Source organism: Epinephelus fuscoguttatus, linkage group LG7 (genome assembly GCF_011397635.1).
Source record: "Epinephelus fuscoguttatus linkage group LG7, E.fuscoguttatus.final_Chr_v1".
Taxonomy (NCBI): domain Eukaryota; kingdom Metazoa; phylum Chordata; class Actinopteri; order Perciformes; family Serranidae; genus Epinephelus; species Epinephelus fuscoguttatus.
In genome coordinates, this window is record NC_064758.1 from 12244948 (window position 1) to 12317036 (window position 72089).

The 72089-nt window shown below is 41.3% G+C and overlaps 1 long non-coding RNA gene across 1 annotated transcript; it reads right to left on the reverse strand.

Annotated features, from left to right (window-relative positions):
• Positions 1 to 6095: 6095 nt before the first annotated feature.
• On the reverse strand, positions 6096 to 10597 carry LOC125891462 (uncharacterized). Its single transcript, XR_007449641.1, has 10 exons — positions 10290 to 10597; positions 10058 to 10154; positions 9795 to 9905; positions 9560 to 9712; positions 9301 to 9400; positions 9053 to 9129; positions 7539 to 7648; positions 7364 to 7421; positions 6748 to 6903; positions 6096 to 6640 (listed from the first exon to the last, which is right to left on the reverse strand). It is a non-coding gene; the product is annotated as an uncharacterized LOC125891462 (long non-coding RNA).
• Between the last annotated feature and the right edge of the window lie 61492 nt (positions 10598 to 72089).

Below are 72089 nucleotides of genomic sequence, written 5' to 3' on the forward strand. Positions count from 1 at the left end.
TATAGGATTTCTGACGATAAGATTGGAGGTCTGAGATAAGAGGACACAGCCATGAGTTTAGAAATTGCTTCTGTAATAGGAAGATATGATTTTTCCTATCTTTGAAACTTAAGATAGGACTAGCAGTAAAAATATTTTTCTGTAATAAGGCCTCAGGACCAGACACACTTGCATTTCAGGGGCATTAGTCACCTGAAAATGTGCATGCTATTGGTCTTGCTGACCTGAAAGAGCAGTTCACAAGTTATCTAAAGCAAACTTTGCACGATCCATCAATAAACTGCTCATGCACTAAGGTGAATGCACCTTTTTTAATTAAACATTTTGGCGAAACTCATCCAGTTCACATCTGGCTACAAGAAGGCCTAATTAAACTGGGATTTCATTAAGATATCAGATGGTCCGCCATCTGGGTTTTATATTCAACCTTTCTCTTTTTATTTCAATCCATTCCTTTTGGTAACACTTTACAATAAGGTACACAAAATTAGAGTAGTTACTGAGGAACTAATGAGGAACTAACAATTAGTTAATGGTCAGTTCTTCAGTAACCCCTGATCAAATTTCAGAGGAGTAATTACTGAGGAACTAATGAGGAACTAACTATTAGTTAATGGTCAGTTCTTCAGTAACCCCTGATCAAATTTCAGAGGAGTAATTGCTGAGGAACTAATGATGAACTAACTATTAGTTAATGGTCAGTTCTTCAGTAACCCCTGATCAAATTTCAGAGGAGTAATTACTGAGGAACTAATGAGGAACTAACTATTAGTTAATGGTCAGTTCTTCAGTAACCCCTGATCAAATTTCAGAGGAGTAATTACTGAGGAACTAATGAGGAACTAACTATTAGTTAATGGTCAGTTCTTCAGTAACCCCTGATCAAATTTCAGAGGAGTAATTGCTGAGGAACTAATGATGAACTAACTATTAGTTAATGGTCAGTTCTTCAGTAACCCCTGATCAAATTTCAGAGGAGTAGTTACTGAGGAACTAACTATTAGTTAATGGTCATTTCTTCAGTAACCCCTGATCAAATTTCAGAGGAGTAGTTACTGAGGAACTAACTATTAGTTAATGGTCAGTTCTTCAGTAACTCATGATCAAATTTCATAGAAGAGTAGTTACTGAGGAACTAACTATTAGTTAATGGTCAGTTCTTCAGTAACTCCTGATCAAATTTCAGAGGAGTAGTTACTGAGGAACTAACTATTAGTTAATGGTCAGTTCTTTAGTAACTCCTGATCAAATTTCAGAGGAGTAGTTACTGAGGAACTAACTATTAGTTAATGGTCAGTTCTTCAGTAACTCATGATCAAATTTCATAGAGGAGTTAATCACAACTTAATGATTAGTGAACTAGTTACTTCATCAGTACAGAATCATTGCTCAATAACCTGTCCATTAGTTAACCTTTTTATGTCCTAAAGTAAAGTGACACATAATGAGTAGTCTTTCATTACTTCATCATCAGCTTTACAATTAGTTCCTTTACAAAAAAAAAATCAGACAGCAGGATTCTTGAGAAGAGTTTTATTCATTATTTTCAGACCACATACACATTAATATGATCATCCATGTTATTCTGTACAATTATGCCTTAGAAATAAATATGATAGTGTGTCACATTTTAGGTAGGCTATGCTTAAAGAATTTATCATGGGGGCTGCGTGTAAAGTACTGTATATTGATTACACCGTTGTTCACAGTACAGTTGTTTGAAGTGCACAACATTTAAAGTAGTTACTATGAAACAAATTTGGAATGAATGAGGAACTAACTATTAGTTAATGGTCAGTTCTTCAGTAACTCCTGATCAAATTTCAGAGGAGCAGTTACTGAGGAACTAATGAGGAACTAACTGTTACTTAATCATTGTGTACCCTAAAGTAAAGCGAGACATCAAAATGAGTAGGTAATGAGTACTGAATCATTATCTACTTATTAGTTACTCTTTTTGTGTAAGGTACACAAAAATTACAGTAGTTACTGAGGAACTAATGAGGAACTAACTATTAGTTAATGGTCAGTTCTTCAGTAACTCCTGATCAATTTTCAGAGGAGTAGTTACTGAGGAACTAATGAGGAACTAACTGTTAGTTAATCATTACCTACTCTTTTTTGTACCCTAAAGTAAAGTAAAACTGTGGAATGAATGAGGAACTAACTATTAGTTAATCATTACCTACCCTTTTTGTGTACCCTAAAGTAAAGTGAGACATCAAAATGAGTAGGTAATGATTCAGTACACATTACCTACCTACCTACTCACTTTGATTCCACTATAAAAACTCCAGGGCCCGTATTCACAAAGATTCTCAGAGTCCTCTCAGAGAGCTCCTAACTTAGCCTAAAAATTCCTTGCAAGGAATCTTAGCTTAAGAGTGATTCAGGAAGTTTCTGAGAGCAACTCTGAGCAAGGAGGGGACAGAAACTTTTATCTTAGTGAGGAGGTGTGGTTGACCCCGTTGCTAGGTATGACGCAGTCCTCTAAAAGCTGTGATTGGTTGTTACAAAGGGGATAAAAGAAAAACAAATGCGCTCCTAGTAATGAATGGACAGTGAAATCAACCGATCATAGAACTTAGACTGTATTAAGAAATGTGTAATCGTGAAAATAATTTTATGCCATGACGATGAAACTCAGCAAAATTAAATTAATTGTTACACAGCTTCAAAATGTTTCAACGTACCTCATTCACATGCCGATTATTATATTTACAATAATGTTTACTTGCCATGCTGGTAATTTTACTTCTTAATCTATTTGATATTAATGGTGGACGCAGACTCAGCTGTCAGCAATTACTGTGATTGCTGGCCTCCTTGTAAAAAGCGGTTTGATTTGGCAGAATGACCAAAACAACAAATGAAATGGAGAAAAAAAAGAACGAGAAAGCCGAACTGGACAGAAGAGCAGTGCCTGCTGTTGGCACAGCTCATGGAGGAGAACAAAGGAGTTTTAAGAGGGAAATTCGGTCCCGGGATCACGGCACAAGGGAAGAGGCAGACTTGGGAGAGCATTGCCCGACAAATCAATGCGTCGTTCCCTCTCCTTTTACGCACAAGCGATGAGTGTGAGAAGCACTGGTATGTGCTGCAATCCCAAGCGGGCGTTACTGCGTTACTACGCTGGGTGGGAAAAGTAAGCTCATCCCTGATGAGGTCAACCACAAACATTATCCCTGCATAATCAAGCCGGTAGCGTCTTATTAAATCACTGTCGTTCAATATACAGAGAATATCTCTCCTCCCTCTCTGTCTTTCTGCCATCTTCTCTGTTTAAGACACTCTTAGGCTTCTTAAAAGTCCTCCCCCCTCCTCTTAACTGTTTTTCACCTTAGGAGCTCTCTTAAGGCCTAAGATGCTTTGTGAATAACTTTTATCTTACCAAGGGAAAATTCTAAGAAAACTTTTTCTTAGAATGACGTCACTAAGAGCTACATTTAGTCTTAGGATTCTTTGTGAATACGGGCCCAGCTTCACAGACCCTCGTTGCCAGATTGTTCTGTCATTCCAATGCAAAACTTCCCAGCATGTGTCCCCGGACTGCTTTCTCGTTGCCGACCTCGCCTGCCTCTGACTCTCCTGCTTCGCCTCCTCCCCAGTAAACCATTCAGCTGTTCTCAACCAACTTATGTTCTCAACAAAGATTTCTGTTTCCACATCCCTGGTTTCTGTTTGCCTGTTCCACATGGCTGTGTGGCTATGTTATGCGACTTGTCAACTGTGTTACTTTGTCAACTGTGTTCCATTGTCGGTCAACTGTATTACTTATTAGTTTTTTGTTATAAATCTATTCAGTGTTGACTAAACTCTAACAAAAATGGTGTGGGGTTTCACTATTGAGGGAAGTCTTGCATAAGGATGTTGAATAACTCTAAATTCAGCGTAATGTGGATTTATGTTGAAAAAATACTCATCCATGATGATAGTATCCTATAGAATGTCCAGTATCCAGCTCAAAATTCATATTTTGAAAGCAGTCAGACAGAAAACCTTTAAGCCCCTGGTGAATAGACTCTAGAACTTTCAAACAAATTAAAAAAAAAAATGTGTAGTACTTCATTCATGTTTTCTATGACACATTTGTCAGTAACACAGTTGACAAATTCATGAATCAACAGTTTATTTTCATTAAAATATTTAAAAAGTAATTTGAGGTTAAGCATGGCAATTAATGAATTTAGCACATTCAGGGGGCATATTATGGAAACAACAACATTGTTTATCAAAAAAGTTATAGTGATTTCTTCACCTTTTGGCTGATGTGAAATGTACCCCTAATTATAGAATAACTCATAAGTTGTCATAAGAACTTATGAAATATCTCTTGATGTGAAACTGAAACCTCATCTAGCAATATTAGATACTTATGATACCAATCTTGGTTATAATGTCAGAGAAGTCACCATTATGATCCATTTTCTGGCATAAACATTGTCTTATAGTGTTGATGTTGCAAATAGTCTACAAAAGCATAACATTACCTGACGTTATGTCCACCAAAGATTTTAGAAATCCAAGAGTAACTTAAGAAAATAAAATATCCGTGATTGACATGCTGTGTTAACTCAGATTTTATTGAAGTAGAATAGAAAGGTTGCATTTGCTACGTTCTCATTACAAGTTTCTCTGCCACCATCCTCTATCGTCTGAAGGGTAGCGTTAGCTACGTAATAAGTGGCTTGCGTCACGTTCTGTAAGCCCCTGTTCCACGGCTGATTGAACTTTGACCCCTTTCTTTCTGTCACTCAACCACATTCAAGATAAAGATACCAACAAAGTATTAACAATGCATTGGTTAGCAATATGTTTGCATTGTGTTGATTTAATAGGCTTCTTTCAACATTATTGTTTTCCGTAATTCAGCCTAGTCCATTGTGCACAGTTACAGGTTGAATGAGGGCAGAATGTTTTTCACCTATCCACTGAAGCTGATATTTGGTATTAGATATTATATTATATTATATTATATTATATTATATTATATTACAGTAGGCTATATTATAAAAAATCCACTGCATTTACTTTTACACACATATAAGTCAGGGGAAGTCAGGGAAGAGGAGGAAGATGATTCACAGCAAGGGGCAGCAGGTTGAGTATACAGTTCTATTGTAGGTCAGTCTCATATTTTAAGTCAAAATTTTGCCATTATAATTCCCTTAAAAGTCGCCTGAAGCCACCATTTAAGGGGTTGTTTTTCAAAATTTTCTCCCGGGGGACCATGCCCCCGGACCCCCCTAGTTAGACTGGGGTCATCCCTATGTTTCCAGGGTTCTATGTTTCCCGGGTTCTGTGTTCCCCACTTAACTCTGCAAAAAAAGCTTCCATGTTACCTGCTTACACAAAAAGGGTTCTATGTTTCCCGTTTGGTTGAGCGGGCAACATAGAACCCAGGAAACATAGAACCTTTTTTTGTAAGCGGGGAACATAGAACCTTTTCCTGTTCCCTGTTTCCTTTTCCACTTCCTGTCTGCTTCCTAACTGTACCGCTGCACACCTTTGAACTGTTTGCTGTTTGTGTGCATTCAGCGGACGCCAGTGACTCACCAGCTATCTGTTCCAGCATGCAGAGTATTGGACTGAACCTGTGCCCCTTAAATGCAGAGAATTCTCTGAATGTTTTGATGATATTATAGATTGTTGATGGTGAAATCCCTAAATTCTCTGTAATTGTGCATTGAGAATAGTTTTTCTCAAACTGTTTGCCCACACAGTTTTTCAAAAAGTGACCATCCTTGCTTGTGAACACCTGAGCCTTTTTAAGATGCCCCCTGTACCTGTTGGTAAATGATACGATCATTTATCAATTAGCCTAATTACCTGTGGAATGTTCCAATAGGTGTTTTTTGAGCATTCAACAACTTCCCCGGTCTTTTCTTGCCCCTGTCCCAACTTTTTTGGAACACGTTGCAGGCATCAAAATCAGAATAAGTGCGTATTTTACAAAAAACAATATGTTTATCATTTTGAAGATGAAATATCTTGTCTTTGGACTTTATTCATTTTGAATATAAGTCAAAAAGGATTTGATTGTTATTATTTACATTTTACACAATGTTCCAACTTGTTTTGGAATTGGTGCTATATTATGGAGCTATAAAAACCCCCACTGACAAATACATTAAAATACAACCAACAAAATCTTAAAGTCCAATAGTATTTATTTTCTTTGAATTTCTTTTTGTAGTTCACCCCAGAGAGCAAGCCATACTCTGGGACAATGCAGGACCATCTCTACAACTGCGGTGTCAATGCTGAGGAGATGAGTTGGGTCTGTCCTGCTGTCCAGCGACTTTGAGGCGACAGTGGCAAGGAAAAACTCCCCACAAGAGGAAGAAACCTTGGGAGGAACCAGGCTCTCTGGGGGGGCCCATCCTCCTAAGGGCAAGGGAACCGTCAGCTGCTCCTGGCCACGGGACATCTTCTTCATTCATCCTCCAGTCGTCTTTCCTGGTCATCTGTTGTCCACCGTCACGTTGAACAACTACACCAAGAACACAGACAAGTTTAGTAACTCACTTACCTTCCTTGTCCCACATCGGGTCTCCTGGCTCCATGATGGTCATCCTGTCTCTGTGTGGTGTATCCAGGTCTCTTAGTGTGACATCAGGTCGTCAGTTGGGTTACACTACTGAGAATGAAGACAACACACTTGATATAAACACTATGTTGGCGCATTTAAAAATCTCTCTCTTCTTCAGGACTTGAGTTAAGGATGTGACGGTGTTGTCCTCTTACTTCTCTTGTAGAACAGGATGTAAGCACCCCTCTCCCGCTGCTCACAGACTAACTTGCCGGACGTCTCAAAGACCATTGAATCATTGTAGGTGAGCCACTGATCATCTGGTTCGTCTGGATTGTAGTCTGGGTGGATGCCTTTGCTGATGTAGTGTCCTATTAACAGAGAGATCTTGATTAATATCTTAAAACATAGTGGAGGTTATGAAGGTTAACTGATAACAGACAAAGGGGAATTTTTCAGAATCACGACAGCTCGGTGTGTAACTCACCTATTATTTATTTCTTAACCATTCATAAAACCTTTAGTTACAACTTAGAGAGTGATATCAAAAAGATTCTGAATATGACATGATGTTTAAAACTTTTTTGGTTTTCTACATAAAATATAAGAAGGTAGCAGAAAAGAGTTCCAAATAAAGCAGAGTGCTAATAACTAAATTTATCAATCAAAATAGGAAAAAATAACCATCAATTTCACACAGAAAAGGAAAGTTCCACTAAAAACTACTAACTACCACTACTAACTACCATCAGGACCTGAAACGTTTCTATCTACAATATGACAGAGGACGACAGACGGTCACATTCAGCCTTCAGTGTGTGCTTCTCTTACCCCTTTCTGTGGAGCCAAAATGGCTGATGGCACTGACCAAGCTGTAGCAGCCTCCATCCTGTGAAGGAACACAGTTCATAAGAGTTAGCTTCACACGTACACAAAACAACAGCACACACTGTCCACATGTTTACTTTCACCTGAGCCTGATTTTTGTGTTTCTGTTTTTCTTTACCTGTGTGGAGGAGACTGGCAATGTCCTTTATCAGCCTGACAGGGTCATCAACCTTTTCAAGCTCAAAGAAGGGAGAGTAGCGAAATCTCTTCAGCTGCAGGATGAGCACTCTGAGGGATAAGGTATGAAAATATGAAAGGATTAATGTTGAGCCTAAAGACAAAGTGGAGCAACACATTCTCATTGTAACTTGTCAGATAATGATGCTTTGTCAGTGGACCTACACCTTAAAATATGACACCCTACGTACCCCCCTGCGTCAGCTTTGAATATTCAGGGATGACATGATAATCTACGCTCCTTACATGCAGTGGGTCTCATTCATGAAAAGTGAGTAAATCTATGTGTAGATTTGCACATAAAAGCCTACGCTACTAAAAACCTACTCCGGATTCAGGAATGCCGCGGGAAACTCAGATTTGATCGTAAACACGTGTGTATGATCATGAATGCCAATCCATCGTAAAGTGACAGCGCGCTCCCGGTAATCAGCAATTAGCATAATTCCCCGCCCATGAATATCCAATGACCACCATATAAGGAGGTGTAGGTGCATCCAGTCGACTTGTCAGTCATGGCGCAAACAAAGAAAGAGAGGGAAAGAAGAAAGAATTTTTCCTAAGCGGAGATCGAAACAATTTTGGGTGAAGTGGACTTAAGAAAAAACATTTTATTTTCTTCAGTTAGTAGTGGTGTGACAGGGACAGGCAAAGCAAAGGCCTGGAGGGAGGTAACAGATGCTGTTAATGTTGTCTCCGTGGTACAAAGAACCATGTCAGAGGTGAAGCGTAAATGGTTTGACATGAAACTGGAGGCAAAGAAGCGCATAACGCACACAAAAAAACCACAGCAGCCACAGGAGGAGGAGGCTCGCAGTCCCAACTATCTGCTGCAGACGAGCGCATGGCTGGCATAATTGGGGAGACAGCGACATGCCACTGGAGGCAACATCAAACCCAGACGGTAAGGTGTTGTATCATAATACATTCTGAAAACCATCACTGATAGCGTAGTGGTCACCAAACAAACAGAAGATTCATTTGTGGGGTTTTGAATGAAGTGGGAACGGGAAACCAGAGATGTTTTGTGCATAATGGATAAACTCTAAATCAGTGATGGCTGTCAGAATGTAGAGCTATTTAACATGTATTTTAACAAATGATACGGATAACATATAGCCTACAGCATGTTTTGTAGCCTATGCATCGTCATCAAATTATTTGAATCTTAATAGCCTAAAGCTCTGTTTAATACAGCTCCAAATAAGTCAGTCTGCAGCCAACATAAATTAAACATTTTTTATATTTAATCATTCAAATGATCACAAAGCCACAAAAAAAGCGTCACGAACTGCTGCTGCCCGGTGCGTGTCATACTGCCACAAAGGGTGCCTCTGTGCGTCGGTGACTGACGCTGAGATCAACTGACTTTCAAGGGTCCCTGTGGGTCAGTGGACCCATGTTTGGGAACCACCCAGGTCAGGTGATCATTTATGTCAGATGTGTGCCACTTACTGTGGCAGAGTGAGGAGGGATGATCTGCAGCTCGATGTGTTCCCTCCGCAGTCACACCTGAACTCCACCTCCGTCTCCTGCAGAGCAGCACAGAGAAACAGGCTGTGTGTTATGAACACAACTACAACACGTCCACATGCTCAGACAGAGGCAGTGTGAGTGTGTTTGTGTGTGTCTGTAGTGTGTGTTGCATGATGTTTTATATCAGTCAGTGATCATGTGGCTGAAGGAGGATGTGTGGATCTTACCTTAAGGTACTCCTGGAGCATCTCCTCCACAGAGCCTCCAGGGATGAGGTCTAGAGACAGGTTTGTGGATTCCTCCTGTCTCACTGACTGTGCTCCACAGCTGCACATTAAAGAGACAATACACATTAATACTGGCTGCAGCGGTCACAACACAATTTTGTTTCATAACAGGACAAGAGCAGGGCTTATTCAAGACCAGATCATTAAGGTGGCACCATTAAAAATTGACTGTGTGTGACCCTGAACTGCGCAATCTCACCTTTTTGCATGTCCTGGTGTTCTCCATTGTGATCACCAGGTGATCCTCTACAGGGCAGGTATAATGTGTGCCCATGAAAGCTGCTGTCTCCTGCAGTAGAGAGGCCAGACCTCTCATCTGTTCCAGGACTGCAGTCAGGAACTCATGAGCATCCTGAATACACAGAGAAGAGTTTAAATACAGAGCACAGACAGTCAGGAGGTGAAACAACAGAATGTAAAGGCAGCTGACTCACCTTTTGCACTCAGGTGCCTGGGCAGAGACCACATTCTTAAAGGACTCCAGGAGGGGGATTTTAACTTGAGTGTCTTTGAACAAATGAACGTCCCTAACATCCATCAAGCTTCTGCAGAAGGTGAGAGGAAAAAAGAGACATTTTTGCACGTGTTTCATTTTGGTACTCAGGTTTGTGGAAAAACCTGAGAATGACGTAAGTGTGAATGTTCGGTTGTAGCTGCTGTATCTCATCAGTTGAGCCTCAGGAACTGAGCTCCAGACCTGCTCCATGCGGCTGATGGTCCCAGTGAAGTCTTCTAATGTTAGGAGACTCTGCAGGCTTGCGTTCATACAACAGGTCTGCCCAATGTTTGGAAATCTGACACAGAAACACAGCGAGTCAAAACACACGTCAGTATTCATACTTCACTGACCAATCACAAACAGGTATTTCAGTTTGATTTGATGGATTCATCTCTCGTTACAACTTTGATTCATGTGCAGATATACTCACCCGAAGCAGTCGATGGGGCTATCCAGAGAACTGTTAGTGTCCCAGATGTCATTTGTTTCGTTGCTATGGAGATAAAACAAAAAAAACACAAACACATGCTTAATAAACAAGCAAGAGGCTGACAGAGCAGAGTGTGTGTTTATAAGTTGCCGCCTCTGTGACAGTTGGTTAAGTAAGCTAACGTAACCCCTGGTGTAACCCCAGACAATACAGGCATAGCTGTAGCTTTTGCTATTTCAGTCTGCTTTCAGTTTGAAAATGGATCATTTTGGTGTAGTGATACATAAAATGTAGTGACAGCTTTTCACTTATTTGTTGAGTCGCGCCATGAACAGCTTCTCCTTGAGGTCAGTGATGTCGACTGAATTTGCCTGCGTGATGTCATCCAGTGAGCAAAACAGCGTCACGTCATCACGCTCGTCCTGCTCATCTGTGCTGTTCGTTGTTGCAGGGCTGCTGCTATAAGAAGAAATTGTCATCGTCAAGAGGTACAGTAGAACATACACAAAAAGACTCCCAGGTAAAATCAATAACATAAAATATTTTAAGAATACTTTAGCTACAGAATATCACTGCAAGATTTAAACTAAAGCAACCACCAAAAAACTGGAAGAACATGTTTTCATTAAGGTTACTTAGAGTTAAAAATATGATAGGTTAGGAAAAGTTTATGTATGTGAGAATATTAATCAGTGAATATAAGAGGAATTAAGAAAAAATATCAACTTTTTATGTTCCTGACAGACACTGAAAGCAGCATGGAATGAATGTCACTACCTCCTCTCAGGGTTTGGTGAGTCCGTCTTTTCGGTGTTGGTGATGTTGACTGGTGTGAGGCGTTGTTTTCTCTGTTGGAGGAAAAACAAACTTGAATTGTTCAATAATGCAACATAACATTCCCTTTGTGACGCAGTTTGAGCCTCTGAAGGTGGTGTCAGTAGGTCTAAAGAGAAACGTGGTCGGTTATTTTACAGAGGTAAATCATACAGACACTCTGTGTCCTTGTGGTCATCTCTGGGGTATTGGGAAAATTAAAGAGTTAGCAAACAACATGTCTGTAGAAACAAAAACGCACTCTGAATGAGCGTCTTACCTGTGGGGCTGAAGGCCTCCTACCAGGAATACTTTTCTTCTGTAGAGTGAAAACCAAAGCAATATTATGAGAAAACTGTTTTAAACTTCTTTTTTTCGCAGCCATTTCTAACTAAAATGTTTAAATATAAATGTTAGTCTACTAAAATGAGATTAACGTGAAGCTCTGACACTCTGACATCAAACATACGTCAAGGTAACTGAAGAGGCGATTCTCCCAGCTGTCCTTCTTTGGCTGTTGGTCCTCCCAAGCCTGAGCTGGCTTTGCTGAGACTGGAGCAGCAGGTACATCCTGGACACCGCCACTGGTGGTTAAGAGACACAGTTTTTCTACTTTCGAGGCCAGATAAATGAATCATAAATCATTTGCAAGAATTGTTTCCAGAAAAAAATCACTGTCACAGTTAACACAATCAGAAACAATTTGCATCAAACTTAAATACTTGACACTGAAATCTCAGACAGTTTGTACATGTTGCCTGTACATTTATTATTTTATTTTTTTTCAGTGCTCCAAGATTTTACCAGTTAAAAAACAATGAAAATTTTGCTTTCAAATGTCAGGTCTGCAGCTCTGGCACTAACTCCTACAGGTTTGGATTACTACCAAGAATCTACATACTAAAAAATGTAAATACTTGCATTAATACTACTTAATTTCTGGTAAAATCCTTCTAAACCCTTTATAAAGGCAGCGAATGAAACAGACCACTGAAGTGTATTTTGTATTGAAGTGTATGTCCTTACTTTGTCTGATGGCTGGAGTGCTGTTTCTCCTCCTCAGCCACAGTCTTCTTATGAGATCGTTGTTTCTTCTGTTAAGAATAAAGAAAAATAAAATGAACATTGACTGCAAATTAAAATGCCTTTTTGAGTAGTCCGGGAATGAGTCCTTAAACCCGAAAATGAGTACATTTTTGCACACTTGGTTTCCTTGTCTTGAAGTCAGTGAGTTTTTTGAATCTGGTTTTGGTTAGGTGCCTGAAATACAGTCTGTGCTTCACACCAAGGACTTCCACATTTTGTTCTAGGACATAAGATATGTCAGTAAATATCCCATTTGTGAAATTTTAAGCCTTTAGGTGTCTTACAAAGGTGGTTGCTAACGAGTGATCAAATGAGACTACAGAGCGTCATCACGTTGACAGCTTCACAGCCTTGTTGGGGTAGTGAATGAAGTAATTTAGATAACATTAGCTTTTTACTTCCACTCATTACATTTATACTTGAAAAATCATAATAGTTGTGTAAATATTTGAAGATTATTTGCAGTACAAACACAAGTATCATAAACTGTTGTTTTCCTGCAATAATCGAATATAACGAGAAAATCCCCTTGGCTTTTGTCGAGGGAATCAGGGTAACACTAACATCTGTGCCAGCCTACAAAAAACCTCTAGATAGACTATAATTTGACTGAAAGTATCGAAAAACACACTGAAGTCATGGAAACTTTTTCATTTCACAAGGTCACGTTAAAAGCCATGAATCTACAGAAAGATAGATACAGACAAACCTTTCGGCCAAAAATACGTTGTCTGAGCATCTTCACGGTGTTGCAGATCTCTTTTGAAATTCTAGTCTAGTTGTGATGTCCGTCTGCACTGTTTGACTGCTGGAGTCAAACTGTCTCTTGCAACATTCCACTCGTATTTACCAACTTTTGGCCTCACAAACAGCGTGGTGTCACTACATTCTGTTCCGAATTCAAGTGATGGAATGCATTCTACATCTTATAATTTTCATAATGTGAGCATCTCTGTAATATATTCAAACAAAAACAAACCTCATGCTACAGCAGTTTCAGTCTTCTTCACATTGACACAAGGAGCTGGCGACATGGAGTTTAAACAATGTACAAAAAATTTCAGGTATAAACCAGAACACAACAAGACATAAGATACACATCAAATATTTTGATACCATTCAAAATCAATGCAAATGGAGCCTCTGGGATTTTTCCTTCACCAAAACATTACTGATCTGTAATAAAATGGATTAAACCAGAAGGAATAGCATTGATTGCAGAACTGTATTCATATAATGCGACTGGCCAGGACCTTTCACGGTGTCATGGGCTAACAAGCTACGCTACTTTGGCTAGCCCTGCGGTGTTGACTGCTCCCGTTTGGTGCCAGGTCCTTCACGAAACTTGAGGTAAGTTGAGTTTACCTGAAACTAATGTTATACAACAAATCTTGAAACAATGATTCAGCTGTTAGTGAGAGTAAACAATCTAAAAAAAAAAAAGCTTCAACATTTTTAAATATGTAACGTTAATTTTGGTACGTTCATTTGCAACACTTGATCTTGTCGAGACTTGCAGTAATTTGGCCAGGTTTACAGTGAATCAGCATAACGTTTATTTAATACATATAACGAATAATTTTAAGCACATCAGCTGACCTGAATTTAGATTTTCACGTAACTTTAGTAACGAGTTGTTTATTTGGATGTCACTTGATTATACTTTGAATAAGATAATGTTAATAAGCTAAGTCACATTTAACGGTAGTGTTCTTTCTGACCATTAATGTTTTGTTGATACCAAACAAGAAATTCAAGTTAGTAGTTGGATTTGCAGTGTGCATAACGACTGACATTAAAGATTATATGCTTGTACCCACATTTGCAACCAGCGCGCATATTTATGATTTTGACATTGATAAAAGTCCGAAGGGGACTGAAATGTATGTGTAACATTAACGTTACTGTTATCAACAGCGCATTGCGAGATTATCTAGAACATGATAAAGAAATGTAGAAATTGTGAAAGAAAGGCAGTGTTATACTTGTTACAAGATCACCAGTGTTGAGGTCATGGCCACTTGTGACTCCACCACGCCTGCTACCCACAGCAGAAAGTGTAAGTACCAGTTTTGGCTGCTTGACTTTAGACAGCTAATATTACATTGTCTTCCAAGGACAAAAAGAAAGCATTCAAAACACTGTCATCTATATTCTGTTTTATTTTATCCTACAGATGTGACATAATAGTATTGTCAGCAAAAACAAGTGATTCACCCTTCATAGTTAACTTTCTGTGTTTCATTACCTAAAGCATTTATTACACTCATTTACTTTGATAGGCACAGTGTGGATCATTGGTGACGGCAATGTCCGGCGTGGTGTCTAGAGAGCTGCAGAGACCTTGGTAAGCACCCTCAGCATGCCAGACATCAGTGTCTGCTGGTTTGGCTGGGGTGGACTGCAGTGGAGAGGCCTTCTCTCCTTGTTTTTCCACTCCCTGTGAGGAAGAGCGGCACCAGATGTCCTGGGAACATCATGGGGAAAGTCAAGAGTGTCAAGCTGGTCAGCATGATGAAGGAGGACCTGCACTAGCTTCACCTCCAGCATCCTGACATTAAGATAATATTTTCTTCATTGACCAAAGGTGCAGGTGGGAGGCTGGTGGCAATCCAGCAAAGATTGATAAGGCCAGGAAATCTGTTTACAGTGTTATGGCTACATTTGTTCATAGTTTAAATGGTGCCATAATTGAGCACCCTCACATCAGACACATTCATCTCACACCTAGGGGAAATTATATGTTTTTAAGTAAATTAGTTAATTGTCTTAAAGACCACCTCCAAATGCAGTGAACTGCTTACTGTTGGCAGTGTCACTGCTTTTGAATTTGGCCTTTAAGGACACATTTTGTTAGGCCTGAACATAGCCCAGGCTGTCATGGCTAATGTTGAGTTTTTGATATTCTTCGTCTGTTAAAAAAACAAACATCTGTAGCCATAACACTGTTCCCACCTCTGCTCTTCCTCATTCTTACAATCCCACCCTTGGGACGGCAGTGGCTCCGTCCATAGGAACTTGGGTTGGGAACCAGAGGGAGCGTGGACTGGTGGCTGGAGAGGTGCCAGTTCCCCTCCTGGGCACTGCCGAGGTGCCCTTGAGCAAGTCACCAAACCTCCAAACCGCTCGGGGCGCCTCACCAAGGGCAGCCCCCTCACCCTGACATCTCTCCACTTTGTGCATGTATAAGTCTTGTTTGTGCATGTCTTTTGGACTACAGACAAAACATTAAGCATTAATGTTTAACACTGACACTGACAAATAATTAAGCAGTCCATTTCTGTGTGGGCCTGATTATTTTAACTTTGTACCTGAAGATAACTAAGCACCTTACACCCAGCAGCAGAGCCTGAGAAGATTTTGGAGAGTAACCTTTGTTTGCTGCTCTGTTAGAAGTCTAGTTTTAACACAGAAGAATGAGACTGGATAAAAGGGCTCAAAGTGAAAAACAAAGAATTAGCTGGACACAATAGTTTTGAAGCCCCCAAGGAGGTATCACTTGTTCGCTATGTTGCCAACTCTGAGAGGGTCTTCCTCAGACAAAGGTATTGTGATGTTTTTATAGTGAGGCAAATAGAAACTATAATAAAATAATCAGCCAATTGTGTGTTGCGTTTTTTTTTTAAGCCTCACTATATAAGCCTCAATACTGAGCAATACCCATAACATTCTCATATGTCACAACGTCACAAATAAATGATACCTCCTACAGGGCTTAAAACTATTCAGTGTGCAGATAACTCCTTGTTTTTCACAAAAGGAGAATAGTTTCGGTGAATTTTCTTCATTTGTCTGAAAGAAATGTCCAAACAAAACCAGCACATAACATCAGTTTTTCTTTTTTCTTTTTTTTTTTTACATTCTGCTAAGATAAATGCAAACTTGGGTAAATAAACTCATTAGTTCCTCATTTGTTCCTCAGTGACTACTCTAATTTTGTGTACCTTATTGTAAAGTGTTACCTTGCTTTTTACTTCCATCAAAGTTTTATTCAGTGACTCATACTGCATTAATTATATGAGTAGTAGGGAGAGCTGGATTTCAGTGATGGCCTTGTAAACGTGTTAGCATGTCTTTACCTGTTGAACCACTTTGTGATAACTTAGATTTCTTTTCTTTACTCACTAGTGGTTCCACCTACTAGTGAACTGTATCTTTAACCTCTCTCTTAGTCACAAAATGTGATTAGCCTGCAGCCCCAGATACTGACCCTCTGCTGCCTCACTCAATCCCATGTCAATTTCAGGCAGATTGTGAGCGTAAATTGCATGAAAGATCTAGTGAAATTTGGCCTGTTTGTAAATCTGGCACTGCTCGGTGATATCTCAGCTGGTCGGGTGTTTTCCGAGCTGCGATGGTATCCTAAACCGACACCCTGCCGCCTCAAACACAGAGAGTGAGATAGAACAAAGTCCAAAAAGAAAAGCTTTATTTTATTGAATTAATTCAGCCGGGAAAGAAATCCCATTTCCCCTTTGGGCTCAGCGGCCTATCAGGAGAGACAATGTAACAAGAGTCTTAGTGCTACCAAGTCTGAGAAGGGTCACAAGTCCTCAGGGTCAGGTGGGTTTTATCACTGCAAAAGTCTTATCTGACATTTGTCACAGGGACAGGCCTAGAGAGATAATTGGAATGGTATTCTCTCTCTCTCCTCCTGCATCCCCCCCCCCCCCCCCCCACCACCACCACCACACACGCACACACACACGCACACACACACACGCACACACACACATACACACATCTTCTGCGCATTTATCTTGAAGTGTGTACTGAAGTTGGTCTGCAAGCCTTGCCTTCACATCTCTCAATATCTTATCTTCAAGTAAGACGCCCACAGTTGGCATTTTAAGACGACACATACCGACCCCACACACACAGATAACTGCCGCTACTACTCACTGTCACTCACAATGGCCCACACACAAGCTGTGAGTGTGTGTATGTGCGAGAGTGGGCGAATAATTTGTATGAGGAGGCATGTATTGGCTCAGGTTGAGCTTGTGTTGTGCTCACGTGGAGGGATGCGTGTGTGTCGGCTTGTGTCGGTGTGTGCACACATGTGCGTGAGTCACTATTTATGCATGAGTTGATGCATTTTTGTTTATATCCGGGAGTACGAGTGTGTTTGTGTGCGCGTGTGTGTTGCTTCTGTGTATCTGCCCGGTGCAAGCGATGGTAAGCACTGATTATACAGTAATGCTAGGGTTGTCAGGAAGCCAGCAGGCAGCCTGGTTTTAGCCACAGCGGGAGGTGGCACCATCATCACCATTATACCAGCTTCAGTTTCAAACTGAGAAATATGCCAGTCTGGACAAAAGAGTGTCTCTTGTACATTTCATTTTACTCTGAGTGGACCTCAGTCTGTCTGTAAAAAGCCTGCCACTTCTCTTTAATTGCTGGGGTGAGCTGTATGAAAACACTTCACCCTGAGGTGCTGGTCATTTTGCATAGTCTCTGTTTAACACAAACATGTTTTAACTGACATGAAATATCTTTAAAGGGTGGATTTTCAGAAATTTAATAGAAACACTTAGACCTTGTGGTTTTGTAGCCATGCAGGGAGTTTTAGTTTAGGAGGTTTTTGTTTTCCACTTACAGTGGCCCTTGAGAGTGTAACACACTGCAGCCTAAGTAAACATTTAGAAATAGACAAAACACAAGCAAATGAAGAAAACATCTTTGCCAATTCGAAAACACATTCAATGCATTCAGAAGAAAGCACTGTAGAAATACAACTTAACAAATTGAGAAATACATGCAACAAAACAAAAACAAAATGCACCCCAAATACAGAAACACACTAAAGTTGACTAACCATTAATCATACAAATGATCTTAGTTTGTTTCATTTTATCGTTCTGATAGTATGATTCAGATACTGTTGCAGGGATCTGCATATACCTAGTGTATAGTGTGCAGTCTAAGGTCCGATCACATAGAAAGATTTTTGCAGTTTTTTTTATTTTTTATTTTTTATGTTTATACAGTAAATTGAATGCCACTGGTAAAAAAAAATGCTTTCTGTGCCTTTATTTTATTTTATTTTATTTTATTTTATTTTACAATAATTAATATCTAGTTCCTGAAATTTTCAGGCAGATGGTACGGACTGTAGCTCTGGTTGAGGGTGAGAGGCTGTCAGCAAGTAGTTTGTAGGACACAGGGAAACAGAGATCTGTGTGGGTACATGAGACCCTAAAAAAGAGGGTGAATCATGAGGAGTACCACTAGTTGGTCCAGGAGCTTCGCTGTTTCCAGGCATATTTTAGGATGACTCTGGGGCAGTTTGACAACCTGCTGTCTATTGTCGGCCTAGCAAAACAAAAGTAATTATCAACTACAGGGAATCCATTGGTCCTCCCAAGAGATTGAGCATCACCAGTTTCTTCTCCATTGTTTACCAACTGCACACATGTTGTTGTGACCACCACAGATGGCCCGCCTGTCAAATAATCCAATTGGACAATGGGAAAAAGATGACGTGAGGTGCTCTTCTGCCCTGAGTTTAAGTTTTTTTCAACTCGAGGAATTCAGAGCACTCTGGCAAAAATGCCAGGCTCCAAGAGCACAGATATGTGAGGCACGTCCCAGTGCAAAAGTAGCAAGCAAAAAGCTTCATTCTTATTGAACGCTTTCTGTGTGATTGGGGCCAAACACAGCCAATTGCCTTGTCCACATGTGCATGGGTATTTTTTAAAACAAAGCTTTTGTATGCATTTTGGCCCTTTATTTACATGCAAACTGTATTTTAGGTCACTGAAAAGGGACTTTTTGTGAAACTCTGTCCAGGCTGAAAATTTTCAGAACCCCCGTTTTCAGTGTTAACAGGTGGACAGGGAATACAGTTTTTGGCTTGTAACATCAGTAACATCACTACCTCCTGAAGCTCATGGAGAGAATGCCAAGAGTGTGCAAAGCAGTAATCAGAGCAAAGGGTGGCTATTTTGAAGAAACTAGAATATAAAACATGTTTTCAGTTATTTCACCTTTTTTTGTTAAGTACATAACTCCACATGTGTTCATTCATAGTTTTGATGCCTTCAGTGAGAATCTACAATGTAAATAGTCATGAAAATAAAGAAAACGCATTGAATGAGAAGGTGTGTCCAAACTTTTGGCCTGTACTGTATATATATATATCTATATATCTATATATATATAGATATATAGATATATATAAACAATATATAGTGATAGCACAGAGGCTCTGTACTCCCAACTAAGACATCAAACTTTTTATTGTCTTGCACACTGTCATCAACAGCGCAATACAGTTTCATTGCTTCCATTCTTACCTTTCACAGTAAAAGCTCTAGACATACACACTGCATCACTGTTTACCACAGGGGAACTGCTTCACATGCTGAGGCTGTGGTGATGACTTGTTCAATATAATAAATTAATTAATGGTAAAATTTTGGCCTCTGGCCTCTTCTTTAAGTTTGTATTCAACAAAATATCTTATTATTACATGAAAATGTACCGGAACAAGTGTATATGTGACTAAAATAAAAAGGAAATATATTATTTTGGCAGGTAAGAAAAAAAAAAAAAAAGCTTGGGTAGTAGTAGTAGTACCAGTCACTTTTGCCAGTGACTCAAAAAGTTATTTACGGGCACTGAAGCGTATAGTTACGCTTCCACTGTATTGAGGAACAGAAGAGTAGAATGCACCACAGAAGTCACTGCTCCAGTTAGCGTTTCAACACATTCTCACGCCGTCCTTGTCACATATCGATGTTTGATGTGGTTGGGTTTAAGCAACAAAAGCATGTGGTTGGGTTTAGGAAAGAAGGACAGGTTTGGCTTTACAAATTTATGGGAAGCGAACACCAGCCTCCACAGCGAAAGTTTAACAACAACAGCAGCCGTCTGTGCATCACGCCCAAGTGAAAGGATGACTTTTTCATCTGTGTCTGACACCAGAGGTCACTGACCTAGCACCCAATTTTGATTACTTCAGAGTCACACTGGATTGAGCCTTGCAGCAATAGCATTGTTTTCAGCCTTCTGATTGACCAACATCTTTATCTTCTTCTTCTCCTTCTTCTCCTTCTTCTTCTTCTTCTTCGCATGGCTTAGGGTTAGGGTTATACTACGATCTTTTGGTTTACTATGCACTTGACAGCACTTAAATTGTTTTCATTTGGACAGAGATTTTTTTATAACGATGCTTCGGTGGACAGGTTTTTTATTATTTTAAAGTACCTGTGGAAGTATGGACTACTGTAAGTCTATATCATGTTAAGTAACTCCATGAGCCATAACCAGGGCAACAACTTGTGTATCTGGGCATGTTCACTGGTCTTTGCAGCATGTCTGACTTGACTGACTAATGTACTGTGAGTGTTTCGTGAAATTGGTTTTCTTCATATGGTTATGTTTTGTCTGTTAGAACATCTTTCCTTTCGCCAAAATGTGTTGAGCTCTCAAGGTCACTGTATCTACGAGTGAGATACTGTAACAGCATAACTGCAAGGCAGGAATACATTTTTTTTTTTTTTTTTTTTTAACATACGAAATAAATAAATAAATAAATAGCTCAACACCAACACATCTTTTATAAATTATGTTACTCAGTAATACCGGACCTAATTGTCAACAGATTGTCATTTCATTTTTTTTCTATCCTGAGGCTAAAACATAAAGCACGGAGATGGACAAGCAAGTTACTGACGTGTTACTGACGTGTTTCTAACATGAAAGTAGTGCTGGGTGGTGTATTGGTTTTAAAATTGCATATGAAAAAAAAAATTCACATACCGGGCTCTAGTTTCCCGGCGCAGCGCAGTGTGGCGCAGTGTGGCGCAGGGTGGCGAACCCTGCGCAGAGCTAGTTTCGAGCAGTGCAACCCGATGCGCGCTCAGTTTGGTAGTTTGGCAGACCGAGGTGCGCTGAGATGGGTGTGGCGGCGCAGCAGGGGGAGGTGTCAACAGATCCAGCTTGGCGCAGTGACAGTTTCGTGCCAAAAGGCTTCGCCGAAGGTACGCTAAAAGCTCGCCAACTGAAACCATGGCTACTGTCAGTGCAGGGGGAGCACAGCCGGTGTAAGCTGAAGTTTGGCTGACCGGCGGACAGTGCGCACACGTCACCAAAACCTCACAGGCAGGTTTCCAGAATATCAGGCACATTAACAATGCAATAAATACCCAAAAAAACACTATTCAATGCAGCTATCTGCAATCAGCACATAAATGTATCTCTATATCGACTGTCCCGTCACATCTGATGTCAGATCAAAGGGGACTGGCACCTCTTGGTACGTGTAATGGAAACCCAACCTGATGAGTTCACATCCCTCTCAGCCAACCACAAACAGCCACAGCATCAGATAGGGAGTATATATTCAGCATCTGTCATCTTAGAAAAGTCAAAAGAAAAGAAACAGAGTGAGACTGCGAGAGAGAAAGAGAGAGAAACGCAAGGTTGATTTACAATTGTGGTGACCTCCTCCCAGGCTACCTTTGCATCATCAGCCCGTGGAGGTCTGCTCGCAGTTCCGTATATTCGGACACTGCGAGCTTGGATGTGTGTAAAACCCACTCCACGCCTTCTCTCCTCCCTCTTTCCGACTTGCGCCGGTGGGAGGGACGGAGGTGGGATAGAGGAGTAGCTGCGCCAGGTGCACGGTGTGCCAAACTTGGAAAATCCGCCTGGCCACACCCAGTTGGCGAAGCGCAGGTGTGCTGCGCCTCTGCCTCGCCCGGTCTGCGAAACTAGAGCCCACGGTCTTAATGATGACAAGATGCTTTCACTGTACAATGGGCAGCAGAGAGCACAATGGGCAGCGCCCGTGACATTGTGAGAGAGACAGGGCATAAAATTAACACCTGCCAAGTGCCAGTGGCAGGTAAAAAATGAGTTTGCAGTGTAAAACACACACCCACCAGTGGCCGATGGAAAATTTTGAATTGCATGTGGGTTTTTTATGAGCTTCGACCATTTCTGCCAGATGTGTCAGACTATTTTGACCCTCGCGGCTTATTGTACATGTAAGGGATAATCTAAAGTGAGCCGGTGACGGTGAAAAATAATACCCAACTCCCAAAGGGAGTTATTTTTCAACTGTCACCGGCTCACTTTACATTATCCCTCTTAGAACATGGCTTACTACTAAAACATTCAGTGATGTGACACAAAATAATGATTAAAACACGTTTTATTGATTCAAAATTCGCAAAAACAAATGTGTCTGTACTCTGTATCCATGGCAACGGCAGCCTAATGATAATGAATATTGAATTCACCCTTCTCTAAGGCCCGCCCCCCTTAGTTACTGTTGCTAAGTCCAACAAACTTTTGTTTTCGGAGCTAGACTGGCATGGTGCTCCCACTGTTGCTAACTGCACTCCCTGGAGAAATACTCTCAAATTTCTACACTATGCATTTGAAGGATATATTCAGGATGTCAGATTGACACAGCAACGGAATCAAGGTAACACAGTGTGTGCAGATGAACAGTGTTTAGCTTCACCCCCGTGCCGCTCCCAGCACCCAGACTGGCAGCTGTCGGGGGGCTGCAGAAGAAATCGAACAACGTTCATCTGCGCACAATGCGTTGACACACAGCTGGTTCAATATGAGCAAAGTTTCCCTGCTTCCCTTCACTGGTTCCTGTACAGCAGGGTCGGTCTTTGCTTCACTGTTATAATCATTAAAAAGCAAAAGCAGCATGTGTATACATTCAGTAGGTACGTTTCCGTTTCTGCTCCGATCCTATTTGGCCTGTGTGGACTAACGTTAACGGATTTTGATGCTCCTCAGTCTCAGGCTGTTGCTATGGTGTCCCTAGCAACAGAGCAGCAGAGCAGCGGTGATACCTCAAGAAATAAACACCACAGAATTTTGTTGATTGACCAATCAGAATCAAGTATTTAAGAGTGCCATGTTCTAAGTGCTGGGAACGCATAACGTCAGCTGCCGGAACTTGTTTCCTGGGCATTCTATGGTAACTTCTGAGCAAGATGTGGCAACACATTTCTGGCTTGAAGCCACCGCCAGAAAAGAGGAAAAACAAAGATGAACATGTTGGATTTGAGAAATGGAAACTAGATGAGGCTGGCCAGCCGCGGTCATGGCTGACCTACGACCCCCACACCAACACGATGAGCTGCAGCCTTTGCTGCAAGCACGCCAAAGAAACACAGAAGGCAGGGTTGGAATTTCCTGAAATTGGATTTTCATCAATCTGGAAATCCATCGGTTAAAAAAAAACCAAAAAAACTTTTTTTTTTTTTCTTCCTTTACCTCTGGAGGCACAGCCCAGAGTTTTTCAGCTAACGGAAGTGCAGGGGCCTTGGCAGTCGCTCACGCCCTTCACTTCCAGCGGTGCCCCCAGGGAATCGTTGTGTTGTTTACAAATACTTAGGGTAGAAAACCAGCAGAGTTTAGCTATATATCACATTTTTCATGTCACTGTATCACCATGTAGACTAATCTGATGTTTGTTAAGTCTATAAACACAATGATTGAACAAACATTACTATTTCTGTGTGCATGCCTTGTAATTAATAACATGGTTATCATAGATTAGCTGGGCTAACCGTTAGCTGTTAACGTTAGCTGTTAGCGGTGTCTGTAATAACCACAGACTGTATAAAAATAAGGTAATAACTCAATAGACGGTCCGTGAAAAAAATATTTTTTTCCAGCGGATATCTTAGTTACAACATGATTGAGCTAGCAAAGCAGTTTTGTTTTGCTATGTGTGGTATTTATTCAGTTATGGGAAATCACGATGTCTAGAAAGCATCAGTGGCTGCAGCTGACAGGGACAGGACATCATCTGTTAAAAGCCTCCCGTTGTCGGATACAACATGAAACTACTCCAGTTAGCTCAATCATGTTGTAACTAAGACATCCGCTGGAAAAAAAAAAAAAAAAGTGTAGGTACACATTTCCTGGGGACACCTGCACATCTCGGCCACGCCCCCTGCATTGTGATTGGCTAAAGCGCAGCATCGTTCAAACTCAAAGCCCCGCCCTCCCCCCCTCTCTAGTCGTCTTTCACACAGGGCTGCCGACAGATTCTTGAGAGATTAGATTTTCATACTAAAAACTTAAGGGAACTATTTTTAGTCAAACAAGGCATGATTTTTTTATTTGGATGGTGAAAAATATGTTTGGCTGGTACATTTTTGGAGGTCACTAGCCAATGGCAGATGAGGTAAAAAGTTTTACACTCTGTGAGAGAGAGGAACCCTATTAATTGCAAACTCTTCTTACTGATTGGAATACGCAATTATGGATGTTGGATTGGAGGCCATCAGTGGGGTTAGTGAAACAGTAGTCTGAGTGGGCGGAAGTTCGCTGCAGAGATCAGCCTCTCATTGGGCGGAACGAGCCACCCGCTGAACTCCCGCCCTACCACCTCCGGTTGTGTAGCAGTTTTCAACCATTTCCAACACGTCCTTTACTAACTTTTGCAGTGTTTGATCTTGCGGGATGTAGCCATTTTTCTGCCATGGTTCACGTCCTGTAGGTGATATTTTTGTGGGCGTGTTACACCAAAACCTGTTTCCCCCCGGCAATATTTTTGCAAGTGCACAGTTGCTGTGGCACCGCCCAGAACGATTGTGATTGGTTGAAAGAAATACAAGCAGCCGGGGCATTTTTTTCTCCAATCTTAAAGTGAGAGTCGGCCCAGCCAGACCTTTCTTTTCTTGAGAAAGGTCTGGTGAGCGAGACTAGTTAAACAGTGAAGGCAAAGGGTCAGACATTGCTTTAGGTGGCATTTGCTTGGGGCACTGCATGTGACAGGAAAAGCAAACGTTGGAGCTACATTATGAACATCATGACAATCCACCTATGTAAGGACATGGTCCTGCTAGGGACAGTTGAGAAAGATGGATTCAGAGCAATAATTAAAACACTGTGTTTGATGTACATCTTATGGGGACGGCAATACTTCTTAACATAACGTAAATTAATATCTTTCTTACTTGTGCATAGAATATTTGAGAAAAATCCTTTTCTGCCAGAAGTGCTTAAAATGTAAGGACATTTTAATGTCATTATTTTTTACTGTCAGCTTTGATTACTGTGGTTATACAACAATCTTAAAACACTTTGTTTTGAAAAGGGAGCGGTGTTAAAGTTGTTGGTATGTCTAATTAGTCCTGTGTACTGTGAAGTTCTGTTCATACATTGAATCATTTTGTGAAGCCAAGCAAACCCAATGGTAATCAGAGACTTCAGTATATACATGATGTGCCCCTGACAGTAGAATGAGCCACTACGCCCAATCATTATAAACAAATACCGTGATATACCGGTAAATTGTAGCAGCAGCAACAGCAGCAATGCATGTAAAATAAGATTAGATTACTCTTGTGTTTTTTATTTGGGGTTAGACAGAGTTTAAAATAATAGTAATGCAAAAATACTAGAAGTCTAAAACTTTTTATTGCAACTTTTTTATGTCTTCTTTTTTTCTCTTTATGTGGGCCCATAATCAGCAGGTCATGTGCTCGTGGTGAAAATCAATCCAAACCAATCTATTCACCCGGACCAGCTGAGTGTATTTGGCTGAACTTACATATTAATTTCCAGACCTCTGTAACCTGCAGTCCTTCGGTTCATTTTTATAATTTATTTTTCCTGTGGCACTTCTCCTGAGTGAAAATAAGCATACTGCATTGGCACAAATGTAACACCATATATTGTTTTATGTAAATTATGTTTGACAGCGCGGGGGTCGAGTTATATCTGAGGACTAGACCTTTTCTTGTTCACAACATCAGATATTCCTTTTCAAGAGAGAGAGTGCAGTGTTGCATTATAGGTTGTTCAGAGGTTGTTTGTAGCTTTAATGGTGCTTGGCCAGTGAATTTCTTAATGTCTGTTTATAGCATGTTTTTCACGGTTAGAGGGTCCTAAAAGCATGTTGAGAAGTCCAGTTAAATTTACAGGAGTTCATGATGGCTTGCATGATGTGTTGTGCTGCCACGCAGGAAATAAATTCCTGATGATGAGCCGAAAGCATCTCCTGATGTCTTGACAGCGAAAATGGACCAGGAACTGAATCATCTGTCAAATAGCCAAGAATTACCACTACCACAAAATGTCATGATAAAGAGCTCAAAAATAGTCTGAATAACGCATACAGCAAGAGAACATCATCCCCACTGCTTTTTAGAGCCTGACAGGAGAGTGTGTGAGTATATGTGTGAGTGTGTGAGACTGAAGAAGAATGTGCTGCACTTAAAGACATCCTTGTGCAGGCTACACAAATGTGCTATTTGCATTTTGCTGTCATTAAAGAATTTTGGGCAGCCGGCTCTCATTCACAGGTCAAATACTAACGCTTCGTCAAGCCCCTTGGTGTGTGATATGAGGGCTAAAGGCACCCTTTAGTGTCTTAATTAGATGCACTGGGCTTTAAGCTAACCCTAACCCTAACCCATCCGTGGCAATACCTGACACTGAGAGCAACTGATGTGGTATAAAGAGCAAGCAATTCCGCATAGGATGGGAGCTGGATGGGTCCAAAAAAGGAAAAAAAAAACAACAAAAAAGCTTCACCCAGGAGACCGCAGTTCTTATCCTGTGTGAAACCAAAAAGTCACCATTAAATGGTGCCTTGTGCATCACTATAAGACGCCGAGGGGCCGACTGGAGATGCATCACCATGGTTACCTGTGCCAACTTAAAGGGATAGTGCACCCAAAAATAAAAATTCAGCCATTATCTATTCACCCTCATGCTGAGGAAAGCTCTGGTGAAGTTTAAGAGTCCTCACATCCCTTGCGGAGATCGGCAGGGGGAGCGGCTAGCACACCTAATGGCTGACGGCGCCCCAGACGAACATCCAAGAACACAAAATTGAAGCCACAAAATATCTCCAACATGGTGTAGTAATCCAAGTGTCCTGAAGCCCCGACATAAAAAGTTGTTTCGAAAAACGTCATTTGAACTCTGTTTTTAGCCTCACTGTAGCCTGTAGCTCTGACTGCTTCTCTGTGCTCCGCGCCATCAGCCAGCTTGAGTTGAGCTCAGACCAACTCATCAGGAATCTTTGTTCTGAACCGGCTTAACACTTAAACAAAAGCCTTATTGACGTTACAGAGCTGTCCTGGTCGCTGTCTGCCATTGTCTGATATTAACATTATTGTCTTCCACTTTGGTGGAATATTAATGCTGGCATATTGTCTACTGTTTGTATACTGTAATATTTCACCAGAAACAGTATGCAAATAATGAACTACTAGTTTCACACTAAGGTTTCAGACTTACTTAAATATCTCACATACTGTTTTAGCCTACAAAATAGCATATTAGTATGAAATTTTAGAGGCAGCCTTTGTCAGCCATGTGGTACTAGGCAGGCACTGTACACTAGGCACTAGTTAAAACCATTTTGCAAAAAATAGTTGCCTGCTGGGGCCAGAAGTGGCACTACATAAGCAGTGGACCAATGGTAAAGTTGTGGGCAGAGAACCAAAACCATGAGCTGAAAGACTCAGAAAAACACTGTAAAGCTGAGAGTCAGGTGATAAATCTGTATGGGTTCATCTCTATTGGTGAAGGGCAGACTGATTTTTGTCTCAGTATCAGTTCCTCTGGCTTGATACAGGTAAATGTATTGAACCTTTTTGCAAAATACAGTGTCTGTTTCTCTGTGAGCATGCATGTTATAGTACATGCATGTTCGATGGCTGCTCGCACCACACAACATCTCAATGCATTCCATTATCATCATGTATAATGGCGCATTCCAGGCAACCCGTAACTCATGTTTTTACAACCTTCTACCCGTGAAAGTGCACTGGTCAAACCCGTAACTTACCACCCATGAACTCGTATCAGATCGATGTACTCCCAGTTACGCTTTCTGACGTCACACATCCCTCTGAATCAATTATCTTACTCCTCTAAACAACAATGGCAGCCCTATGGATGCGATGTTGATGCAAGTGATACACGGCATAAAATAACTGTAATGTTAACGCATTATTGGCAGCCGCTCTAACAGCTGGTTTCCAGTGCAAGAATAAATCAATACAAAATACGTTTCCAAACACACAGATAACGTAAAATAAAAAGTATAATAGCATCTGTGACCTTATGCGCCGTTTCTCCTCCTCCGTTTCGCTCAAATGAGCAAGGAACCGGCACCTTTGGTGATAGAAGTGATGATAAACAAACATAAACCCTGCATGGTCTGCCATGTTGCTTTGACAGTTTGGCGTGACTTGCCTGGAAGTCGTGAGTCGTGACTTGAAGTGGTGACTTACGGGCTCAGAAACTTGCCTGGAACGCAGCATAAGTTTACATTAATAAAGATAAAATACTTATTTTTATGCTTTGATTGAGCATCCCACTTGTGTGTAAGTATGCTATGTAAGCTCAGTACGATGTTACAGAACATTTGACCCCCGGTGCTCTCGTGGGTCTTGTTCATTGATGGTTCGAAGGAAGTCCAGAAAGGCTGTTCCTCTACACAGAAATGTCTGTTGTTCTTTCAGGGGCAAGTAGCAGACACCCCAGTTACCTCCGCAGCCTTGTGCTGTGTTCCTGAGGTACTGATAATCTGGAAAAATGAGTTCCTGATCATATTTCATAGCTCACCTGATCCGTTTCCTTTTTTAAATGTGGTTTCCACATTACACCTTAAAGCTCATGAACACACTGAAGTCGGCAGAACAACCATCTGAGGAGACTGTTAATACACCACTGGCTTTAGCTGGCGGAGGTCACAATCTCAGTCTGACTTAATCAGTCCTCACTCCTTCATTCAGTGTTGCTGCACTACATTACAACATGTTATGGATTCATGAGCACTCAGACCTTCAACAGGCTGAACATACATGCTGGACACTAAAAAGAGTCCTTCAGAAAGATGGGTTAATTCATTTTCATCTATTCCTGATCCCCAAGGACACACCCTTTCATATACAAGTAGTCTAGTTGTTGATGTGAAAATATTGGATATGGCAGCCTTAAAGACAGTTCAGTGATATTGTGCATTCCCCCCCATCCAAATTTCTCCTACAGATTGAAACTACGAACACTTATGTTGAGATTTCACCACGTGGTGAGTGTAGCTCAACAAAAAAAGTGCTAACGCTGTAAAACAAATCTTTAACAAAAAGGAAAGACAAGGGGAAAAAAAACCCAAAATGAGTAAAGCAGTCAGGCAGGAAATGTATCCTGAAATTAACCATTGTTGAAGGCCTGTGTTTGTGGTTGAGCAGTGTAACAGCCTTTAGGACACGGACCATAATGAACCCTGCGCCACAGAGCAACTTTGTTCTGCCATTTCTATTTCAGCCTCGCTGATTCTTTATTAGGGTCGTCTGTACAATAGAATGCAGAGTGAGGGGAGATCAACCTGTGCCTGTTTCCACTGTTTGTCATTATCTGCTCCATCGCTCCGGCCATACCTTCTCTTTAAGAGCAAAACGGAGTTGGGGGGGGGGGGGGGGGGTCCATGTAGAGGCAATTAAGCTTCCAACTTGCAAAAGGAAGTTCAACTTTTTGCCTCAAAAAAGTTTGATTTTAAAGTGTTTTTTTCTTTGAGGGAACTGAAAGCGAAAGACCAAAAGGCATCCAGCAGCATGGACGGAGACAGTCAGACGCCGAGAAATTCTCTGTTTAAGGTTTAAAATAACGGAGCAGAGAGGGGAGGAACGAGAGCAGAAAAGAGAGAACAGTGGCAGAGCCGGGCAGAACAGAGGAGGCTGCTGTAGCTGGTCATTAATAGTCAACCAGGATATACCGCGGGGGGATTGCAGACCGTGGAGGCAGCTTGATAATTCAATCTGTCAAGCGCATGCTACAAGCTAGGCCAATTAACTGGAGAGGAGGCAGGCCTGACCCCAACATCCCTCCCTCCCTGCCTCCCTCATCCCTCCTCCGTTTGCAACATCCCTGGCGTGTGTTAAACCAACATCTATGCCTGTTAAACTGTCACTCCTGCTGAGGTCAGAACGAACAGGAAGGTGTGTGTGGCTCAGTGCATGTAGATTTACTTCACTCTGTTGCTGCAGTGTCTAATAATGGGGGAGATGCAGCGTTTATGGACAGATGGCCTAACAACAACCGCTGGTAATTGACGGCTAATTGCAAACATTCGGCAGGTGTTTCCAGCAAATGAAACCTGAGTGATTTCTCTCTTTCTCGTTCTCTTTCCAGTGTGAAGCTACATCCTCTACTCTGTTCTTTCCTTTCTGTCACTACACCTGTTTCGTCTCACCTATCATCACAAGGGAAGAACAGAGAGTCCTCTCATCCCACACACCTTTTACATTTGTGAGACGTCCAGCAGCATCCCAGCGTTTCTAATAAATGATACAAAAGCCACTAATTAAAACACTTAAAGAAGCCAAATAAATGCAGTGCGGAGGTGTTTGTGTGGATGGTGGGTGAACGGCGGCATGCCAAGTTAAGAGGAGCGCACGCTTGGAAAAACATCTTTTCATGCTCACAGAAATAGTCGAAAGAGAAGAGCGTTCTGCGAGCGAGGTCGCGGTGGAGTGTGAAAGAAAAAGCATCACGGTGAGCAACATACTGTTCACTGGGCTTAGTACCAGATTGATTAGGCTTTTATTGCGAAGAACGCACCAAAAGAGAGCTGAAATTGTATCACAGAAACCCGAAGCTCCCACATTTCATTCGCGAAACCTTCAGATATGACGTTTTTCCGTCTGCGAGTAGGCAGGTGGACTCAAGCCACGCGGCGCCTAATGTTTCCTCTGTGATTCTCACAGAATAATATCCATCAAATGACAATAATTTCTTCAAAAGACAAAAAAAGATTGTTTTTTTTTTAAACTCAGCTTGGGCAGCACCTACAGAGAGACACTTTGAATATCAAGTGATTGTTAAAAGGCTTTCAGGATTATTAGAATTCTGAATGCAGGCTTTCCAATTAGAAACCTTCCTGCACTGTCATCCTGGTGCTGTTGAGCCCATGCAGGTTGGCTCAATGTGCGTGTGTGTTATAGTCTTCACAAGTCACTCTGTGTCACTCTCTGTTTCTCCGCAGCTGCACGGCCATCCATTGTGCTCACTGTGGGGTTAAAAAGGCTGTCTGTGCATATCCCACTGCTGTGAAATCCGGCACATAATAATATCTGTTTTGAAGACTCTCACTTTGATAGTCCTCCACCCAAAGATGAGTCTCCAAAGAATTATTCGCCGAACTCCAGACAGCTTCCATGGAAGTGTACTCTAACTTTCTGTGAAGGGGGAAGATGTAAAGTTTTGCATCAAAGAGCCTCAAAAGAGCCATACCCTCCTCCTCCTCCTCATCCCCCCGACCACAAAAAAAAAAAAAGGTTCTAGTTTTGCGTGAACTCTCAGATGAGCTTCTTCATTGGAGTCCAAAGAGGTTTCAAAGAGTGAGAGCTGAAGCAGGTGAGGTGGGAGAGGGAGAGAACAGCCAGAGGTGGAGAACAAGTTAGAGGGAGGGTTAGATGAAGAGGGAGAAAAGCAAGAGACTGGTGGCGTGGAACAAAATCTGGCTCCCCTTCATCAGGAGGAGCTGCCTCAGTGAAGATGACTTTTTGGGGTTAGTACAGAAGGGACCCCTCCCTACTCCCATACACACACTGACACACACACACACACACCTGAACAGACCTGAACACACATTTCTTTAAAGGACTCAAGGAGTTTGGCTGAGGAAGAGCCATCTTAAAGACACAGGATTAAAGATTCAGAGGATTACTTCTACAGTACCTGCACACACACCCTGCACGCACACACACACATCTCATAAACTCCCTACTTAACTCCTGTACAGCCTTATAGGCAAAATAGTAAACACTAATTATAACGGCAAAGTTTTTGAACCGGAGCCTCACAGCAAAGACGAGATTTCTTCACAATAAACTGTCAGGCAGCAAAGCCAACATTGTTTGATCATGAAAGTTTTATGACATGTTTGCCTTTCGCTCTGACTTACAAATCTTGTGAGTGTCAATTAGCGGCAGCAGATCAGGACGCCCTGCCAACTTAAAAACAAACCTTTGTCTTTTCCGCTCCGACTCCAAAAGAATGAGGATTAAAAGGAGCGAGGGGAAGACAAAGGGGGGGATGCATGTTAGATTTGCATGGCAAACATCCCTGACACTTGTGATTTGTTTGTAGTGCGGCAACACTGTCAACCGCTCCTTTACGATTTTGCGAGTACTGCATTTATCCTCATTGAAATGTTCCAGAAAGGGTCACAACTGCACAACAAAGAGTTGAAAAGGCAACAGCTTTCTGTTCTGATGAAGATCTAAGGTGAGCCAGCTGAGAACAAGCATGTTAGGAAGTCATTTCCAACTTAGTTTTTGGCTAACTCTCATACTGTATCTCCAGACAAAAGATGAAAAACTATGTACATCAACAGGCTGCAGAAAATTAAAGATAATTGGAAGAGAAGATATTGAGATATTGATTTTTTTAGATGTACCTCTCTGCCATTGTCTTTTATTAACCAGACTTCTTTTTACCACAGACTGAAGGAGCTGCTTTGATGTCGATTTTGATTTTGTGATTTTGAGGCTGGTTCTGTTGTGTCTGCAACATATTCCAATTTAAAGCATTTCATCAGAAAGTCATGTTTATGTTTTTTCAGATACAATGGCTCTGTGATATTGTCAGCATTGCAGGGAGGAGTTTTCTGGAAAGCAATTAGGGGGCAGAATCACTGACACGGTCCTTTTGGTGAAGTGAGTCTTCAGTGGATGAAGCCAGCATTGGACTAAATGAAGTCAGTCGAGTCAGTGAGATGGTCTTATTGATAACTTCACACTTTCACTCACTAGTCATTCACATCACTCCTACAGTTACTGGCTGTGCTGCCTTACTGTCCACGATTCTTACAAATGCTTCACTTGGAATGGCATTTCCATAATCAGTGGTGGAATCAGTAATCGGAAATTTAAGGTACATGTACTTGGTATTTTATTCTCATGTCACTTTAGGCCAGAAATATACTTGCTGTCTAATCAGTGATTCTCAAACAGGGGACCGGGGACCACCAGTCATCCTTGAGGGAGTTCCAGGGGGTCCCCAGAAAACGAGAAAGTTTTTTTCACTATCTAATTAACTCTAGGACTGAGTCCAATGTGAGTAAGAATCATAGGTTTCACTTCGTCCAAGTTTATCTCCTCAAATGTGGTTGACAACTAAAGAATTCTGGGGCTGGTTGCACAGTGACATTAAGTTTGCTGCTTAAAGGAGCAATAAGCGAAATTCATCATTTCTAGATTGAAGGAATTAAAAAATGGCTATGTGAAGAACTAGAGATGTAATTTCATCTGGAGTATAGCATGATCTCACACAACCTCTCTCTCTGTTGATCTCCAGCCCATTGTTTACAAGTTGGTCCGGCAGCACGTTCATGTACGTTCATGTGAACCCCCCCCCCCCCCCCCCCCTCAGAGCCCTTGGCCCTGCCTCCCTATAAAAGGCTACAGCCAGTGAGCAATGGCAGCGCATATTTTCGAAATGAAATGGCAGAGAGCCGAACGTCCACCTGAAGACCCGTGGGCTCATGGGCTCACGGAGAAGAGAGGAATGTTAGAATGGCAGCTGACTAGTGCTAATGCTAACGTCCCCACGCTTAAGCAGTCTCCCAGAATGTTAGCATGGCAGCTGACTAGTGCTAACGCTAACGTCCCCACGCTAGAGCTTGCCGGAGCTGAGAAGCAGGCTCCCGTAACGTTAGCATGGCAGCCGACTAGTGCTAATGCTAACGTCCCCACGCTTCTCAGCTCCAACTCACTGAGCCTGGCAGAGAAGCGTGGGGACGTTAGCACTAATGGGCTGCCATGCTAACGTTCCAACTTTTCTCCGTGAGACCGTGAGCCCGGCTACTGGCTCACTTGGAGTTGGAGCGTTAGCGTGGCAGCCAAGTAACTTAGTGCTAACGCTAACAGGAAAGCAGGGAAATAACTAAACACAGCAGAGACCGAGAGCGAGTGAAAGACATCGCTAACTGCAAAACTAAGTTGGCTGTTTAGGTTTTAGGTTTTAGGTTTTTTGTTTAGGTGTTGGAGAGCAGAGGTAGAGGGAGGAGTGGCTCATGGCAGTGAAACGATTTTGCTTATTGCTCCTTTAAGTATAACACTTAATGTTTAGTTGTTCCCTTGCTGAGGTGATTACTGAAGGGTGTTGCACAGAATCCCTTAAAAGGTTTACTGAGTCAAGGAAAGACGTTAAGGCATTTACTGTGCTGAAAGAGATTTTACAGCAGTAAAACACTACTGTTTCCATAGAGACCATTTCTTTTGCTTGAGTATGCGCTTGTGATAGCCTAGGTTACCTGTTGTCACACCTACGTATCCTCTCACAAAGTTGGCCTCATAGTAAAAAAAACACAACAAAAAACAAAGATAAGAAGACATGAAAATTCAGTTGGTCAGAGGGAGAAATAAACCATACTTCTAGAGGAATTCAGTGAAAGACAGAACAAACAGAAAATTAAATTTGACCCAAAAAATAACAGCAAACATGAAGCAATGAGTGTGAGAGACAGTTGCAATGTCTGGACAACAACTTCACCACAGTGTTCAGCAGAGGGGTGAGGGCAGTTCGAAATCCGGTGAATGACGCAGCACACAATTTATTGTAACAATCCCATTGCATAAAACCACAGAACAATCTTTAATTGTAACAGGGCTGGAAGAGCGCAATTGAGTGATGCAACTCTAGTTTTTTTCCTTGCTTTGGTTGCTATGGTCCTCTGTGCAACAGCTCAACAAACTTTAAGTAATTCCTTAAAGAGACAACAGATAGGATTAGTTTTTTTTTTTTTTAGCTTGGCACCACCTAGCGTCAGTGGTGTTGCTCATACTGTCGGAACAACCAAATTGACCGTGGGGATCAGAGATAATCAATAATATGACTCTATTAGACTCTTTAAATTAAATAAAATGTAGGCTGTAAAGCCACCAGTATACCTCTATGTATATGTAGAATGAGAAGGTGTGTGGACACTCTACTAAATAAATGAGTAAAGAGACCGAGCAACAATTATCAGATTTATCTGAAGAAAAAACAAATAGTAATGCAAATAATTATAGCAGAATGCACAGTACCAGTACAAACAACTCACAGTGAATTATATCAATATGTACAGTATCAGTACAAACAACAGTAGACACAGTGGAATTATACCAATATGCACATGTAAACAGTCCCGATTCTAGAATAAACGGTACCGTATGTAAATGATGCGGCTGGTTGGAGCTCAAATTGAATGGTAAACAAAGTCCAGTGTTCACTTAGCTGGGCGTAACTTAGCTGGGCGATGTCCGTCGATAGCTGCCTCCGTGAGAAGAGAACAGAAGGAAGGGAGGGGGGTATCACTGTCCGAGGGCTGACGTAGAATGGCAGCGAGGATGTCAGCCGACCAACACTCGCTACCCGGGCCCTGGTTGCGGCAAATTGCGATGCTGGCCAGCTAGGAATGAACTAGCAGCCAATACAGTACAGTCCTCTCTCGTCTAGCTAACATTTAGCCGTGTTACTTACTGATCCATTAGAAAGAAAGCTACCTGGACATTGGTTTTGAAGCCTCTTTGGTCACGGAGCTCCCTCCATCTCTTGAACGCCTGACTGAGGTTTACTCTTGTTTTTCCTCTTCTTTTATCACTCCCCGTTTTGCCCTTCTTTGCCTCCTCAGACAGAGGAGCTCTTTTTCTTTTGCTAGGCCGTTTTTCACTTGTCTCCAAACTTCTGCCATTGCGCTCGTGACTCAACTATCTCATGCCCAACTCCTCATAAGGACCAGCTCCAGTCCCTGATTGGCTGGCTGACCAGTTTCGCAATACATGACGCGTTTCCTGCTGTAAAGCAGATTTTTTTCCGCAAAATTTTGCCCCCGGTGGCAGAAGCTTATTGCAAAGCCACTAAGTAACCTATGTTACCTTGTGCAACCCACATTATTTTCATAATGATACAGTATATTTAGAAAAAATATGCTATCTGTTGCTTCTTTAAGTGAAAGACCAAGATAAAGAGAAAAACTTAAAGAGGAGACTTAAGGATGTTTGTGCAACCAGTTTTATTTAAAGTAAACATTAAATTGGATTTAATGGAAAATCTTCACCTAAGGTGCTTTGTGCAACCGGCCCCTGGTCTTAATCATATCTAACAATCAAAATCTTTTTAGATGTAGGCTCAAAGCAAAACCTTATCATATGGTGGTCACTGATCTAATGTGTATCAATTTAGGGGTTCTTGACATGAACAAGGTTGAGAGCCAGTGGCACAGACAACTGGCTGCATCATGAATGCAGTCATTCACATGCTTATCTAAGTAGTACGAGTGCTACTGGAGAATTCCACTAGAGGGCACACCAAAGAACTCAGACCGAATAGTACTTCTGAATTTGCACGATGTAAATGATAAACATGGTGACACTCTAGGAGTTTACTGTATTGTTAATTTTTCTGCCATGCATTATGGCAAAAAAACAAAAGCGTGTATCAAGCACAGCAGGACAATGGCAAGCATGTTTTTCTTGGTATACCACCACTCCCCCAACCATTTATGTGTGTATTACATCTTGCTGATGCGTTTGGTCTGAGATTTTGTACACCGAAGGCCCTAAACAGACACAAGATATGCAAGGCAACCATCATAGGCAAGCAAATGCATAGTTAAAAGCAAATACACTTGTACTAGTATGGAGTTGGACCCCCTTTTGCCTTCAGAGGGCCTTAATTCTTTGTGGCATCGATGGAAAAAAAAAAACATTCCTAATGAACATTCCTCAGACATTCTGGTCCATATTGACATGACAGTATCATGCAATTGCTGCAGATCTATTGGCACCAGCAACCATGCCATGTTCAAAGTCACTTAAATCACCTTTCTTCCCTATTCTCATGCTTGGTTTGAGCTTCAGTGGCCATCTCGACCAAATAAAGTGGCTAGTGTATATCTTCGGCTTTATGCTTCTCCTCTATCACAGTTAAGAGGGAAATATTGTATGATTTACTCACTTTAAATATGTGACAGCTTCGGTTGGTTTTGTGCACCAAACATACAAGATGTACAAGTTTTGCTGAAGGCATTAGGCGATGAATTGCTTGACAGAAATAAAATTGCAAATATTTTGATAATCATTTTGTCATTTAAATCAGAGCATGTGAGCGGAGCGGGTGAAAATTTCCGCTCCTCGCTCGCAGACCTGTCACTTTGCGCTGCTCATCTGCTCCACTTGGTTCTGCGCATTCTTCGCTCCGCTCCATCATAAATTTTATCCCACTCTACTCGCTCACCACTCCGCTCAAAACAACTGTGTTGTACTACCCTAACCTGTAACCTTCTATTCACAAATAAAATGGGGTCTGCCCATTTTTCCGACAGCCCATTGGTCCGACATTCCACTGTTCCGACTATATTAAACCCATTGTTCATGATGCCCTGTGGTTAAGGTCTGGTTAGGTTTAGGCACAAAAACCACTTGGTTAGGGTCAGGAAAAGATCATGGTGTGGGTTAAAATGAAAAATAAAGTGGCAAACACATAAGCTGTGAGCCTGCTTCACCTCAAGCCTTTCCCAGCTGACCCAGAGCCGGTCGCGGTCGAGTAGTAGCCTACTTTTGTTGCGTTGCTGATCCTCTATGGTACACAAATAGGCTACAGTAATCATCACATATTGGAACAACGGGACGTCTGAATAATAAGAGGTCAGAACAATGAGAGGTCGGAACAATGCTACGGCACCAATAAGACATTAGCGTGGTAGATTCTCCAGGGAAGCCCTGTCGCCTCTCCCCGCAGTTAGTGACTGTTGTACACAGTACCGCTGGCAGGGTGGAAATAAGTCAAAGTGTAGAGGAGACGGACCAGGTTAAGCAGCCGACCTCCGGGGACTGTTCTCCAAGGTACTGCTGCTTCTCTTCTCAGTTTCTTTTCTTAAGTACACAGTAAACTCCATAGTTTTGAAAGAAAATAGTGTGGGTGTGCGCAGGTGCAAAGATGCATTCTGGGTGGGGCATGAGCAACCGGAGCGAGAGATAAGGCTCCGCTCCACCTTTTAAAAAAGATAGCCGCTCCTCGCTCAACACAAAATCCTCCCGCTCCCCACTGCACTCCCGCTCCCGTTCCGCTCACATGCTCTGATTTAAATACAAAAATGCCAAACACTTTTCATTTCAGCTTTGTAAATGTGAAGATTTGCTGCTTGTCCATTAAATTATTTCAATAAATTAAATTTATTTTCAATACTTTTTAGGTTTGGACTGGTAGTTGGACAAAACAAACATTGTGAAGGTGTCACTTTGGGCTCCAGGTAATTTCATTGGGAATTTATCACCATTTTTAACAATTGATCATGGAGAAAACAGTCAATAGATTAATCTGGGAATAATTTAGGTTCAGTAAAAGTAAGGGAATTTAAGATTCATATTTAATGCCTTGTGCATTTTGACTTATGGCTTTGGATGTCTAATTAACTGTATTGTGTTCACATGTTAATTAATAGGCTACTTGTTATTTTTTCCAGTAAATTCCTAGAAATCAACCATTTATAGTTCATGTAATGAAGGTTGCAAAAGACGAATGAATGGCGGTAATTATAGTATTATTTCCATCAAGGACATAAAACAAGCAACCTAATTAACAGCCTCATCAGAGTCTGCAGGCATCTCCTGCACTCAGCATTGCTACAGCTGAACTCAGCCTCCATGTACAACACAAGTGCCAATACTGACTGCCTTCAGCGCAGAGAAAGAGGCCCAAAGGGAAAAGAAGTCAAAGAAAATACCCACTTGATACACAACACAGAGCTGCCACACCATACCGCTATATTTGTTAGTCAACAAAAAATGATATTGTCCTAATTAACATGTCTACAAACAGCACAATTACTTTTACAATTAACCATAACCTGTGGAGATGGAGATGGAGAGAGATTAGCTTTCACAAGACAATTAACCTTTAGCAAATCCTGAAATTAGGTGCTCTGTATCTGCAGTGTCAGGTATCACGAGCATGCAGTATGAGTTAGTTTCCAGTACACAGGTTAAGTAGAAAAAGAAATGGTTTTAACACACATGAACTGAAGTGTTTGGGTTTTGCAGTGAAAGTCAATGTTCTGAGCAACAAGGCTACAGGAAGTCCAGTGGGGAAAACATCACCGCCCATGCTTCTAAAAGTAAGCCACACTTTTCTATAGTAACACATACAGAATGTAATAGTTTATGACACTGAATAAATGTTGTAATGCTTCCATCATGATCACTGGCAGTACACAGTCAGCTTGGTGATGCACTGTAGCCGTGAGTAGGCGAGGGAAGGCAACTAGCCAGGAGGAGCTGTTGTTGGACTCAGAGTAAGAGGCTGTGTTTATGAGCAGGTACACATCAAGCTCATGCAAAGAGTCACTACAAGGATTTGGTCATTTAATTCTGGCAAAAATGCAAATTCATATTAATTTTGTAAATGAAAATAAATTGCCATAAACTTTGATATGGACATAATTTCCCATTAGATGAAATGTAACAAGTGATTCTGATTTTTCATCTATTGTCAACATCAGGTCCAAATTTTAATTGGTCCAGTATTTGATATGGGAACTTGAATACGAGACTAACTAGAAATTGCAATCAGCCTTAACTGTACTTTGTTGTAAGAGCTAAACAGCAAATATTAGCATGCTATCACACTAAACTAAGATGTGAGAATGTTAACATGCTTTTATTAGCATGTAGGCACCACTGTACAGCCTTATAGACCCTTTTAGGGCCGACGTCACGATGACATCATTTTAGTAGCTGGAGGCAAAACACAACTGGCCACCACTGCCCATCAACAAATCAAAGACAACTACGGTTAAATGCAATAAGAAAAAAGGACTGGACGATGGCGATAATCAAGAATGTTCATATGTGCAGCGCACACTTGATATCAGGTTAGAGGAAAAAGTATTTACTGTTGTAGGGATGAATAACGTTATGCGTATAAAGGATTATCATGTCCACCTTATCAGGAAGTGGGGAGGTGTGAAGAGAAATATTGGATTTCTCCGTAATGCTAACTTAGTGCATTACCTAAAGTTATCTTTGATCGCAGCACAAACTAGAGGAAACCTTTAAAGTGTCGTCCTTCTCTATAAGATTGGCATAGTAATCAACCACAAAGTTGGTCATCCCACCTTCAGCAATCCTGTCAAATCTTCTTCATCTTGGTCAGTGTTTACTTATTCAAGTAACACTTGCAGTCCCGGAGAGTGAGTGACGTGATGCGTTGGTGAACTCTGTCTGACACTCTTCACTAAAATGAGAGCCCTGCTGGTTGAAGAAATGGAGCATTATATTTCCATATGAATTAACAAACGGTTAATGTAATCACACATTCATTCTGCTCCGCGCTCCACCACTCAGAGACTGCGGTGCTCTGAATAACCGAACGGTACATTCTGACAGCATTTTGACTTTCCGACTTTTAGGTCCAGTTTATGCCAGAGTTACTCTGGCACTCTGAATGAGTATTTCTCAACACACCACTAGTGTCATATTCCTCCATTGTCTAAAATAAGTCAACAGAACTTGCTAGCAAGTGCAAGCTAATGTCTTTGGAGAACTGTTTTGCCTGTCACACTGTTTACTAACAGTAAAAGGGTCTTTCGAGCCATATAGTAGCAAGGATTGATCTAGGATTGATGTTTTCAAGGACGCGTGTTGCCACCTTCCTACAAAACTGGGGGCACCTGGAACACCTACCAAGTTAAGACACATGCTAAATCAGTTACTACAGGTAATGTAAACAGAGCCCTGATGATCAAACTGTACCATTAAATCAGACTTCGAGTATTTAATTCCAATATCTTACATGTGGCAACAAAAAGAAAGTAAATTAGATGTTATATCATCATCTGGGCAGATGAAGTGTCTACTTGAGAGCAAGATTTTAATGACTGAAAAAAAAAAAAAAAAGGACAAATAGAGCTTGGCTGTCTAGGTCTTGCTGCTGTTGGGCAGGTTGTTTCAGCTCATATGAGATCATATTTGTTGCTTTTTGAGGCAAGATCATGACAGAGGGGTGCTGATAACAGGTTGTTATTTATGGTAGAGAGTCTCCTCTGCCGGTGCAGTAGTGTGTTTGACAGCTCTGGGGAAAGTTCTGCTGGAGTTGTCACTTTCATTCAGCTTTTCTAATTAGACAAATTATATAAAAATGTTCTCACTGGAACATGATGTTATGAGAGAGGTGTGGGTCCTCAGATACAGTTCAGTGTGAGGGTAGCGAGTGAGTGGTCAGGCAAGAAAGAGAGAGAGTGATGGTGGATGTGGTCAGAACAGACAGGTGTTGGCAGTTGAGGAGAAATTAGCAGTTAAGTTGTTAACAAGTAGTAGTTAATGATTGTTACCCAAAGTGAGCATAAAGTCCGACCCAGGAGCCAAAACTAAAAATCAGCATTATATAGCATATACTGTATATAGTGGTGCAGGGATGATGTTTCATAGGCTGACCTGGAAGTTAACATCGTCCTGGCTCCCTCAATAAAAAGCCAGTGGGATTTTGGACATAGAACAAAACATGAAATTATCTTAAGCTTGTGTTAACCACAGATTTGATACAGGCATCTAGCCAAAAACCCACTGACTCACAGAGGAGGGGACCGGAAGTGGAAAAAATATGCTAACTCATTTTCGTGTTTTAGTACTTCTGCAGCACTCTATACAGATACTCAATAAGTCATTTTAGCTGCAGTGACACAGCTGGTGCAATCTGTAATAGTAGGTAACAGTTGCCATAACAACTGAAACAGAAAGTATCAGCAGTTGTTAAAAGTAGTACTTATTGCCAAAACAGGATAGAAAGTGAAAACCCATGGCGGGAGGTACAGAGAAGGTGTACCAAAAAAAAAAAAGGCTTGCTGGCTGACACTGCAAAGTGTGCTAAGATACAGATTTAATTAAGCAGTCTGCAGATGATGTTGAGGACAGTGTCAAAAAAGGCAAAATCTTCAAAGAGGAGTGAGCAGTGTTTCTTCATGCTTAAATGCGAAGTGTGATATAAATATGCTGATATTTGGTAAAATAGTGCTCTTATGTATATTAAGTTTGTTGAAAATATAGTGTGATTTGTGTGAACATATAGTGTGAATATAGCAGTGGTGGAAGAAGTCAGATATTCTACTAAAGTAAAATTGTGAAGAAATACTGTTACAAGTCCTGCATTCAAAATTGAAAGCATAAAAAAACAACCTGTTGGCATAAAAAAAAACACATTTTAAAATTAAAAGTACTCATTATACTATCAGAAAAAAAATATTATTCTCCAATAATATATTTGTTGATGCATTAATATGTTCATCACTTAAATGTTGCAGACAGAGGAGCTCATTTTAATTACTTTATACACTGCTGGGTAGTTTAATCAATAAGAATACATCGTCATATCTTAATTTATTTATATTTTGTATTTATAACCTATTATGCAAAGTAACTAGCAACTTAAGGTATCAAATAATATAATGGAATAAAAAGTATAATATTTCCCTCTGATACTTGAGAGTGAAGTATAACTATAAAGTAGGACAAAATGGAAATACTCAAGTAAACTACAAGTACCTCATAATTGTAAATATTTAAGTAAATGTACTTACATTCCACCACTAGAATATAGTGTGTTCCATTGGATAGAGTCTGCTGATTATAATGCACAGACTTATATAGATAAATAATATCTATAATAATAATTTTTTGGAGCCAGAGGTGACCATATTTGGATGAGAGGCTGGAGCTGTGGAGGAGTGAGGGGTGGATCTGACTCATAGTCATAGTCATAGTCATAGTGACACCTCGCAGACAGCCTGTCACTCAAGAAGCCCTGCCTTAAAAATGCATGACTTTGGACCTTTATAAAATGAAGATGGGTGAATTATAAAAAATGTCTTCCCCCTGTATAGTTGTAGTGAATGTTGAAATTAGCTATAGAGACCAAAACCGTTATTTGTGCCAGGCTGTAAACATGTTTATTACTGCTGGAAAGTTGGACACATGTATAGCTGCAGACACATTCCATTTGCAAAGTACATAACACACCCCTCCAAACTGCACCCTCCACAAGTACAAGACAAACCCACCAACAGGACGTTTATCTGAACCCTGCTACAACATGATGCTGTCTTGAATAAGTATGAGACCCAATGTAGCAATGATGCACTTTATAATTTATTATACATGAATGCGTGATTCACTTATAACTAATAAGATGTAGCCTTCCCATTATCCTTACCCTAACTTTAACTGCCTCTCATTTAACCCTAAAACTTCATAGCAAGCTAATCTCTCACTTAGCATTAGCATAAATAATGAGATGTAGCCTTATCATTGTCTTTGTCCTAACCTTAACTGCCTCTCTTTTAATGTAGTACTAGCTAGCTAATCACTAACTTAACAGTTTCATTGGGACCTGGGAGCTGATTGAGGACTTATGTGTAGTTATGGTGGGTGAATCATGTAGATAGAGGGCTTGTCACATGTCTTCTCCAGCTGTACTTACACCTACTTGTAAAGTTGGACATTTTAACATGGGTGTCTATGAGGATTTACTCCATTTTGGAGCCAGTCTCAAGTGGCTATTCGATGAACTGCAGTTTTTGGCACTTACACATTGGCTTCATTTTTCAGCCTTGGAGGCCACCGCTTGTTCTGATGTAGTTCTGCATTTAAACACTGTTAACTATTTTGATTTACCTTTTAATTTATGCATCCTGCACACACAAATCAACAAACATGTACCGGTACCAAGACCTTAGGTCCACCTAGCGTTTCCACTGCAAACAGTACCGTTAAATGTGGGCAGGGTTGTTGTCATTCACTGCCCCATCCAGCAGTCACAGTATATCCTCATTATCAGTGACACAGAGGAAAGTCTGCACCTCGTTCATCATCCACAGAACGAGGCTGCATGCCAACACTTTCAGAACAAAACAAAACAGGCTGCAGTGAGAGTCTCTCGCCATGGGATATTTAAAAACAGCGTATTTGTGCATTTAGTCCTTCTCAGGCAAGCTCAGGGGTTTAGTGTTCTTTTTTCTCTAAATGAGGATTAGAACATATTCTGTCAGATAACCCAGCTGCAAATTATACATAAACGCTTTAAGATCCACTCTTTACCAGAAGTCTGTCATATAAAAACTAAAGTGATGCTCAAAGTTGTCACAGTGCAATTTAAGGTGTGTTGATTGATTCACATCTTCACCTCATGCATTGAGTAACATTACAAGTTAACGTTCCACCTTAAAAGTTGCCGGCAGTCTTACCAAAAATGAGAACGGTACGCAACAGTTCCACGGAAATGGAAAAAAAGCATACCGAACTGAACTGTACTGTACCGTATTGCTCGGTGGAAATGGGGCTTTAACAGTAAATTCTAAGGCAGCTTTTTGTTGCCAGGTCACCCCTGCTGAACTTGGTGTGGAAGCTCATGCAGGACATATTAAAATATTAACTGATATATTCATTTTAACAAATTAACTGTCCTGAGCCACATTTTTGTTTCATTATGTCAGCCTACAGTTTAAAACAAACTAGTTAAAATAAAATGTGCAGCACAGCAAGATGTGAAATGCTGTTTTAGCAAACTATTTGAGTATTAGCTGACACTACTTTGCCAGTAATCGAAATTAACAGCGTGGACTTAGGTCTAGTTGCAAAGCCAAACCAGCCAGCACTGCTGTGTGACCTAAAATGAACAGAAATATACAATTAAATCCTCAATAGCAATTATTTCTATGACAATTAATTGTCAACTTAAATTCATGATCAAGACAGCGCTGCACCTCCCCTGAATCCCCATGTAAACATCTTTCCAAAAATGTCTTGAAACAAAGCAGACGCATCTTTTCAGTGATGGCAGGCATCACTATCATTCTTCTCCATTTCCCAGCTGTTAGACAGCTAGTCTATTGTACGGCAATGAGATATCACTTTAATTTAGAAGAAAGGAAGCAAGGAGGACGGTGCAGGCTCTGATGTTTTCTCTTGGCGTCCATTGTGTCTTGGGAGCTAATAAAAATGAGACTGCTATACAGTTGCAGCTTCAGCAGAGGATCCCCCACCACTGCCCGCAACACTCACACTCACGCACACACGCACACACACTCACATAGCATTGTATGCTGCTTTATTGGCTTAATAATGGGGGACTAAGGGCATGGTGGAAACAGTTTTCTCTCTGTGAGTGCTGGAGCCAAAAATCAAACATGAACGCGTTGGCTTTAGCTTCTCTGGAGGACTTGGTGGAACAAAACAGCACAGTGATATAATTAACAACTGCCTCCTATGAGACAGATGTGTGTGTGTGTGTGCTTTTCTATATGTCACCGTGGGTGTAATATATATCTATGAGTCAGGATGCACGGGTGTGGGCATGGTCCAATACACACCACGCCCCCTTTGCACATGCATGTGCACATGTGCAGCAACCTGTTCCCCCTCCTGTTTTTGAAGTTGAGAGGGCAAACAAGATTTAAACCAGGATTCCTTGTAATATAATAATGAACTCCGCCGATGACATGCACTCATCTGAGTCGCACCACGCAGGCATGCCCAGAATCTAACCCCTAACATCTGAAGGACGGCGTGAACACGGTAGCCCAGGAAACCACATTAAGGAGCAACTCCTGCTATCTCCCTCCTGACAGCTCACAGGGAAGCTGTAGGTAACAAATCAAAAAAGGAAGTCGAAGCCCCAAAACATTTAAATGGAAGTGAGGCACGGTCTCACAATGGTTCTCGCCTTATCTCGCCTCAAACACCTGCCATGTCGGCTGCTACTTATCCTCTGATTACAGCTGTAGCCATTTTGCTGTAATTCGCCAAAAAATTATTCCTGAAATAAATAAGTATTATAACGTGCAGACAGAGAGTGAGGATCAAGGGTGGAGGGGTGGTTGGGGGGGATGGGAGAGAGAGCATGTAGTGAAATATTCAAGTGAAATATTCTCTGGGAACATGGTGTTCTGAGATTGGAATAAATAAGTAGACAAGGAGCAGAGGGAAGAAAAAAGGGAAAAGTCAAAAGGAGGTTTGACGTGATGTCTCGTCTGGAGTCTGGGATGCCTCTTGCACTGTTGATCTCTGCTTCACACAACTCTCAAACAAGGTCATATTATAGCGTACAGTGTGCAACGAATGACAACTTTTCTGCATTCACATTACACATTGTAGTGTTATCTGCAGTGACCCTCAGTTCAGCAACCAGATTCTAAAATGCAGGTGAAAAGTAGGGAGAATGCATTTTACGCCATGGGGGGAAAAAAGGGAGGAATAGAAGTCTTTTCATTCTCTGTGTCATATACAGTTGTACTTCATCCCTTTACCGGAGCATGATGAATTTGTGTCTGCTCCTGACCTGCTGGGCTTTTTGTACCAGACAACAATATTTAATAGTAGTAATAGTGGAATAGTTGAATAGGATCATTATATTAGGCTTTGAAAGCATGCAATACAGTCAGATGCGTTTCACGCCCATCCACCACTCTGTTGTTCGCCATGGTCATGCTGTCATCTGCAGAGAGAAAATGAAAAAGCTGAACCATCATCAACTCAGACAACAACGGCAAATAGTGATGAACATTCATGACAGCGTCAGCCGCCCTCTCTCCTCGCCACTGCTGTTATGTTTATATAGAAAACAATGGAGGCATTGCTTGCTACCTGAATGTAACTTTACGCTCCACCTTGTTACATTTAGGGCACACTGCTTCCTGCTTTGGCACTGGACGTTGGCACAGGACGTTGGCAGTGGACATGAATCATGAGGATTGAAATCATCCAATATAGACTTGACTCCTAAGGACACTAGGCTAAATCCTTCTTGGATCCCGATTGGCAGCCCAGTCCTCAGAAGAAATGTTGGCATTGCATGTTTCTGCAAACCCCAGATTTGTTACATTCTTATTTTTTATATGTATCATATCAGCGTTTTCAAAATGACATTGACATAGTTTATGAGTTGACTGTGTCATCAAGAGGGGATGAAGGATAGTAACACACGAAGGCAAGACACCTGCCAAACTAGACCACAGCAGACCACTGTCTGAGACCAACAAATAGCAAAACCTGTTGTGTTTTAGTGAGTCATCGCTGTGTTTTCAATGGCTTTTTAGTCACCAAACATGAATATTTTTCTTTTTTTCCCAGCAGGTATAGTGCCATGAAAGCAGTTCATTTTTAGGGCTGCCCCCTGAAACTGAAGACTTGAGACCCCTCAGTCAGTATGCAGTGTACTTCTGGAAACCTTTCGGCCCCCAGATTAAGCTGCACAGTGAGCACTCCTCACTTCCATGCTGCTCTCTAGTACAGGCAGCTGTGGACCCAGGCCCAGGTTAAGTCAGAGTGAGTTGGAGGCAGCTGCCCGGAGGGAGCGGCTTTGATAGGTCAGGCTCTGAGATAACTTTATCTTCTGCCTTTTGCTTGGAAGTGGAGAATTTACAGCTCACAGCAACTCAATGTGGTACAGCCTCTGGCTTTTGTTGGATATCTAGTGTTGGCAAAAAATGTTTTTGTGCATTTCCAATCCATTGTTAGCATAGTTAGCACACATTAGCTCGAAAGGACTAACTGGGCTTATTTACTATATAACATAAGCGTTGCTGTCACCTTGGAAATCCCACTAAGCCCCATCCAAACTCACAAGCACTATATGAGACAAAACAACGTTCATGCATTCATTCATATTCCGTAACTGCTTATCCTCTTGAGGGTTGTAGGTGGGCTGGAGCCTATCCCAGCTGACAATGGGTAAGAGGCAGGGTACACCCTGGACAGGTCGCCAGACTATGGCAGGGCGACAACAGAACAAATACTTGATTTTTTGTATTGAACAGCCAAATCCGATTTGATTATCGTAATTCTCAGTTGGGGACAACCCTAATGCCTTTTACTGAGACATCATTGCATTTCCAGCTGGTATTGTACCACCAAAACCATGTTTTTTTTTTTTTTAATGTCAAAATGTGACCCTTTCTGAACTATTTTCCAAACTGGGTTGTCCCCCCCCCCCCAACCACACATTAACCACAGCGTTGTTGAACAGTAAGGAAACATAAAGTTTAATGTATCTACTTCATGATATACAAATGTAATCCATCAGTGGTTTGAAGAAACCTAGACTGTCAACATTTTGTTTGGGCAGTTGGGTTGCTTTTGGATCTTGAAAATGCACATTAGGTGGAGGTAGGTTTTCCACGGGTTTTGCATTGGATCTAGTCTGGGTCCTGTTACCACCTTTACCATACAGTTACACATGTTGAGATTGTCTTTAATTGTTGGTTTAGCTTAGGTTTTCTACAAAATCATCACTGTTTCATGGAATTTTCAGATGGTCTCACTGTTGTTTGTCTTATCACAGTTATTCTCACAAACCACCGAAGGAGCTGCTGATTAACTTCTCAAACATGCTTGAATATGAATGTGCACCAAGTCAGTTAAGATACAATATTGGCTCATTATTAGCATGCTCAGCAACCCACCATGGTTAGTTCTTAAAAATAAATGTTCAGCCAGTATCTCTTAGTTCAAAAGAGGACACAGGTATTAGTTGCCCACTTTTTGTTTTTCATAAGGTACACTGAGTGAGTATCAGCCCTTAATTCAGGCAGTGTGTCATGTTTTTCCCCATTGATGTACAGTACTCAGGCACACAGCCAATTTGCTGAACAGACTGTGGAAGTTATTAGATCCATCTACTCTTTATATGGAACAGCAGGACATGCTGAATCCACATTAGAGCTTTCGTCCTTTTGTATGTATGGATTCATGACAATAATGAAGATGTAGATAACATTTAAAGTTGTTAGAGCAAGTCAAGGAACTTTAAAGTATGTAGCTAATCACTGGTTAACAGAAGCTTATTATTTTTAGGTTCTAATGCATGGCTGACTAATTTCTTTTTATCACCATTAAAGATGTATGACAGGGAAGATGTGCTGACATGTGAGGAAGGTGACGATGGTGATAGCTTCCATTCGGTGGGATATAACACTCTGATCATGAAACGGAGCGCAAAGTGACTGTGAATGTAACACAAATTAAATTAGGCATTTTAATTTTAATCTTCTGACTCCCATCAGATCTGCAGAGAATTACAGTGTTTAAGTTTCCCCCTGTCTTGCCCATCTGTCAGTCACTGTTGCTTTATTCTCTGTCTTTGTGTTATCCACCCTCCTGTCACACTTTTTTCTCCCTCAGATCTCCTCATTCAGACACCATCCGCCCAACAACACCACGACTGACTCAGTGGCAGGTAACAGACAGTGTGAGAAGGTCTTCAATCCAGATGTCTCAATATTGTCAAACAGATAGCAATGCTGCTCTCTGCTGGTCATATAAATGAAGCTATTACCATATGAACATCTGGAGATGGAGGAAAAGTGGGATTTTTGGAATTTTAAGAAGGAATTTTCACATTAAAGCAGTGATTAATATTTTATTTTATGGGTTTTGGTTCATGGGTAAATCTCCCAGCAGTGGCTTTTGGCTTTATAAATGTACATTCCCTGTCAGCTTCCTCAGTGCCTGTGCCTGATTTATACATACTGGTTTCCTCAGCCTCAGGCTAAACAGCGTTTCAAGGTAGACAGCTCATCAAAATGAGTGACATGTGTCAAAGCAGGATTTTGACCAGCTAAGGGGGAGGAGGGGTGGAACCGATACTGCACTGTGAGCCCCCGCAAGAGGAAAATTCACATATTTGAGCTTCAATCTCAATTTTCACTCAAGCGTTAACACCTTTGTTGTTCATAAAGACTGGGGAAATCAGTTTGAAATCTATCCTGACAAACGTAGCTGTCATGGCTTTGAGGGGTTTCAAAGTGGCCTGAACAATACCTGCGATGATGCAGTACTGCAATAAAATACCAATAATGTGGTTTATGTTGATTGTCATGCATTCATTTCCAGTATGCAGCGTACCAAAAAGGCTGACCTAAAATAGGTAGATAATAATTCTTACCTTGGATTTGATGTACTGAATCAGTGCCTGATACTCATTGCTTTTTATGTGTGATTGTTTATTACGTTTTTCCAAAATTCCAACAGAAATTTGACTTCTTGTCACTTTTTTTGTGTCAGAAGATATAATGCTGTTGTCTGATTTTATATATTATATGTATTTATATCCATGTTTGAAAGGAAGATAAAACTGTTGGACATATTTATGGAAACAGTGTCTAAGCTTCAGGTCTCTGGGTGGGCAGTGGTTGACTGACAGTCGAGACCCAGTGTTGCTAGGAGACATGCTGTCAACTACTGCCTGGAGCACATCATAGTTTGGTACAGCCAACAAACGCTTGTACAAGCTGTTTTTCCCCTTTTTAAATAAATATCAGAGATTTAACTTATTTGTGCCTTTTCAACATGTAACATTTCTGGTGGACCTATTCTGTATTCTGTATACTTCGTCTATATTCCACCAAATTTCAGCCTCCGGAGATGAACAATGAAGCCAATAAGGGAGTGTCAAAAACTGCAGTTCCTCTAATGGCCACTTGAGGCTGGCTCCAAGAGCAAGTAAATCCCCACTGACCCCCATGTTAAAATGCCCAACTTTACAGCAGAAATAAACATGTTTACAGCCTGGTACGAACAACAGTTTTGGTCTCTATAGCTAATTTCAACATCCATGACAACTGAACGGGGGTGAATTTTTAAATAAGCCACCTAAAGTTTAAAGTTATGCATAGTTAAAGGCGAACCAATTTAAGTGACAGGCTGTCTGCGGATAGCGTCCTCGGCTGATCCATTCCTTACTCGTCCAAATACTACCATTTCTGGCTCAAAAATCCAAGATGGCCTACCAAAATGCTAAACTCGGGGCTTTAAAATGGGACTCCACTAACCAAACCATGACGTCATGATTAGGGCTGTGTAATGCCAAGAATCTGGCAATATGATAGGTATCATGATTCGGGGGTTACAATTCAATATTTGCGATAGTATATACGGTCAACAAGGTTATATATGGCAACTTGTGTAATCTAATTTTAGGAAATCTGAGTAAAAAAATGTTTACATTTTTTTAATGCAATCAGAACAGTACAGTCGGCATTTGTTTTATCACAGTCAAAAGTCAAATAACTGAAGAAAGATTACAACACTGCTATCCAGTTGTGGGTTTGAACACAAAATGCATCCATTGCCATGAATATTTGCATGTAACCACTAATTTTAAATAGATAGTGTTTTTGAGAACTGATACAGTGTCACAAAACAATATCCATCCATCCATTTCCGTAACCGCTTATCCTCTTGAGGGTCGCAGGGGGCTGGAGCCTAACACCAGCTGACATTGGATGAGAGGCAGGGTACACCCTGGACAGGTCCCCAGACTATCACAGGGCTGACACACAGAGACAGACAAACATTCACACTCACATTCACACCTACGGACAATTTAGAGTCACCAATTAACCTGCGTGTCTTTGGACTGTGGGAGGAAACCGGAGTACCCACAGAAAACCGATGCTGACATGGGGAGAACATGCAAAATCCTCACAGGAACCCTCTTGCTGTGAGGCAACAGTGCTAACCACTACACCACCGCGCCGCCCTACAAAACACCATAACATATAATAATGTTGCACTACTCAAGTGTATTACTCAATATTTCCTTGCACCCGTTGTCAGGTGGCTACGATTTTAATTTTACAGTCTGTTCTCCACTTGAAAATAGGATGCTAGTTAGCCTAGTTTGCTAACATTAGCACTGATTTCCAGTAGACACTAATGTATGCAGTGCTATTGCTGAAAACAACCAATTAAAGATTGGTAATTACAATTATCATCAGTAAGTACATATAAAAACAAACACCAAGGATATGTGACAAAAATAATAATACTATCAGTTTGACTTCAACAGTAGCGCACGCCTGTATGTGCTGCAACAAGCTGTACACTTTAAGCTTTCTTTATCCTGTGTTGTTTGGCAGCCTCTGATGCTTGGCTGATAAGCACAAGCTACCACACTGATGCTTTGCAGCAGAGCAGGCTTCCTGCTATTGGAGAGACCTGTGGAGACAGATGGGAGATTTACAAATGCTGGAAGAGCAGGGAGTGGAGCTGGCAATGGCACACCTCAGAGAGATTTTCATTTACTGGAGCCTTCTTGTCTTCATCAAGGTTGGCGCTATGGTGTCACTTTTCTACTGCCAAAGTGAGCTGTGAGTGAGTTGAGAAAGACAATGTCACAACATCTGCTTTGACGATGATCCCCATAGCAACAACAGCAGCCTTATCTGCATCTGTTGCCATCAACTGTTTTTTTATCTTGTAGATTTTGCAAAAGTATTCATATATACAGCCATAGCTTTTATGCAACAAACTGTGTGGAGAAATTGAAATGAAATTGATGAATATTTATCTTTTGCCATCATTTCTGTCTTCAGTCGTGTTTGTCGAGAGGTAGAAGGCAGTAATTCCGCAACTGAATAGCTTCCTAATCACACATTACTAATCTGGCCTCGCTCTCGTGTCCCCGCAAACAGCTTCTCGCCCTCACCCGGCTTCCCCTTTTGTTTGCTAACCCGTCTAGCGGCCTCGCGGATAATAACGCGGACCATTGCTCCAGTCACAATGAGGAAACGGATCCCAACTCAAATCTCATAACCTGACGGTGGCAACTCACTGTTGATTTCTTTCATAAACCACGCTCGGTGTCTCTCTTTCTCTCAGTGTCTCGACCCGCTGTGCTCTCGTCACCCACAAACTGCACCCACCCCACCCACAACCCTAAAGAGTAATTACTCACTCTTTTATTTTCTCCTGCGTGGCTCCCTATCGGGCTACTCATCTCTGACAGCGGTGCAGCTCAAATTAAATTCCCCCATCTGATAATGAAAGTCATTAGGTCCCGCTGGAGCCTTGTGGAAGGCCAAACAAAGCCTGGTGGAGGTCCGTGTAATAACCCCAGGAAGGGACAACACACAGCTGAACAGAGAGAAAGAAAGGCAGACATGGACATTCTGGATACACAGCTGATCCCTATTTTCTTATTATTCATCGTTTTTTTGAGAATAAAAAAAAAAACACCTTATATTAAAGAAGCCTTCATAATACATATTACAGAAGAGATAAAAAAATATATTGCATGTGCAAAAAACAGAATTTTGTATTTTGAAATCTTTACACAACATTTGTGTTACATTAGCATTACCCTGCACCTGACAGCATGATTGATAGCCACACCAGTGTTCAAGCTAATTTAAATGTGCTTTTAAATTAGGTGGCATTTAGAGTGTCCACCATGAGAGTGAGGTTAACCATCTTCTAACTCTATTACAAACATATGTACTTGCCATGACCTTTGTTACTCATGTGAGCTCTGGTGGGAGGGTTGTATGTTAATTTGCTGCAGTTCTCCTGCTAAGGCTAATAACTGTGTCGCCTTTTTGCACATTAAACAGCACAAACCTGATTTATCAGTCCCTCCAGGAATTTGTGGTCACAAGAATTAACAAAATTGGACCAAATCCTGTATATATGATGGAGCCTTCTTTTTAACAAGAGTTTCTCTTTCTTTTTTTTTTTTTTTTGTAAAAATAAACCCCATAATGGACGAAAGCCAACCAAAATCCAGCTTTGTTTTCTACAAACAAACTTTCCAAATAAGTGTTAAGAGGACTTTATTTCCCAAGAACTTGTCCTCTCGAGTTCTAGGGAACTCATCTCGGCCATCTCCAACCAAGTACCTAAAATCATTATGACCATTTTGTTTATGGAGCTTTATGAAGTTTTACTTTTTGGAATCAGTTTAGGACAAAAAACAGTAGCCAAAGGAACATGTATGACTAACCAGCTACAATCAACACTTGTGACTGAGCATTAATACCAAGGCCAAAGAATTGTAGGCACCGGCTTGGGTTTAATACTCGGGGAGGGGCAAAGAATGTGGGTAACATCTGATGTCATCATGTCATGAGCAGAATGTGTGCTCTAACCACGTTTGGGCCTGTTTTTATTCCTCTGTGCCAGCGATAGCCTTGGCTGGAGGCTTAACGTTTTGGGTAGTCTGTCCATTTGTCCCATTCTCGTGAATACGATATCTCAGAAACATCTTGAGAGAAGCTCTTCAAATTTAGCACACACGTCCACTTGGACTCAATCATAAACTGATTAGATTTTGGTTGTCAAAGGTCTCTGTGACCTTGCATCTGTCTCATTCTTGTGAACACAATATCTCATGATCGCCTTGAGGGAATTTCTTCAAATTTGTCACAAACATTCACTTGGACTCAAAGATGAACTGATTAGTGGTTAAAGGTCGCTGTGACTTTACAAAACATGTTTTTGGCCATAACTCAGGACTTCATTTGCTTAGTATGACAACATTTTAAACAAATGTCTAATAGGGTACAATGATTGATTGATGCCATTTTATATCCAAAAGGTCAAAGGTCAACTTTACTGTGACATCATAATGTTCTGCAGACACTCATTACTCAGCATCATAACTCAGGAACAGAATAAGAGACATATAGTCAGACACTGAATCGGTTACCCTAATCTTGGGTGCCCACCTTGAAACTGTGCTGATAGTATAGATTTTCTGTGCTGCCGGGGGGAAGATGTGTGTGAAGCATTCATGTTTTCACAGATGTGGATGTAAACTGTAAGTGCAACTTGAGTGGTGTGCAGAGGCATACAACCGCGAGGCGGTAATTCTAGTTTGTAGTTATCTCTGTAATAGCTTGCAGGTGCGGGGAAGGGTTCTTTTCAACATGTAAATATCAACACTTGTGTTCTGTGATGTGCCTTAGTGTTTTATATTGAAGGCCTTTCCTTTACACTAGTGACTCTCTTCACAGCTATCTGAAGGCAGCTAGTATGCATGATAGATCAACTGCTTACATTTTGAGCAACCAACCAGCATCATACTGTTGTAAAATAACCACAGTGCCCCCCTCCTTACGTGTGCATCAAACATATCGAATTGATCAATATTCTAGGGAGTTTCTTCTGCATATTAACAGGTTTGTTAGAGACTGGACGCATTTAAAACAGTTCACATAGCTATACAAAAAAATAAGTTACACATCTCTTAAAACTCCTCACTCCACTTCTAACTCTCTCAGGACTGTCTGCTCTTGTCAGTCTTTCACCCAGTGAATCCATCCTAAACACTGGTTAAGCAGGATAATATCTGCTTGTCATTTGTTTTTTACAAAGCTGACCAGATATGCAAGTAAATGTGAGGCTGATGAGCAACATGATGGAATGGACATTATTTGGTTCCAAACTAAAGTTTAAAAGTAATTTTCTTCCCATGTCCCAGACAACAATGAGTTTCTTCTGAGGCAAACTCTCAGCAGGGTTCCCAAACAGTCAGTGAGCCATGACGGGGACAGCTCCGTGATTAAATGGGGTGAAAGTAGTGAATTTAATAAGCCATGGTTTTCACAGCTTTAAACTACCTATAATAATGTGTTCTGTCTGATGTCAACCAGTGTTCAGGTGCACCAAGGAAGCCTGATCACATAATTAATTAATTTGGGCAGTGACTTGCAGAAAGCAATGAAACAAGGCGTCCTTTAACATTGGTATGATACACGGCCGGTTGGCGTTCTGATTATACGGCATCAGGTATCAGGAGGAAACGCAGCAGGACAAGGACAAAAGTTAAAGGAGCTATATGTAAGAAATCTAAAACAAATAGTTGTAAAATCCTCCTAATATGTCACAGAGACTAAGGAATAATGTTAATATAACATACTGATCTCACCAACAGCAATAGTACAGCCAGAATATTTGCATTTAAAAAACATTTTTACAGTCCGCAAATCATGTTTATGTTTTGAATTTGTGTTTTGGCCTGTTGTGCCACCTACCGCCATCTACCAGTCACGCAGTCAGTAGAGTCTCAGCATCAGTTACAGTTACGACTGAGCTACAATGGCTGACGGTGCGACTAAACCCAAACGACCTCGTTATGATTCCCAAAAACGCCAAGACAAAACTTGAGGCAAAGCGAGGGTCTATATAGGAGATGCTTTTGAACGGTGGAGACGGTTGAAAGCGGAGAAGAATTTGAAATCGGATGTCGAAGTGGCTACTCTTCTCCTCGAGAGGTAAGCTTTAGCCAAAGTTGGCTAACTAGCATCATAGCTAGATGGGGATGGACATTTCGAATACTTTCAACTGTTATTCATTTTCAATCGTAGCCCATGTGCAGGTGGATCATTGACCCGACTAATTTTTTTGAGAAACAAACATTAGCAGCACGAAAAATGTATCTTGAAAGAAGACAATACATGTAACAGGCAGAACTTGACAGGGTGTCCTAGAACCTCAACAACCATCCCACCTAGGGCACCTTACACGTCATATGTGGACATGAAAAGTCCATGACAGTATGTGACAAGGTCAGACTGAGAATGTGTTGCTTAGCCAGGTGCATCTGACTGTGATCTGGCTGGGCCGTTTGGTTGAGGATAGTAGAACCCATGATGTCTGGTGCAAAAAACATGTTCACTAACTAGAAAGTTTGTTGGGTTACTGGTTGTGGTACAGTTACTGGTCATGACTAGCATGTATTTTGTCGCTGTGTGAAGTCGATTGTGGAAGCTGTTCAAGGTTAGTTAAATGTTAGCAGTTCTATTGTGCTCTTTATGAAATTTGGGGAAGTTACACAGCAGCTCTAGCCAACAGTGTTACGCTTGCTAAGCACATTGATGAGTTCTCATCTGAGAAGCCTTTTCTGTTGTCACGTCAGTGACAAATGTATACAAAGTAACAACAGACAGAAATAAATAACAATCTGATTTTTCTTTTTCTACTTCCATACAAAGACTAGAAGGCTCTTCACCACAATAACACAAGAACAATGCTTTAAAACTGTTCTTTATTTCTGTGTCTACATGGATCATCAGCTGATGAGGATGCTGACATTTTGCCTGGGTCATGCAGCTGTTAGACTCAGAAGTCAGTCTTTAGACGCTTTGCTTAACTAAAGACTGATGACTTTCTCCCTGATTTTGTGTTTAGATGGGCGGATACAATTTCAGAGTTTAAAAAAACACCCTACGTTGCAGAACCAATAGTAAGCTCGCTGAACTCTTGTGCTCGTAAACATAGTCCCACTAGAAACACGTGCAGCGGTACAAAATGGCTCAAGTCGCTGTAAGTCCTTCATTTCCACAATCTTGTGGACTGAGCACACGTTTGATAAAACAGAGTTAAATCTCCCGGCATCCATTTTCAAGCTCTCTCTGTGTGTTTGTGTCCTTGCAGACGAGAAAAGGGGGAGTGCACATTTCCGGGAGGGCGTGTCCTTTTAAAAAATGCAAGAGGCGTTGCTTTGTCGCCGGCCGTTTTCGCCAGTGTGTTAAACACACTTTAGAGAAGAGTGTCCCCAGACTATCAGAAGGTGGAGATCTCTGATTGTCTGGTGGCGAGAGTATGAAGCTGTAGCCTCAGTCTCCTAGCATGATATCATGTATACATCCATCAAATGCAGATTGTAAGGCTCCTTATACAAGATTCTTGTTAAAAGTCAGCAGGAAATATACAAAAGTCCGTCAGATACAGGGTTTCAAGGTATTACAGGTCTTGTGTGTAGGATTTAGTTTCATCTAGTGGTGAGGTTGCAGATTGCAACAAACTGAAACTTCCTCCCTATATTCCAAGCATGTAGGACAACTGTGGTGGCTGAAGCAATAATGTGACTGACTCTTTTAAAGCCAGTGTTTGGTTTGTCCTCTCTGGGCTACTGTAGAAACAACATGGAATCCATTCAAGAAGACCTGCTATGTATGTAGATATAAATGGCTCATTCTAACTTAACAAGAACACAACAATTCTTCAGGTTCAAGTTTCATGTGATTGTACGCTGATGAAAACATAGTTATTAATCTTAAATTCCATCACTGACAATAGATGCCCCTAAATCCTACGCTCTGGACCTTTAAGCTAATCGTAGCTGAATTAGCTAGCTAGCCACAGCTGAGAAACTCAAGTGTGAAAGTGGAAAAGACACCTACTTTTGTATAATTTTGAAACCATGGACCCATAGTTTCAAATAGTAACTACATGATCATGGTGAATTGAATATGCACCATGTGAGAACTGACATATACTGTATCTTAGCCAAAAGACCCCAATGTAAGAAAAAAAAAAAAGTAAATGTTTCTCTCTCTCTCTGTATATATACATTTCTCTCTGCGTGATAAATGGCAATCTAAACCAGGTTTAAGGGTCTCGAAGAATTAGACATTGGTTTGATTCTCCTGCTAGCTGAATAATCAAGTGTAATGAATAAAAACAGCAGAAATGACTGTGCGTGCGTGTGTGTGTGTGTGTGTGTGTGTGTGTGTGTGTGTGTGTGTGTGTGTGAGAGTATGTGTGATGGCCCAGGTGGGGGTCCCTCTATTACAACACTCAAACCATCAGGTTCATTAGCCCAACAATTACACATTCATGAATTTGCCGTTAAAATGGCATTTGCTGAGCTGAGTGCGCCGGCTCCTGTCAGCCTTAAGTGCTGGGTAAAATACTTTTAATTGGTCTCAGTCTTTCGCCTGGTCGATTATGGGGGTCGGCTTTCTGGGAGAGCGGTTGAAACATAGGGGCTAAAAGCCTCCAAGATGGCGGTCTGGCAGAGGCAGAGTGGAGGAGATGCTCTGGAGGGAAAGGTCACGGTAATCACCATAAAGGGCAGCACGCAAAATAATTAAAGAGAGAATAATTGGCTGCCAGTTGTTTATGTGCATCTGTGTGTGCGTGTGTGTGTGTGTGTGTGTGTGTGTGTGTGTGTGTGTGTGTGTGTGTTTGATGGTAGCAAAAGACAGATTGAACATGTTTGTGCACTATGTACATGGACCAACATAATAAAAGTAGCGAGACAGACAGTATGTAGGTGTGTGTGTGTGTGTGTGTGTGTGTGTGTGTTTACATGAGTGGTGGTGGTGATCACTGCGTACAGGTGTAGCTGAGTTTACAGCTGTGTTTACATGCTCAATGGAAAACTAGCAAGTCTTTTGCCTCGCCAGAACGCACAAAGGTAGGGGTAGGGCTAAGGGGGGTTACTGGGACAGTCCCTAAGACATCAGACAGTGTCTACTTTAGCTATAACTCTCTACCACTTGTTTTCTCTATCATTACTTTTAAGTAGTTTATGATAGGAGACACACACGTGGGCTGTTTGCCTAAAGATCTTAGAAATGTAGTTAGAAGAATTTCTGAGTAAATGAGTGAAAGGTGAAAAATGATACGATTATGGACACAACTATGGTGACTCTCCCCTACTTAGTTTCATAGTTCTAACATCACTACACCCTTGAGTGTGTGAGTGGGAAAGATTCACACTTTTAATAACATAGTGATTTTCGTTAGTTGTTTCAAATGACTCCGGGATGATTTTTGCCTGTATTTTGATGAACTTTTTTTGTATGTGATATCATATTAATTTAATTTTGGTGGAGAAAGGGTCATGGTATCAGTCTGACTTAAGTTGTTCTGTAGCTTAGGAAAAAAAAGTTTGACTGCATTTACTGGTCAAATTAGCACAAACTATCTGTCATGTTTGTCTAAAGTTGTTTTTAGTTTAGTTAGAAGTCAGTGCAGGGAACTGTCTGCCAACAAACCACTTTATCTGACAGAGTTTGTGTGACAGTCGATTCACTCATTACCAATAAACAGAGGTGGCATCATGGGGGTCTTCTGCCATGTCGGAGAGACACTTAATATTCCAGCAGTGCTAACACATCATCATTTCATCTGCCCTGACAAACAGCAGGCGTGCAAGAGTTCTGACTGTAAACACGATATAACCAGCATTATGAGATGAGAATCAGAGGCATGCTAATGGTCGAGAGGGATCGATGCCCATGTGGCATTTAGTCAATACCTAACAATGGAACACGCTGAAAACCAAATGCCATAGGAGCACAGTGCTGGAGTTAATTGTCGGATACTTCTCTCCTGCTGTACTTTGAGGGCCTAATTAGTTTAAGGTGTCTGGAAAGGGATAGGTGGCTGAATCGATGTTGAAAAGGATGGAGATACACACTATGGTGTGTTTTTTCCCCCCTCTAGATATTTCATTGATTTTGAAAATCAGAATGAAAGGTGCTCTGTCTGCTTTATAGTCAGCGGTTATAATAACTGCTTACGTGTTGTTTTCTGCTTTTATTCCTCACCTGTTTGTTCAATGGATGCTACAAATAATAACGCACCAGTTGTCATATTCACAGATTTCCAATTGCAGATAAAAATGGATTCCCGAATAAAAGAAGTGACACTGGACTGTTTGATTTTAGCCGACACGGATGGGACCATTTTACACCGCCATTGCTAGGGCGATTTACATCTGTTGTCACAATGGGTGGCACTTACTGATAATGTCTATAATCAGCCTATTTAATGCTTTCAACAGAGTGGCAGATATGAAACAGATGGTGAATCTGCAGGCGTACTCTAAACACAACATGCTCCATATTATTGAGATCAGCAGTTGGTGGCGGACCGCTGCATCTAAACACTTTACCTTACAGAGGCTGCAGGAGAATAGGTGAGGTAGGGAGGCTAACTGAAGCACTACACCTCGATAAATCATTCTTTACAGGTATGCTGGACTAACCAACCATGTAAAGACGTTGCTTGCACTCACCCGGAGAAATGCTGGACAAAAATTACAAAGCCTCCGTGCACTTTCACCTTCCATTGCAAGCAGAAGAGAAACTTTTGTTAGCTTTGTTGTTCCTCTTTGGTCCGGATAAAGAAACCCACTCCCCCTCCCTGCCACGCTGCAGCAGAGATTTGATCAGACCCCTGCGGTGAATCATGTTTACGGTCCTGCACACACGGTAAACACATACACGCACACACTCCATCCTCAGGAAAGGCAAGGTTTGGTGCACATCTGAAATCTCTTTACAGGTGCAGGACAAAAGCGAAAGGCATAGCAGGAGGAACACGCGTTGCCTGATTACCATCATGTTTGGTGAAAATGCTGCTGCGAGCAGTTTGTCAAATGAAGTGCACGTTTGGGAGCTGACAAACAGAGAGGAAGTGTTCTCCTCGGATGCTCGTTGAGAGGTTATGGCTGCAATCAGAGCCTCCGATGGAAATTGAAATAAAGCTGCCATTTAGGGCCACATCCACTCAACATGGAGCCACGCAATCATTCACTGTGCATGAAGGCTTTCGCTATGACCGATGTTTCCATCTGCAAAGGCCTGTGTGATTTCTTTTTTAGCTAATCTTTTTGTAAGCAGCTTAACATGAAACATAATGCACCACAGTTATATACTTTAATAGTGCATTCGCAGGTGTAAGAGCATCACGGTGCTATTAAAACATAATCTCTGCATAACCAATCAGTGTAAACACCAGTTATTGTGTGGTGTATGCCCTAATAGTGCTGCAATCATGTCTCCTTGGAGCCCTTAGGTTGGAGGATATGATCTTTAGAGGAACAGGCAACCTGTCATTGAAAATGTCCTTTAAGTTGACGAGCCGCCATTTACAATGCATCAGAAATGGCCTTGCGATGGCAATCCCATTCAGCTCTGAGCCCAGCTCCATTCATGCTTGGGAGAAAGACAAAAAAAAAAAAAATGCTATTCTAATTAACATCGCCAGTGACCCGAAAATAAACATTTATTTTCCCATCTTCTGCACACACTGAAAGATTTTTGACATCGTCCTTTGATAGCTTCCGATTTCCATTTTCATCTGGGTTTTGCTTCCCGTGTCTCAACCCGTAATTTATGCATCAAATTCATGCATAATTAATTTTGAATTTACCACTGTATAAGTATTAAAACACCAAAACAAATTCTGTGATAATGGAGGTGTTTGAGGTCTCTCCCTCATTTCAAATTAATACCTCCTCCCCCCTTTCCACCTTTCATTCCTTTTCTCTCTCTCTCTGTGAGCAGGAATGAGGGATAAAATAGATGGAAGATATCACACAGTGACAACTATATTCCAGTGACAAAATCCACATTTGGTAATTCAACATTCATATATTTCTAGATAAGATGTGAGATGGATAGATAGCCAAATCAAAGAGGAAATTGCTTCCATGGTTTAGTGGGGAATCTGTTTTGTATTTGCCTCTCTTATGGCCTCATTAACATCTTTGTTTTGAAAAAAAAAAATTCCTGCATGCACAAAGTACACATGTAAGAAAGTGGGTTTTTTTTTTAACAGTAAAAGTAATTCAAATACAACAGCTATGGCATCATATTGTGCATGATGCATAACAGACACACTGAAACCTGTTTCAGCATGTACAAATCTGTCACTAGGAAGATGTTTATGTTTACATTGGCATTGGCAATTATATATCTAAAAAGAAAAAAATCAGATGGCTTTCAACATGAGACAGTCGCTGAGTGCTTCAAGAGAGATGATCAGCAGAAATGTAATTCTGTGTGAAGGTGAAGGCTTTAATCACGCCACATCTGGATATGCAGTGTGTGTTACAGAATAGCATCAGACTGAGTGTACCAAAATATTACGAGTGCTGCTAAATAGCCATTAGCACAATCCCTGTCTCACTTTCATGGATTAAGTAGTCCCACTACAGTATATCCTGTCTCCGCTCCAACCGCATTTCCTATTCATGACAGAAATGGGTCTAATAGGTGAAACTAATAGCATGCCATTTGACGGCTGCTTTTACCCAAAGTGCCATGCAGCATCATGAGTGCATATATTTTCAGCACAGGTGGAGCAAGTGCAAACTGAGCCCCTTATCTTGGTAATGTTAGAATGGTACTGTGATCTATTATTTGGGCTGTGCTTTGGGATTTTGACATTGCGCAGGTATCTCTGTATCCTTCTATATAAAAGAAAGAGATATACCTTTGTATATAAAATACACACGTAAAAGCCAGTTCTCCAACTAGTATTTTGTCTGCTACGAGGGGTGCAGTTCAGATGTCACAAAGGTGTGGGAGTAGGGGATTTTGGATACGCTTTCAGATGTTGTTCGACCGCCCAACAAGCACTTCAACTGAAGCATACTTAAGGCCATGTTCACTGCCCCCACATTCATTTCAATGAGGACACTGTGGTGGCAATGCGGATGTGCCAAATCAGAGGGCTCCAGCCAAATCATGCAGGTTCATCTGGCAACATTGTGGAGTCTGGCTCCACTTTGGCACCGTGCACTGCATTAGCCAATAAAATATCAAATCCTGATGGATTACCCTGTGTGACAAGCCCGCAGATCTATTACTGTAGCTCGTCTTGAATGAATTTTATCCTTTCTCTGGGACCTGAAGCAGCATGCCTCCAACAGTCACTGTTTTCTGATCTTTCAGCTGCACACCAGTCCAATCGTACTGGCTTCCTCCATCCCCCCCTCACTCACGTGGCTTGCACCCTGAACGGCTGGATATAGTCCCAAACGGTTCTGTTTACACTACATGGGTTGTCTGTTTGCATACATGTTCACCCCCGCTGACACAGCCAGATGATGAAATTCATGTAACTTGGGACCCTCGTGGCCACACAGATGTGGAAGTGTAATTTGAGCTTGGGGGGACATGCTGGCAAAATGCTGTTGTGGTGAATTTGGCCGATGATGAATTAATTCAGCTCAGTCAGAGACACTTAATGTCAAGGATCTGACCATTTATAGCAAACTGCTATAGAATTAGACTTGGCAGAAATGGCTCTGCTTTTAAAGAAGTGCTGAGAAAATCTAAGAAGCAGCATGGATTCTTTTAAAGGGTCACCTTGTATGATCATTAAATCTTAGTGTCACAGCACAGGTATGTGGTAAATTGATTTGTTGTTTGGTGTAAGGGATTTGATGACCATTAAGCCAACAGCCATAACATACACTATATGGCTCTGGTTGACAACAACAAAAAATGATACAGGCCTCACCTGAACCAGGTGAGCTCAATTCACTTTCTGCAGTCATTTCACTCGTCCCCCACCACCATGTTAAGCACTGCATTCATTTCTTTTCATCAAGGTTTACATATAGATACATCATTCATTGTCCATCACAATCTTTTATAAAAGTTCTAAGCTATCAACGTCACACCACTCTCTTGCATTTGTGTCTCTCCTCTGACAGGCTCAAATTAGATAAGACCCACTTGAAATATGGCAACCAATCAAAATGACACAAGACAACTGGGGACTGTCACATTATTTGATTTAATAAATACCAAAAATATAACACACTGCAGCCGCAAATGCCAGTGGCGTAAGTGTGTCGAATGAGAGAAACGTCTGGTTATGTCTGTTTTACATCTTCATGAATATGATTGGATGTTACTAGTCAGCTACTATGTCTGTTTAGTGATAGATGGGTAAGGTACCAAGGGTACAGGATGTTATCACACATAATTTCTCCTATGTAAGAAATGAACCTTAAAGCTTAAAGGACAACTTCGGTATTTTTCAACCTGGGCCCTCTTTCCCCATGTGTATGTGTGCGTATGATTCATGGGTACAACTCGTTCTAAAATTGGTTCAGTATTGAGGGAGGCGGATGCGGCCGGCAGCCGCGAAACGAGCTAAAACAGTAACGGGGGCAAATGCATCCCATATAAGTTTGCGCATTAAAAGTGCTTTTTTTTCGCCACTGACCAGTTCAGATCGCCAGTGCTATGAGTGGAGTCAGCTGTCAGTCAGTGTTGGAGCAGAGAGGGGGAGGGCTGCCCCGCTGGGTACTGTAAGTGAGTATGTGTGTATGAAGTGTGTGTTTTTTCACCACTGACCGGTTCAGATCGCCAGTGCTATCTCTGTAAATAGCATACTAGCCTTTCCCTTACCTCTGGGCTGTGTGATGTCACGAGCTTTGCTCCACTGTGTCTGTAGCTCTCTCTACTCGTGGGACAGCCGTTTTCTTGAGGAAGAGGTGTTTCGGGATTGGATGTCTTCTCTTCTTCGGCTGGCAGTAGTCATCTTGGGAGAAGTGAGCACTGCAGACCCGATGGTCTGCAAGGCGCAGTGTCTGGAGAGGAGTGTTAGCATCCATTTGTAGCGCAACTAGCCACAACTTCAGCATCTCGCAGCCTATGGAAGCTGTACGGGGTGTTGTGCAACATCCTGTTCTTGCGTTCGGGAAAAAGGCCCGTTTATTTGAGCACTCCAAAAACTCCGGTAACACTCCAGGGGGTAGCACGTAAAAGACTCCGTCCCAAACTCTGACTCTTCCAGCGTAACACACACGCTTCATACACGCATACTCACTTACAGTACCCAGCAGGGCAGCCCTCCCCCTCTCTGCTCCAACACTGATTGACAGCTGACTCCACTCATTCACACTCACCACTGTCCCAGGGCCGCTACAATATGCTATCTGCAGAGATAGCACTGGTGATCTGAACCGGTCAGTGGCGAAAAAAAGCACTTTTATACGGGACGCATTTGCCCCAGTTACCGTTTTAGCTCGTTTCACGCCTCAATACTGAACCAATTTTAGAACCAGTGGTACGAGTGGTAGTGGGAGGGGGATAGAGAGAGAATTGTGAATGGATATAGCATTAAGAAAGTCTTCCTGATTGAACTTGTGCTGAGCTTCATTAGACACCAAGGTGAGACACCTGCCAAGCTGCAGACGAACAATAGAACCAGTTGGTTTTTAGCCATCTGTCACTGTGTGTCCAGTGACTTTTTAGCCACCAAACATGAGTGTTCTTTAGCAACCCGACAAGGTGTGTTCACTGGGGATAGCACTATGACAAGTGGTTGTTTGTTACCCAGACATCACTGCATCTCCAGTTGGGATACTGCCTTTAGAAATTGTATCTACGTAGGAGATGGATTCAGGTCGCACATTGCCCACATATTTTTTTCACCTTCACCTCTAGTTTTTCTTATGCTCCAGGAATAACATAAACCTGTGGTGACACAGCCAAAACACAAGCTGAAAGTTATGTGATTTCAAAAAGTAAAGCCCAGTATAAACTATTCCCAGTGGTGCCCTCTTACACCATCCTAGCTCTGTGCTCAATTAGAACTTACCGTTGCTTAACTGAGTAAATGAAAGAGTTAGTGACCCAAAATCATTTGGCCCGTGGCACTGTACCACAGGGAACAACTTCCTGTGCCACGCCAAAGTGAAAATTCATCTCAGCCTGGTCACCCTTATCACATCTCATGACTGCAGCTGGCTCCAGAGTGACTTGAGAATGACATAATCAATGGAAATTCATCAGTTGGATTCCCTCAATACATTTACTGAAGTCTGCAGTACTCCTATTAGAGCAAAGTCTGGACACAAAGTTCTTTGCTAATATTTGGTGTGCATCAAAGGGTTAATCCCTCAGAATTATTAGCTGTCTACTGCACATATTCATATATAGAATATACAGTAATACTTCAGAAGGAAAGTTTGAAAATGTTTAATATTCTGAGCATGGCAGGAAAATTACGCCTGATGAGGAAAAAGAAAGTAACTTGGACTTAAATTAGAGCAGTCATGTGTCAACACAGCAATTAACAAGGCCCTCGCTGCCTATAGCTTTAATGGAGTGGGAGTTTTATCAGGCGTATTAACAGCTTAAGTCTTCCACACCGGGGCCACGGCTCTGTGTCAATCAACACTCTGCGTGTGCCTCCTATCAGATCCGGTCACTTGGCTGTCTCTTTGCAAATGTTTTTTTTCCCCATCCTGGCATCAAACCTTTAATGTCATGACATTAGATTTTTTTAAGAGATAGCTGGGAGTGATGACTCTTGGCTCGATCAATACTGTTGTTCCCCCTCTGAACTGTTGTTGGTAGTTATGGTGGTGCCCTTTTGCAGAGTCTGTCATCTGGTAATCAGGAAAAAAAAAGTTTGGATAGCAGAGGCAGACTGAGAGAAGGATTTTTTCGCTCTGTCCAAACAGCAGTGGTATTACCAGGGGAGGCTGGTTTGATTTTGCCCGTCCACACCGGTAATTTCAGTCAGTCATCTAGACAGGAAAATAATTTGCTGGTAGACCATGGCAATTTGGGGACACCAAACAATGTAAGTCAAAGAACAGCAAAACTGGTGAATCTCTTCTTCAGTGTCCAAACTGCAGCCCGGGCCATGTCCAACCTTCAGTTAATGACCTGTAAGCTGTTTTAAAATTAAAATTATATTTGGTCTGCTGAACATGAGGCGTCACTGTCACCATAGGGGATTATCACTTACAGACAGTGATGCACTGTAATGAATACCGTGGTGAAAACTATCAATCTTATCCAATCAAAAACGTTTAATCTCCAGGGACTAGATGCGTAAAACTGTGTACATTCACGACAAAACTGTGTACATGCACAAAGACAGAAATCTACATATGCATCCCTTTTGGCAGATTTATAAAGACGCACATACGCCTGGTTCTCTTTTACATATCTCAGTCAATGTGGAGCTGGGCCTCATTTCCACTCCCAGAGGTAGCCATGAATGGATTTAGAAGCTGCCTTAAACATATGTTTGCATATCAATACTTGTGCCTGCTCCACCACTTATTAGAAATTATTCAGTGACTAAAACGACGAGGAAGAACTGCAATTTCACCGACTGTGTTGCATCAGCAAGGTTCCCCAACGGTGCCAGAACAGCTGTCATTACGCACGGCTGTGGCTATATAAAGCGTCATTTCCTCACATTTCTGCAAACCATCATTGCAGTAAAAGGATGATCCATGATTCATTCCTGGTGTCCATGTTGAAATAGACTTTACAAAATACTTTATAATTGAAATTGAAATGAAATGATTATTAACGGGGAGATGAAATTAATTAAAAAAATAATAATAATAAAATAATAATAATTAATTTCTCATAAATAATTAAAGATGGATTTTATGAATGTGCCTCTGATTGACAGTTTACAGAACACTGCAGTCTGCAAAAGTAATAACACAATCAATTTATTTGGCAAACACCCTAGAAACAAGGTTACCCACCTCTCAATTTATATTTAATCCCCTCATAATGACACCTGCAGCTGTCTCAGCTAAAACTGTGTACACCTGGTCTATGTGGGGTGCACACAGCCTTCCTTTGAAAATACTCGTTTAATATCTGGCCCCAGGGATCTGAAATTTACCTTTCTACTTTAAAAATGGTCTCTTTGTTTAACCGAACAACCCTTAGTGATCAGCAGATCTTGCTTTTTTGGTTGATCTCACCAGCAATCTGATCACACTGAACAAAAGCTTGCATGGAAAAGATGGGCTTGTGTTGCAAAGGTTTAGTTTAAGGTTTAAGGCTGAGTTTATTGAAATGCACTGTGATGATACTCTCCAAAGTCGCTACCAGCATCTTCCACTGTCAGAGTTGTACAGGGGTTTGGAAAAGTCCAGATTTCCCCAGATGAGGCACCAAGTGAAAAGGAAGCTCAGTTTATCTAGCTGTAAATAGATACTGTACTGTTTTCTGTAATGACACTGATCAAGAAAAGACTGAGGTTAAAAATGACTGACAGTCACCTCTGTAGTGTTTTTTAAATCTCAACCACAAGACTCACGCCTGAGCTGAGAGCAGTTCTACAGTCCCAACTTCACAGGTCCCATTCAGAGTGGTATTTATTGCAGAACTGAGAAGAGAAATACCTTTATATACAACTAATTTGAAACATCAGATATGCTTTGAGGAAAATTTAATGCCACATTATGAGGAACTGTTTTGCAAGTCACAAAAATGTCAATACTGGACATACCAGCAAAATGTTAACTGACAACTTTAAAATAATTGCTTAATTTCGATTTATTAGTCACAAAAAAATAAGGTGTTAAAATTAACAATGATTAATGATCTGGTGCGTCATTGAAGGCCACAGTGGCAGTTCACACACATGCGCGCACACACACACACACACACACACACACACACACACACACACATACTGTACACAGACACAGATGAGCACACTAGAGCACAGCTCACATTTGCCTGACCGAAAACGAGTCCGACGCAGTTTGTTACCTGACATAGTTATTGTTATGAACAGTGTGTAACGTACAGCTCACACAGCACTGAACACACAGTCAATTGGAGTGGAGCCTATGTTGCGTTCATGCGTTGTCACGTAAATTACAAATTCAAGAACTTGCCACTCCTGCCGCCCCCCCCCCCACATATTGTGACAAAGTGCCGCCCTGGGCAAATGCCCATTCGGCTTTGTCACATGATGGAGGCAGACGAGACCATGCTGCTTGGGTCCATGAATGAAACATTTACATTTAAAAAAACACCCAGATGGAACTGTTCACCGTTTTCTGTAATTTTCGCAGTTAGGAATTGTCATATCATCAGAGTACTTATAGCCTAAAATATCACCTTAACGCAAAACATTTAGCAGCTATTCCACAGATCTGAGCTAGCATAGCCGCTGATGCTAGCGTTAGCCGCCAGCCTTGTCAAGCAACACTCGACCAGGTGTTCAGACACAAACTGAGTAGGTCTACCTGAGACTGGATGGACTGCTGACCAGTTTCAGTGGGAGAGGACAGGGAGACAATTGTGTCCAAAATCCAGCAGCTTTACGACACATCTGCCAAAATTCATTTGAATTGACATTTTTTAAATACTTTCACAGCAAAAGTTGATGTATGTGATTAATCCAGATTGACATACTGACAGCATCAGTCAGTATTTCAGTTTTATTCCTCCAAACTAATAATAAACCATAAAGTGATTACATTGCCAACAAAAAAAACAAAACAATATAATTAAAAAAGCAGTTTACTAACATACAAGCATTATTTATAGAAGATAGGATTGTTTATTGATAAGTGAAATGTAATAGTAAAATCATCTTACTCTAGATTGTGCTTGAAACTCATCTTAAATTAAAAGGCTCATGGCCCAGGACTTTATACATTTTTTTTTTTGTGTGGCCTCTGGCATGAAAAGCGTGGACACCTGTTTTAAAGGGTGATGCTCTTCTACTTAGCTACTATAAGCTCTTGTAGTCGAGGTGTCAGATGTGTAAGTTGGTAAGTGCAGATACAACGTTATCCCAGAACATCAAAAATAGAGGTGATAACTTCAGCTGGGAATCTTTAGTGGGCCAAAATTACACACATGCTCTTTCAGGAAAGGACAAAATTTCTGTGATAATAATTACATAGCATCAGCCATCCTGTGGTTCTGCTAATGCAGTCAAGAGAGAGCCTTACACTTATGGTATTCTTAAATAAAAGATTTCACAAAACAATAACGAAAAAAAATGTTGCTAACATTGAATTTAAAAAGCCATCAAGCCGCCCACGTACTGTATGATCTGCAGTACTGGCAGCACTCACAGGTATAGCAGTTTCTGCTCCCTAGTGTACATATTTTATGCCCAGAAATGTAGCTACATCGTTCTTGAGAGAAAGATTTGTGTTAGCTTTATAGAATAATCTTTTTAAAGGCAATTCATTGTTCCTGCAGAACAGCCAAATAGTCAGCAAACAGTTGAAGGCAGCGGGTGGGGGTGGGGGACGAAGATGGATAAGTTAGGAGAAGGAAGTAAAGAAAGAAGAGGGAGTTTGGTGGAAAAAAAAAAAGAGGGGACAGTGAAGTGGCAGTAGTCACAGCTCCAGCACGCAGATTTAAGTCTGGAGTCAGAATCACTTGTAATACAACTGCCCTTATTGTGGCCTTTGACTACTATGAAGATTAAGTGACAGAGGTCAACTTATATTAGACGAGAGAGAAAATGTGAAGGAAATGTCGGCAGATTTCCCCCAACAATATCTCGGGGAAAGTGCTGACGGGACCGAGCCTGGAGAATGAAAGATCAGGGCTTTTTCACAGACCTTTATCATTGTAATGAGCCAGAATGGACAAGGGCTGAGCTTTGCAGGACGGTGTTATAATGTGCATGTTCACAGCAGGTATGGAAAGATAGAGAAGCAAGCAGAGAGGAAGGAGGGAAGGGAGGGAGGGTGAGTTTTATTTCTTCCTTCACCGTTTCATTACTTTCTATTTCCCATTAATACAAGCATCTCCGGAGTCAGCAAACGGCACAGGGTAAATGGAAATGAAAGCGGAGCATCTCACCATGCTTTGGCTGCCATCAGCGTGGTGCATTTAGCCGCACACACAAGCTGCCATCATGGACAGCGGGGGCTGTTTGCAGCTAGCGTTTCGCTAAAGCAGCGGGTGTTCGTCATTTGTTTGGCGAGATTACATGGTGGGTGATCTCGTTTAGGAGGTTTTACTCTTTGTTTCACGCTGGATGGGTGGGCAATGTTTGGAGGGAAATGAAGGAAGAAGAACAACTGTGAGAAATAAATACAAAAAGTAAACAGCAAAGATTGAGGAATGTCTGGGAGGCACAAAAAAACATTGTGACAGGCAAATTGCTAAACAATGAAAACCAAGGCACTAATATATGTTATACAACTTTGACCTTGATAAATATTAAAATTAAAACAATTAAGGATTATGTGACGATGCTACTCTTTTCTGAGAGCTCGACAATAGACTTTGAATTAAGAGAGAGACTTAACGTTGTGTCATCTGAAAAGGATGTCTCTTCATCAGTACACAAAAATTATCATAAATGAAAAAAACTCAAACATTGAAGCTTATTTTCCACATGACAAATCCCTTCCAAGTGAATGAAATGAGCTTTGAAAGAGTTTCGAGGGAAAGAGAGCGGACTGAGAAAAAAAATGCACAGAAGGATCATAATTAAGGGGGAAAAAAGCTTCAAATGTCGGTTCCGCTAGCTTAGACTTCTCCCTCCACCACGTCATGCAATCTGCCTTTCTAATTCCCCTAAGCCCCCCAGGCCAATTTTCTGCTATGCTAGCACTATCCTTCCAAGGAATTGCTTATGTTAATATGGTGGATAAAATACTCTCAGCAATTAAGCAATTAATGTGTCTGAAATTTACTGTTGTTGTTTACTGCCTTTAATTATTGGCATTTTCACATCTTCTCGACCGAGTCAGACGTGGAATAGCAGTGAAAGCTTGTTTTTTTTTTTTTGTTTGTTTGTTTGTGAGCTTAGAAATTTGTGATTGCTCGAATGGTCTCTCAGTACAGAAAAA